This window comes from Vanacampus margaritifer, chromosome 11 (genome assembly GCF_051991255.1).
Source record: "Vanacampus margaritifer isolate UIUO_Vmar chromosome 11, RoL_Vmar_1.0, whole genome shotgun sequence".
NCBI classification, from domain to species: Eukaryota; Metazoa; Chordata; class Actinopteri; order Syngnathiformes; family Syngnathidae; genus Vanacampus; species Vanacampus margaritifer.
Genome location: NC_135442.1, coordinates 14,159,237 through 14,231,325, shown reverse-complemented (window position 1 = coordinate 14,231,325; position 72,089 = coordinate 14,159,237). Strand labels below are relative to the sequence as shown.

The 72,089-nt window shown below is 38.8% G+C and overlaps 4 protein-coding genes across 6 annotated transcripts; 3 read left to right on the top strand and 1 right to left on the bottom strand.

Moving 5' to 3' along the window:
- Positions 1-32,068: 32,068 nt before the first annotated feature.
- Positions 32,069-34,179, top strand: pou3f3a (POU class 3 homeobox 3a). Its single transcript, XM_077580118.1, has one exon. It carries the CDS (start codon positions 32,385-32,387, stop codon positions 33,681-33,683), a length of 1,299 nt encoding a protein of 432 aa, XP_077436244.1. The 5' UTR covers positions 32,069-32,384; the 3' UTR covers positions 33,684-34,179.
- A 5,602-nt stretch (positions 34,180-39,781) lies between these two features.
- Positions 39,782-47,061, top strand: gpr45 (G protein-coupled receptor 45). 3 transcript variants are annotated; one of them, XM_077580161.1, is made up of 3 exons: positions 39,782-39,966; positions 41,222-41,323; positions 43,122-47,061. In XM_077580161.1, the coding sequence occupies exon 3, from the start codon at positions 43,202-43,204 to the stop codon at positions 44,360-44,362; it is 1,161 nt and encodes a 386-aa protein (XP_077436287.1). In that variant the 5' UTR covers positions 39,782-39,966; positions 41,222-41,323; positions 43,122-43,201; the 3' UTR covers positions 44,363-47,061. The 3 variants fall into 3 exon arrangements, with proteins under 3 accessions (XP_077436287.1, XP_077436285.1, XP_077436288.1); XM_077580159.1 differs by having other exon boundaries at positions 41,222-41,353; XM_077580162.1 differs by lacking the exons at positions 39,782-39,966; positions 41,222-41,323 and adding an exon at positions 41,487-41,571.
- A 760-nt stretch (positions 47,062-47,821) lies between these two features.
- On the top strand, positions 47,822-51,577 carry c11h2orf49 (chromosome 11 C2orf49 homolog). The gene is made up of 4 exons (XM_077580260.1): positions 47,822-47,980; positions 48,143-48,306; positions 50,169-50,445; positions 51,035-51,577. Exons 1-4 carry the CDS (start codon positions 47,855-47,857, stop codon positions 51,089-51,091), a joined length of 624 nt encoding a protein of 207 aa, XP_077436386.1. The 5' UTR covers positions 47,822-47,854; the 3' UTR covers positions 51,092-51,577.
- A 1,171-nt stretch (positions 51,578-52,748) lies between these two features.
- On the bottom strand, positions 52,749-59,092 carry fhl2a (four and a half LIM domains 2a). The gene is made up of 6 exons (XM_077579968.1): positions 58,999-59,092; positions 56,696-56,870; positions 55,015-55,189; positions 54,765-54,934; positions 54,497-54,683; positions 52,749-53,278 (listed from the first exon to the last, which is right to left on the bottom strand). The coding sequence occupies exons 2-6, from the start codon at positions 56,849-56,851 to the stop codon at positions 53,127-53,129; spliced, it is 840 nt and encodes a 279-aa protein (XP_077436094.1). The 5' UTR covers positions 56,852-56,870; positions 58,999-59,092; the 3' UTR covers positions 52,749-53,126.
- Between the last annotated feature and the right edge of the window lie 12,997 nt (positions 59,093-72,089).

Here is a 72,089-nt window from a genome sequence, read left to right as displayed (position 1 = left end):
CTCTACGCAAAATAACTTTTCTGAGCTAATTGAAAAAATGGAATTGCCATTAATTTCATTCAATTTTAAGGAAATTTACTATAGTTGGAATATATATGTCATTTAAAAAAAATATTTGTCATTGTGTTTTTTTTTTACTTTTTATGTATCAATTACTTGGTATTAGTATCGGTGAGTAAGATTTGAGTGTATTGGTTTAAAAAAAAGTGGTACAAACATCCCTAATATCCATAATATATATAAACATATATAAAGTGTGCACTTCATACACAGTGAACCGTTGCCTCATTTTTTTTAGTGCACTCAATGATCTACTAGAAATAGGGTGTGGGGTATTTTGATGAAAACGTGTCATTAACATACCTGGGAGCTGTTAAAATAATTGTGAGGGAAAAAAATTAACAGTTGTATGACAGTCAAAAATGCTATATTTGACTGTAGAATAAATTTGTTGTTTTTCTTCATTTGGAATAAACTTGTTTCAAAGCGGACTGTGCATGACAAATCATTCGGAAGCTCACGGCACAGCTGGAACTGTGAAGGAAATATTAAGTAGATTCATATTTACATAGCGCACGTCTGAAATGAAACAAATCTTCATATTTATCGACTTTGTGGCTTATCCGATGAGGAGGTGACAGGATGGCAGAAATTCATCAAAAAACTTGACTTTTTGATGACAAATGCAAAAATTTGCATCAAGGTATTACTTTTATTTCTTGCAGCTTTCAAGGTGAGTAAAGAAACACACACACGCTTCCGCTACAGACACGAGGCAGTGGAGTTTGGCCGTTAAAGTTCATGAGGATACACTCTTTGCCCGCGAGTGTGTGTTAGCAGTTATCATAGCTTATCTCCCAAATGCGTCCTAATCCCACACGACACGCAGGTCAGGCTCCATTTAAATACCATCATACGGCCAATGTATTTGCATTGCATGAACAGTATGGCAAGTCACATTACACGCCGCCGTCCTCTTTGGAGATAGTTTTACATAATTCCCCATTGGTTACTGAAATCATGAATAGACAATGGGCTGTATAATTGTGGGGATTTACAATTCAGAGGACTCCATCATCGTGTCATCACCATAAATAATTCAGAGAGCCGAGCGTGTGGGGTGGGCTCGCGCATCCCCCGCACCCCGCAAAAATGAAACTCAGGTCACCAAACAAACATTTGGAAATCAACACTTTCATTAGTGCAAAACCACCGACAGTGTAACAGCGCAGCTTAATTGCACCACAAAACCCCACTTGAAAAGTATCTGCACTGTATTTCGCTACATTGTGTAAAAGTCATTTTTGCATTGTTCAGAAGTTATTTCAGACATAAAAAAGAAAAAAAAAAAATATTTTTTTCAATTATGTGAGTTTTAAAATGTTATATAATAAAATATTTATTGTTGTTATTCTATGGATTTTGTAATACAAAAATCAAAGAAAAGCGCCTTTTGAAATTTCCCAAAATTTAAGTTGGACATCAAATTAATATTGTATACTGATAATAGAATAAAATTTAATTTCATTGTCCATAAAGGTACTGAGGTGCGGAGCATTTCCCTTTTCATATTCAAAGCTCAAAATCCAGTCTAACACCGCTTGAGCTACCCATTTGGAAATACAGTAAACCCTCCTCCATCTCGGGTTCCAAGTTTGCGGTCCCACTATTTATTTGTGATTTATTCATACAGTTTCAATAGCTGTTTTGTTCAGCCTGCCATTCATTTGGATTGTAATTCCACTGTCAGCCACTAGATAGAGTCTCACTATTAGGTTTGACACTGTAAATTGGAAAGAAGAAGAGCGAAAACAGGAAGTATTTCAAGCTCAGACGAGTTTTTTGCTGAAGATTATTGTCTTATAATGTACTCTCTTTGGGCATGATTATTGATGTAAATAGTGACATTATAAGATTGTTAGTTTGAAGGAAAAAAAAGGATTTGTTAACTGCAAACGCAGAGGCATATGTAAAATACACTCCGAACACACTCTGTTTCACTCCGACGCGGAGCATTTGTGGAATGTGCCATGTGGTTATTCGGATTGTCACAAAATAGAGGTGCTGGAGTTGGCCAGAACATCAGGCAGGACGAATAGAAACTCTACAAGAGAGATGCGAGGGTTTTGGGTTGACGGGTGATTCAAGGAGGGAACAACAACAACAACGACAACACACGAGTGCATTCATAAATTCATAGAAAGAGGTTACCCTGCCGTGGCTAAAAACACACTGGCTAATAATTCACATTGTCTACTAATCACCAATTTTCATACACTGACAACAATTTTAACCTTTGAGCTGCTAGGAAATGAAAATAGAGACCATAAGAGGGTTGTTTTTTTGGGAGAAATCTCAAAATCAAAATTTTTGAGCACCCAATCTATTTTTTTCAATTATGCAAAACTTTACCTGATTACATTCAAAACCTTTACGCAGTGCGGGTACATATGATAAATACAATTATTAAAAATTTTACATTATATCTTTAATTGGGTGACACATTATTTTATAAATTAACAACAATGTTATTTTATTTGCTGACATTAAACTCAACTAAGATGGTTTGACAACAAAAATGTTGTTGACAATTCCAAAATTATGTGGCTTTTTGGGTGGTTATACTACAAAGAAAAATCTATTTTGTATTCCCCCCCCCCCCCCCGCATGCCCCTTGTTTTGTTTTTTTAACCTTTAATCATTTAATTACGTTTTTGTTTGTGTGTAAAAAATAAGATATTCAAAACTGTTTTGTCTTTATCTATAGCTATCTAAATCTTTATCTATTTCTTGCTTTTTCGGAATTTTGTGATTTTTTTTAATGATCAGATTAATAAAGTAAATGTATTTTTGTTTTTAAAAATGTGATTTAAAAAAAAACTTTTTTTTTTTTAATAATACATTTCTTTTGTAAATGTTTCAATTGCACCCCCCACCCCGCCCCTGGAACAAAAAATTAGCCAAATAAAATGACCAAAATAGTTTTTTCATATTTACAAAAAGGAAGCTCTTCTAAATTGGAGATGCAGGATTTCAACTATCTTTTTTTCTCTTTGTTGTTGTTGTTTCTTTTGCAAGTTCACTGCAACTCTTTGATGTGTTAAAACTTCCATTTGAGCCACTGAGAGCTCCACCTGCAACCAGACACCCCCCCCCCCCCCCGCCCTACACACACACACACACACACACACACACACACACACACACACTTGCACCCTCACATCCTCTGGCCTCCCGTCTCACTTTGTGCATACAAATGACATTCCAAAGTGTGCATGGATGGCTCTTGTTCATAGTCAAGGTCTCTTGTTTCAAAGGCATGCTAATGTCTTTCTCTTTTAGTGTAGGAGTTGATTTGGACTCTTCAACCGGCTTTTCCGCTTGCATATTCATTCACATTTTACTATTTAGCCAAACGCTCAGAAACACCCCCCTAAAAAGCCGCCTCAGTTAAAATGGAGGGCTCGTTTTATTGCAAAAAGAGTTGACATTTGGAGAGAAGCGCACAAAGTTAGCACCGGGTCGAACATTTGTTACTTTTTCCAAACATTTTTGGAGGATCAGGCAGCATTAATGCCCCGCGCTCTTGATTTGGACTGTAAGCCTCACCTCAGGCAATTCATTAATGCGTCGGTACAAACAGCTGATGGATTCTGTCATAAATATTCAAATGTACCTCTTGCATATCATTTCTTATGTGGCCTTAAACTATACAGTCAAAACCGTCATTATTATAAACAAGGTGATATCGTCAAATTTGTTTGATTTTTTTGGGCGTATTTAATGTTTACTATAGTGCTGCTGAATAAAAAATAATAATGTAAAGAATGTTAAATGTGATTTGACATCAGATAGATAGATAGATAGATAGATATTTTTTTATATATTTTTTCCCATTACCAAACATTCTATTGGTTATATTTTTAATATACAAATAGCCATTTTAATATCTAATATGCCTGCTCAATAATACTAGTGTTGTATTTATAGCCTATATAGTTGTAATTAATTAATTAGTTAATTAATTAATTAGGATGCTTAAATCTAAACACTCAGTAAATGCGTGACACAGTAGTTTGCAATATAACATTTCTTCAAATAAACATTTCAGAACTTTGTTTTACTTATTTTATTTTCCATAAATCATTGCATAAGGACACATTTTTTTTGCCTTAATGCTGTAAAAAAAAATAATTTTTAAATCACAGTTTCTATTAAGGACAACATTGCCAGTAAATAAAATTGTACAGATTTGTACGGGGTAAACAGTTCTTTAAAATCAAACTTTGAACACAGGATAACACATCTAGCAGAAGTACGTGCAATTTTTAATGTCCAAAAAAGGTAAATAGTAACGTTACCTTAGCCCTTCCACTGCGTTGAACCTAAACGCCCTCAGACTGTTCTGATGTTTATTAATGTCATTTAGCAAGAGGGCGCTGTCATATCTGCTTGTTTTACGCATGTCGCTGAAAATAAACGCGTCCGGGGGTGGGGAGGAGAAAAAATAAATAAAACAGCTTACCATATTTAATAGAGAGAAATTATGTACAACTCTAATGTAACTATTCAAATGACTCCTACTCCCTTTGTCTGTCTCTTCATGTGTATTCATAAGCGCGGCGGACTCACTTCATTAGAGCAACATTTATGAAAATGGCGTATTAGGCATTTAAATGATTGCAAAGCAAATACGGGCCCTATTATTAACAACTGAACTACACCGCTGCTGACATTTGAGTCGCATCGCCCGGGCTGTAATGTAGGTGACGTGTGGCTGAAACTTACTTCCTGGACGCAAACAACACTGACAAGGAGATCAACTCTCTTGCGTGTGGCTTGAGGTTATACACAAGTATAGGAAAAGTTTGGCAAAATGCTGTTGAAGTAAAAAATAAAATAAAACAAACTACCTATTGTAGCATCATTACAGAGCTGTCAAAAGATGCACGAGCCAGACAGGAGACAGTTTGATTCACCACAAGCAAATACGTAATCAACACGCACCTACCAATTTTGCGTGAAATCCTCTTTTGGTCGCATTTTCCCAACAGGCGAAAGAGGTCATCCGACGTTCGCGCCGCAGACTTCTTGCTCTACTGACGGCGGCTGCCTGTGTGCTTTTTATATACGGCTTTCAATGCGCAAAAATTATACCTTTGACCTCGAGTGGGGCTGACGTTCTCTGAAAGTAAAATCAAACTGTCGAGTTTTGCAATGGTAAAAGTATACTTTGTATTAATTGAAGTATAATGATATCCCTAGCGTGGACGAGCGGACGCGGTGAATAATGTATCTCCATGCAGATGGTTAACGCTCATGTATTCATGTATTCATTAGTGCTTATCATACAGTGATTGAGCTTGCCCTTATACCTTAATACCTTTATTTTGATTCACTTAACATACTTTCTGTGGCACAACTTAAAAACAAGATGTCAACTTTCCCTCTTGAAAGTTTTAGCAAAGTTTCAGCACGTAAACTCGAATAAGTAGCATCGGGCCCGCGGGCAGTGACATGGCGGGCCAGGGAGACCACGCGAAAGGCTGGTAAATGTTACCGCCGATAAATAAACATTATTTAAAAGACATGTCAGCTCCTGTTAGGACGCCGCCGTGCTTCATTTGTTCCGCCGCTCTGAGGGTACGAGGAATATTTAATCAAGTATTCCGAGAGACATGAATAATCACACGTGGACGAGCGTACGCAGACGATGTTTAACATTTACATACTAACGATTCACTTTTGATTTCAGAGGAGGGACATTAGCAAGTATGAGTGTTCGCTTAGGAAGAATCTAGTTAGGAAAGATACAAGAACTCAGTTAATAAAACAAAGTAGCTATTGGTGGTAAAATTCATGTCAATCCTAAACCAGGATAAATAAAGTATAACATTTGAAAATGCAAGATATTTCTGATCTTTTTGTCATTTCAATATTTATATGATTGTTAGGGAAAATTTTTGTTGGGGGTCTGGGATTCGTTTAACAGTTTCTTTCTCAATGCAAATGTAAAATATTTAAAATTGATTAAAGAGCCCACTATATAAAAACGTATGCCTTCCTTTTCTGGTAGTTAGCACAATTTCAACATACCTACTAATTATGATCACTAGGGCAATTTCTACTGCTACAACATGACGTTAGCTAGCTAGCTAGCTAAAATGCATCTTCCTCAAATGCCACAATTCACAGAACAGCTTAGTGTCCTGTACTTAAATTTCTCAAGTAAGGAGCATTCACCATTCACCAGCTGAGCCCTGTTAGCCGTAAGTCTGTAAACTATTGAGCTAGCTGGTGGCTCGTGCCTCTTGCCGCGGGGATATATTCCAGCCACTATATTTGCTATTGTCATGGCTCAAACATGTAGGGATCTGCAGGCATATGGAGTTTGCTAGACGAAGGAGCATATTTCAGTGGTGCACAATTTTACATATTTGGAAGACACACTGACAGCTTTTGAGAGCAAAGACAACGGCTTGATTTTTCACAATTTTGAAGCCTCATTACAGATATCTATGATACTTAATTGAATTATTATAATTTTTTTTAATCATCTAAATTTAGCCGGGTTGTTAACAACACTTTTCTCTGTTGGGTCCAAAATTTAGAAAATATATTATGTATGCAATATATTATTAAGGAAATACCGTTTGCATCCAGCTCACACATTTCTAGAATATCCCAGTAAAAACCTATTGTAGATCTGTTTCCTAAACACAGAAAAGTCCCGAATAAAAATGAAAAATAAAATAAAAAAATAATCTCTATGTTTTGTACCACAGTACTGAAAAGGCACATGTCAAATGCAAATAGCAGGGGCACATTGTATAGAATATACATACATATATAAATTGTGGTGATATTTATTTTTATTTTGTCTTCATGAGAATACTCAATATTGGAGTAATCCAAAAGTAATCCAGTTACATTACTTTAATATCATGGTACTTGGATTACATTACTAACTACATTTTTTAGCAGGTAACTTGTAACTGTAATGGATTACATTTTAAAAGTAACCCTCCCAACCCTGTACAAGTCGTTACTACAAAGACTATAGATTCCTTGCGCATCAAATAAGCGAAGAAGAAGAAAATAACATGCGCACAGAGAAAAACATTGCCCCGCTTGATCGAGATACTCCGAATATGTTTATGAGCAAGAATTTCGGAAATGAAAGGAGTAACCCGAACAAGAGCATATTCAGGTTTTTTACATGGCCTTACAAAACCAGAATATTGCCAATATTCGGGTTTTAAAAGGGTTATTGCCTGTATGTAAACGTAGTCACTGAGACTGCTCGTAGCTCCTAAACCGTAGGGAACCCTATTCCTCGAGAGCCACTGTCATGCCTGGCTTCCATGTCTCCCTCCACCAGCACAGCTGATTTGATGAACAGGATCGTTATCAGGCTTCTACAGAGCTTGCTGATGAGCTGATAATATGAGTCAGCTGTGTTGGACATGGAAGACAGGCGGGACAGCGGCTCTCGAGGACCAGGGTTCCCTACCCCTGTCCTAAGCCTTCTTAAGTGCTGTGTTTGACACCGTTAGTCATGTGATCTCAGAGGTTAGGAGAGGGTAGGCATCTCTGCCCTAAAATGATTCCAGCCCTATCTTTTTTCTTATCTTTTTAGGAAATACTTTTTTTCAGATCGGAAACCAGTGGCCAGAACCAATGGAAGTGACTTGTGGACTCCCACAAGGGTCCATCCTAGGACCTCTTTTGTTAAATCTGCACATGCCCCCCCCCCCTTGTGGCCAGTTAATATGCAATTACTCAGATTTACATTTTGCTGTCAGCAGGTGAATATGGGTTGTTTGATTCTACTTGGATTCAAAACTAAGGCCTTTAAAAACAAAACAAATAACAACAACAGGTGTTTTGGTACAAATATAAAATTATACGCTTATTACTGTATGTGACATTATCTAATCACCGCCAGAAATCAATGAAACAGAGCGAAATGGACACCTTTAACTCCAGATTAATTAATTAGGCAGCACAGCAGAGCGTTTTATCGTGGGATTATGGGACTCTGTTAACAACAAATCAGGGGAGCACTTAAGGGTTTAAAGAGCATGTCAGCCACGGCTCATTTGCTGAACAGTGGAGCAGTACAGCGTTTACAATTTCAGATTTGCTCCTTAAATTAGAATAAGATCAACTATACATCTAGCACAGCATTGCAATAGGTATGCTTAAGTGATCCAGCACAGGAGCTATATACTGTATAATGTTAACCTTCGTCTTGTGTTAGGGTCGGCAGCGACCCGTTTTTAGGTTTAACATGCATAAAAGAACCATATAAATTAGTTTATTGCATCAAGGCTTTTTGACTTTGTCAGGAACCCCTATTTCAACAAAATAAAACAAAAACAAAGTTTTTTACTATATTCTAAAATGCTCTGGTTGAAATTGTTACATTTGTGTTGTTAGGGTCGGTTTCGACCCAGTTATAAAAATAAGATTATAAAGCAATAATTAGAGCCAAAACTGGATTCATAATTACACTGCCAGCCAACACACTGACAGCCAGCTCCTCTCCCAATCCTGTGAGCTGTAGGGGATTCTCATTTTGCCGTGTTTTCCAGTACACCTGCACAAAAACAAAACTAACAGAGATGGGCATGTCCTGACATGTAAGGTCAATTCATTCATTTGAAAGGTCATTTGACTTGCAGAGCCTTGCAATTGACTGGCAACCAGTTCAGGGTGTACCCTGCCTACTGCCCGAAGTCAGCTGGGATAGGCTCCAGCAACCCCGCGACCCTTGTGAGGACAAGCGGTAAAGAAAATGGATGGATGGATGGAAGGATGGATTTGACTTGCAGAGTGCACATCTCCAATTTGCAGCATACAAACATGAGAAGAAGATTTTCAGCGACCCAAGTTCTGGATAATCTTTTTGATGAAAATGAGGAAGAGGACACAGTTTCTGAGGAGGAAGACAATGTGGAGTATCAACCAGAAGACACAGACATATCTGATGAGTCTGATGAGGAGGTCACTGGTGGTGAAGCTCCTCCCACTGAAAGATTCAAATCCAAAAATGATAAGGTCTTTTGGAGCTCAGTACCTCATGATGTACATGGCAGGGCAGCTGCTGCAAATGTCATAAAAATGACCCCTGGAATCACAATTTGCTGTGACAAGAGTCAGTGACATCGGGACATGTTTCGAGCTATTCATGCCATTGTCACTAAAAAGAGTCATCATGGCTATGACAAACGGTGAAGGAAAAAAAGTCCATGACGACATGTGGAAAGACATTGATGAGGAATATCTGGATGCTTACATTGGTGTTCTTCTTCTTGCTGGAGTGTACAGATCCTGCAATGAGGCCACTGATAATCTCTGGGACGCATCGACAGGCAAAAATATTTTCCGGGCAACAATGTCACTTCAGACCTTTCGAATGATATCAAGAGTCCTCAGATTTGACAACCGAAATAGCAGAGCAATTTCTGACAAGTTTGCCCCCATCAGGGATGTCTGGGAGAGATGGACGCAACTCCTTCCACTGATGTTCAACCCAGGGCCAGAGGTGACAGTCGATGAACGTCTTGTCCCTTACCGAGGAAAACGCCCCTTCCGGCAATACATACCCAGTAAGCCAGGGAAGTACGGCATAAAAATCTGGGCAGCCTGCGATGCAAAAAACAGCTATGCATGGAAACTACAGATTTACACAGGCAAAGCTGTGAGTGGCATTCCTGAGAAAAAAACAAGGAAAACGTGTGGTCCTCGATATGACTACTGGACTGCAGGGTCACAATATCACTTGCTTTTCATTTTGTGTTTATATTAAAGTTCTACTGCTGAAAAAATACTTTTTTGCATTTTTCTTGAAGTAAATATACATGGGTCGAAATCGACCCGTAACACCATAGATGTTACTATAGTCAATAATATTTAAATTAATAAATAAATAAAACAAATTAATTTAAGAGATGTGTTCTAATAGCCCCCAGTAATAGTCAGATAACACAACAACCTTGTATTTATTTATATGATTCTCTTGGTGTTTATATTATCTTTTTTTTTTATTGAAATCGAGGGGTATATTGACAAAAAAGGCCCAGAAGCCCACACCAACAACATTAAAACTAATATTTTCATGGATAAGGAAGACTAACAAGCCAACCAAGAGATTAGAAATAAATTGGATGATATCTACTTGTTTTTAGTGTATTTTACAGCTGATTTAAGACACGGGTCGAAACCGACCCGTTAACATAAGAGATGGTAACAGAAAGTTAACACAAGACGAAACAAACAAACCAAAAAGAATGCTGCAAGTGTATGGGCACAGTATACTGTATGTGTTTTTTTCCAGTCATTCAGTGTTTGTGATCGTTTTGAGGTGCATATTTTGGTGTCTTTATTTAGATACACGAACGTGTAGTTACAAATGACGAAGCGTAGAACAGCATGATTGGAAATCGAAAAGGAACGCAACAACATTGTGTCTTGATTTGGGAATGAAAGCAGAGGTCGGGCAGCCGTGTTGGACTGGTGTGCGCTGATGCACTTTGGCTGCTGATAAACACTCGTAGTGTTCTTTGGGTTCCAAGTGTAGTCATGTGTATAATTGCTCTGGGACTTGAAATGCACCACGTGTGAATATAGTGGAAGACTAGGAAGGCCAGTCCAAACAAAATAGCATCAGTTTGTGTCAGACAGGATGGCGGGGATAGCGGCTAGCTGGTTAGCAACTAGCTGGCCAGAGCTAATTGATTGTTTGGCTGAGGCAAACAGAGAATGTGCTCTCATTGATCGGCTCAAGGTCAAGGGCAGGGGGAAGCTGACGTGTCAAGACGCTGACCTCTGCCGCCTTGACGTTGGCCCTAAGCCAGAAAACTGAACTTTGACCTTCATCGCGCAGCTCTAGAAATGGAGCCAGATGTGACTCCTGCTTGTGTCAAGAAGAGCATAATTCAAATCAATGTGAAGATAATTTACAACTTATGTAAAAAAAATTGCTCTCATAAAAAAGAAAAAAAGAAAAAAAGAAAAAGAATGTTAATGGTGTAAATTTAAGTAAAACTAATTTTCCATACTTTACAGTATCAGGTCAAATGTACGTACCATGAACTGTATCGATTTTAAATATATTAATTGAATGTTACTTGTTTACATTAATAATAGTGAAAATATTACGTTTGTGTTATATGTGTGTAATAGTCACCGTTCTGACATTTTAAGGTATCACCAACATCACCTAACCTATGAATAATCATAATAATTTAAAAATAAAATAAAATCAGAAAACACACACACACACAAAACGGAACAAAATACTGATTATGAAGTGGTAAAATTGATTGAACTTTTAACCAAGGATGTGGCCGATTTGAACAGAGGTTGCATGGGGAGATGCCAAAAATGACTTAATTTGAGGATGACAATATTACAGTATACTGAAAAATACATAAATATAACTGAACTGCATATCATCCAATGGACTGCTATTCTGTATGACCAGTTCCAATTCGTTCTTGCTTTATCAATTTTTTGTTTATTTAATTTTTTCCCCTTTAATCTCTGTGATGTGTGTCTAACATGAATTTGTGACCCCCCCCAAGAGAGTTACAGCAAGCAAATAGCACAGATTTGGTGGAAATGCCCAATGATTAAAGAGAAAAAACGTCCAAAAGAATTCATTAGGGATGTTTGATACAACTTCCCCCCCCCACACACACACTTTTTTCCCCTCAAAGTGCCACATTGTAGCGGCAACTACTGCTGAGCAGGACATAATGTCAGATTATTCTTTTTAAAATAAGTATTGAGGGCTGGTATCGGCAGCCTCCTTGAGAATCCGATATCTTAAATTTGGGGATGTTCGACGCCACATTTTTTTCCAGACTGGCAACAGTACAAATACTTAACTCTTGGGTAGTCACAAATACAGATACAAACACTACCACTAGTACTTTTGATACATTAAAAAAACCAAAACAAAAAACAATGACAGATCATTTTAAAGAAACATCCAATATGGCCCAATATAGCATTTTTCTTTAAAATTTCATGAAATAACTGTCAATTTTCTATTCTTGTAATTTATCATTTTTTGTTTAGCCTTACCTAACAGCTATAAGAGGGTGGCTGATGCTGATGCTGATATCGGCTGTCGTCACAAGTACCTTGACATACGGCCCAATAGTGATACCTTGTATCGGTACTTGCCCATCCCTATTTAATACATTTTAAACACCTTTCAAATGTGATTCTACTCTATTCCATACTTTTATCTGAATAAGACACAGGTTGAAGAAAAAAGGTCATGGCTATTGCTTGACTGATTACCACTTTCAGCAAATATCTGCCTTACTGAGATGAGTACTATTAGTGTGTGTGTATGAGTTATGGATCATGGCAGCTGTCTGCTTTTGGTCTCTGTGAGAGAAACACCTCAGCAACCACTGCAATAAAGGAAAGAAAATCCCACAATTTTTAAATGTACATTTTCAGATTGATGATAGTCATGTTAACTCATTCACTGCCATTGACGGCTATTGACGTCGAAAATTCATTTGAACTATTTCTATTAGTTTAATTTTTTTTCTACATTTGTTAACAAGAGTATGAAAACCTAGATTTTTTTATTGTACATTTAGAACAAATATAAAATTTATGATTAATTGTGAGTTAACTCGTGAAGTCATGCGATTAATTACAATTAAAAAAAAACGCCTGACGCGATTAAAAAAAAGAAAAGAAAAGATTATTAAAAATTAAGAGCGGCAGGCGATATTTTTTTTTAATCGTAATTAATTACATGACTTCACAATTTAACTCACAATTAATCACACATTTTATATTTGTTCTAAATGTACAATAAAAAAATAATAAAAGTGGAAAAAAATGTTAAGCTAATAAAAATAGTTAAAATGAATATTTGACGTCTATAACAGTCAATGGCAGTGAATGAGTTAAGAGGACTTTAGCATGTAAAAAGTCTGGGCACAGGTCCACCGGCTGGCCCTACTTGCTCCACATTGTAAGCCTTGTATCGCCTTTATCCATCTATTGTAGCCCTGAACAAAGACCTTCATGTTCAAACAGCAATTACTCTCTCATCTCCTGAGGCATCAGCACAGGTCTAATTGGATTTAAATGAACCCCCCCGCCCCAAAATGTCCCTTTGTTAGGGCAAATAATATGCAAGGCTTTTTAATTAAGATGCGATAGGAGCCCATGAGGAGCGCTTGCTTTCATGTGCTGGTCTTCAAAATGGAGGCCGACGCTGGATCGGCACCAAAACGCTTTGGTGAAAAGTTTAGCTCTGTGTTTGTTCAAAAGAAATGTATTCTTGTTTTCCAAAACATCAACCAAAATTAAATTTGGTTGTTATTTTTTGACAAAAAAAATAAAATAAAATTCCTGCTTTTCTGCTACGTCTATGATATTCATATTCCTTGCAAACATCAAATTTTGAATTTAACTGAATTCAGACAGCTTCCATTGAACAAACGGTGTTATTTTTCTTCAATCAGTGACTACTAGTGGCCTGGCATGCAAATTGCAACGTTTTCAGTCATATTTGCAGGTCCAAGTTGTCCTTTTGTGAACTATAAAAACCTTCTTGTCCCAATAGATGTTTGTTTTGTAGATGTAATAAAAAGTCGTACGATCAACTCCATTGTTGGTATGACACTATTAAAATAGAGCAATATGAGGCATAGATACTGTAATACACAGAAAATCTCATTTGTGGAATACTCGTGACATTTCCACACAAGATTTTAGTAGTGATTATGTGGACACACATTATAATCTAATGTGTTAATAGAACATTTTTCTTTTGACTTCACAGAAAGCTTTTTCATCACAAATCCACAGCCAAGGATTTTTATTTTATTTTATTTCATTTTAAAGTACACGTGTCAAGTAGGCCTACAGTATTTTTTTTAAATAATTTTTAAAGTTATATGCTCCAAAAAAATCTTACATAAGATTTATTGAATATTCGACCATTGAAATTCCATTGTACCTGGTCTGCACTGCACAAAAATAAAATAAAATAAATAAAACACCCCAAAAAAAAGTGTTTCCTTTGCAAGCAGGGCGGAAAGTGCTGAGTCAGCTGTCAGCGCGTATACTCACTTTGCAGTGACAGTGATCATTCGCCGCCTTGAAAGTGATTAGACGGCAACTCGAAACGTTCTCTCGGTGGAAATCTCCTGTCACGGATAATATGATTGATTGATTGATCGGCTACTCGTGTCCTCACAGAGTTGCTTGAGCAGCGCCGCGTGCGACGGGAAGTCTTCAGTCAGCCATCTGCTGCCCATGAATCATTCGACCTTTGACTTTATTACTTTGTTGAGTCAGCTTTCGCCGATTGCGGAGAGGACAAACGTGATGATACCTTGATGTTGACACTTCACTGGAGCTAATTTGGATGGATATATTTGGAATTATTTTGTTAAATTAAAATTTTCAAGTGAATTAAATTAAAAAAACAACCTTTTTAAATTATTGTATAACATAAATCCTGCACTGTTGTCACCCAGATCCTGCTCATAGCCACTAGGTGGCATAATTATATTGTAATTGATTCTCAGGTGATGCTAGTCGAGTCAACGTGAACTAATTTTTGACATTATATTTCTGAGGTCGTCATTACTTTAATAGTATAAAGTCAGTTGCGTCATAGACAGATGCCAAACACACTTGGTTGCTGGAGCCACCACCTGTTGCTTTCAACTCGGCCTCCATGTTGTTCATGCCAGAACACGCAAAGTCCACGTGTTGACTAATTGTTTTTTTTTTTTTTTATCCACAATGCCGTTTGTATACATGGGAAGAAAAAGTAAGAAACATGATATTAAAAGCATTCATAGTGATATTTGACTCAATTGCTTTAGCTGTGTGCTCTCAGTGATTTTCCATTCACCTCAGCACTGCTCCACTCAGCCACGCCCACCTCATTATTCATTTTGTTCACCTGGGCACACAGGTGCTTCAAATCAGCAATCAGTCACTATTTAGGCCTCTCCGACTCATTTACTCTTTGCTAGATTATTATTCTGCTGTCATGCAAACTTCCTTGGATTGCTGTCGTCTTTTCAACTTTGTCTGCCTCTGACCACCCTAACTACGAGTTCTAGCTCGGCCCATCCTGCTTTCTGGTTGCTTGCCCCCGATGTTGGCAGTTTGGCGTTGTGCTGTAATGACATCGCAGTATGAGTTTCCTTATTGTACTACTAGTTGATTATGGAATAACGTCATTCCCAATAAGTACTGTAGTGTGGCGTCTTGCATTTGGGTTCTTATCTTACAAGTGACAGTACCAGTTGGATGCCATTACTTCACTATATATTTACATTTATATTATAACAATATTCTGTATGTACTATATATTAGACATTTCAAAAGCCTGTGGGTGACAGTAAAAGAGTGACTGTGGTTTGACTAAAACAGTGTATAAGCAAACATAATCAAAAGATAGCGTGACATTACAAAACTTCAATATAACTTCCCACTTTGCTCCAAAGAGAGAACACTTGATTGGATTTGCACTTTATTAGCATTGCAAGTTGATCACAAAGTGTTGAATGGTCAAATTTGCAGTGGAAGACATCGTAACAGCACTAAGAGTATGGATGAAATTCCACTCGCATCTATGAATTAAGAACCATTGTTTGATGATGGAATGATTAGCAGGGATGTCATCTTTTCTCTAACTGCTAACAAAAGCTCCTTTCTCTTCCAAGAAAGACGAATGGAATGTATAATCATATTTCCCTGAAACCCATTATTTATTCACAAGCCTGTAAGGAGTATAATCAATGAAAATATAGATGAATTATTTCAATATATGCACACCCGAAAAAGCATATTTTACAGTATTTGGAAAGCAAAGCTAATTGTGGAAAGGATGAGCAACACAAGATGAAGGTTCAGGGTTGCTGTGGTCTTCGAGTTTGTGTATTGAACAGCAGCAAGCAAGCAGAGCTAAGAGACTTTTCCTTCTCTTCAGTATTCCGCTCCGGTTCCGTAAGGTTAAGTTGAACGGTTCCGTGTGGTTTGTCAGTGAATTAATCATGATGATTAATTGGCTTTCAAGTTAAATATCCAGTGAGTGGTGTCAGGCTGCCAGGCATCAGGCCCAAATTGACAGGTCTTTAAGGAGAAGCAGATTGATTTACACAGCCGCTAATGAATCCCCCCCACCTCCACCCACAAGGGGAGCAAAGGTAAACAAGTCTTTTTGCTCCTCGGGCCTACAGCGAGTACACTTTTCGGATTGAACTTCGGAGGCCGCGGATCAAGTTTTGCCAATTTTATGCTATGTGCAAATATAGGTTGACGTAACGTTTGGGTGCATTCGGGGAACTACTTTGGTCTGAATGGAGCTCCAGGTCCCGTGATTACATCTGCATATAACCGCCTTATGGTGAATTGTAATCACTCTTACCATCAACATTCGGTTATAAAATATTTCTTTTGCATACACCCTTTCTATAATTATTACCAAAGCATGCGAACACATTAATCTCACACAGCAAAAATAAAGATCATTCGTAATATTACAAGTATGACGCCTAAGCTGAGACAAAAATAAACCATTAAGCAACATACAGTTGCTTTACAGGTGTGTAACATACTATAATATAATAATTTCCTGAAAATGCAATAAAATTTGCACTTAACTTGATCAAGCCTATAGTAAAAAAAAATCCTGACCGATATCGGAATAAAATAACACCTTATTACATTATTGGGGATTATTACATTTTCTAGAGGGTCTTTTTTTTCTTTAGAACCTGATCACGTAAAACTTTACAGACTGTTATATCCATTGCAGTGTTAAAAGGAAATTGTTACATTATAGGGTGCTAGAAGGTGAACTTAATTTGACTTTCTCTACACTTTTGAACACATTTGCATAATTTGCTGTCCATAAAAAAGGAGCTGAACGGACAAGACATTGAACAGGTGTATGATCTACGAATTGACCAATACATTGTCTGGTTGAGTAAGAATTCAGTTCAGTCAGTGAGAAAACAGTCCTCTTCATCATGCTGTTCACGTTGGGCATCAGGAGACCAAAACACCAGCTAACCAATTGATCACCAGTATCTTGCCAGTGCAATGATTCAAACAAGATGTTCTCAGCAGGTTGCAAACGAGACCGGAAGAGTCACAGAAAGGCATAGAAGTAGAGAATACGGTGGTTTGAACTGGCCTAAGTGAACTTCTTGTTGAATATAATTAGGAGTTCAGTTTTATGGTTTGCCCAACATTGGAATGTAGTGATCTGGTGGGTGTTGTCGGTGCTGGATTTCACTTTCCTTTTTTTCTTTGGTCCTTCCTCGGGTCTCCTGACGGCCTCACGACTCTGGCTGCAAGTGTTCGGTTTAGGTGAACGGTATGGGATTTTTTAATAGGTTTTAGGTTAACTAATAAATACACACACACTCACACGCATGCACACACACATACTAACCCACATACAAAAAATAAAAAGAGAGCAATGATGATGACATGTCAAATCGGTAAAATTACCGAATGAATAAGCTCTCCAGAAAAAAAAAAAAAGGAATGTAGTGAGTGATCCAAAAACATGCATGTCAGGTTCATGAAATTGTTCAAGTGTCCATCCTATGATCTCTTCGCTATGGTAAACGGATGGATGGATGTCGCGGTATTGAAGTAATACACCAACATGGGCTTCTTTGCACAAGAGCGGCTTGTAGATGAAGAAACCAGTCGCACTTGTTTATTGTTGTGTGTGATAATTTTTTTGTTCCTGTGCTTTTTAAAATTCCAAATTGTTAACCTTGCGTCAAAACTTTCCATGTCGAATGTCGAAGCGGCTGCCTGCTGCATGAGGAGGTCACGGCTGGAGGAAAACAGAAGCTCGTGTTTTGATGTCGGCTGCTACCTACTCTAACCCTCTCTGAGCTCCTCTGATCTATTATGCAGCTAATTAAAACACCCTCTCCACCTCCGCCTTAGCATCAGAGTCATGGTCAGACTCCTTTGTGTAGTACGGCTGGAAAACAATATCAATAACAACAACAAAAACAACAGTAGCCTTTGGTCCAAGGAGGAGAGGAGGAGGACGCTCTTTGATGATGCACATCAAAGACACGCGATGAATCGGACCACGTTCTACATGCCAAGGTCGTCTCTCATCCCGCTTGTGTGGCGTTGGCACGTTGGGGCCGGCCCTCGGTGACGGAAGGTGAGCTGCGGGGTCTGCGGGATGCATCCTCGGAGGTTGGGAGTTAAATTGTGCAGACGGAAAGGTCCTGACGTGACAATTGATCCCTCTGAATGCTACCATCAAGCCAGTGTTTCATCCATTTTCTTTAGAGTTTCATTTGGGTCACTGGATGCCTGGTGAACTCCATGCCCGAAAGGATGCAGGAAGACAATGTTCAGGCCCAGTTTGGACATTTTCACTTTGGGGTATACTCACTTCTGTTTCTACTGCTGTTTAGACATTAATGGATTGGCGTTGAGTTATTGCAAGACAGTGTCATTTCCTCAATTTTGCAAAATGAAAAGATACAATCAAATACAGTACAGTGATTTGACTTATGAGTTCAATTTGTGCCTGCACCAGGCTCGTAACTCAAAGCGCTCCTATCTCAAATCATCTTAACCCATTTAAAATTGTGTAACTTGTTTTCAATAATAAAAGCCACGCTCCAGTATTACAATAATGACATATTCAAACAAATAGTAAAAAAACAAACAAACATGATGCATCGTGATTTCATGCTTGACATTGTGCCACCAAGGGCAGTATAATACAGACGTTCATAAATGAAGAAGAGTTTAAAAACTAAAACATTGTGCCCATATAAGGACTTCCTGATTATAGTGATCCCTCATTTGTGGTGGGCGTTATGTTCCACCACTCGTAGCCGCGCACCCGTCGACGGGAACGCGCAACCGAGGGGCACAAAAGCGGAAGCGCAAGTACTGGGACGCGGCCCACACGTCGCAAAACGGAAACAAAGTTGATGGGTGAAAACCCGGAAGTCCCGCCTCCTCTGTGGCATATAGTAGGTGAAATCCGTGTTATAAGTAGAGTTGGACCTTTTTTCTTTTTTCCCCCCAGGTAATTTACATATCTATTAAAAAATTGTTAACCTCTCATATGGTTCCCACCCTTCTAAAGATTTGCTACACTTTATATTTGTTACACAATTGTACCGGTACTTTTATACGGAAGTGTATTGTTTTCACTTGAAAAAAAAAAAAGTACTGTTTTTCTGACAAATTTTTTGGGGGGAGCTTTGTTTTTTTGAGTATTTTCCCCCCCTGTTTTATTTAATATTTTTTCCCTGTTTTTTGAATATTTTTTTTACAGTTTTTTTTTTTTTTTTTTTTTAAATATGTTTTTCCCAGTTTTTCTGAATAAATTTTCCCCCTGTTTTTCTTAATAATTTTGACAGGAAAAAAATCAGTAAAACAAAAAAAAAATATTCAGAAAAACAGAAAGAAAAAAAAACACTCAAAAAAACAAAGCAACCCCCAAAAATTTGTAGGAAAAACAGGAGTTTTTTTTTTCTTTTTTTCAAGTGAATGAAATACGCTTCTGTACTTTTAAAATGAAGAATAAATAAGTGCTGATTATGGGCTACTTCTGCTTGAATGTCTGCTTAATAACTATGTTAAAGTTTTCCTTTATATCTTAAAATGACTGACCGTCACCAGATTCCTGTCTTTGTCGCTAAAAATACAATCCTGGTGGATTAACCAAGAAGAAGCAATTTCTGCCGGAATTACAGAAGTAGAGAACCATATTGGCATTAGGTCAACATGCAATTTCTTCAAGTTTGATTTCGTACTAACGAGTAACGCAGATTCTTATGAGAAATCTATTAGACTAAAAGTATTTAAGAAATGTAGTGGAGTAAATAGAAGTTGAAATATAAATCCCAAGGCAAGTCAATTCTCCTCAAGTATAGAAACTGCAAAGTAGTTTATAGAAATACTAGAAAGCATTTGTACTTGGTTACATTACAAGACAGGCCGCAATTTGCCCGTTCCTGCACTGGCGTTTTGGTGCTAAAGCTTGATTAAAATCACATTGTGTCTGGCGGCACGTTGTCTTCGCACACTTGCACCAAACGCTTATCCATCCTTCAGCAAACTTGCATAGCGTATGACAGAGCAACATTTCAGGAAATACCTGCAGCTCTGCGGTTTGTGCCCACAGACAACTGCAGGCCTGTGTAGCAGTGCACAGTGTAGAGCCAAGTCAAACAGCAGGTGTCCCCTAGGGGCCTCCTCTGGCTAGCCCAGCGCCGTTCGTGAATGGACAGAATTCTCTGTGAACCTTCCCGCTGAGGTCCGTGTGGTCATAGAGGCCCTCTGTCGCCCAGAGGGTTCCTCGGGTGGGTTCTTTCGCAGAAAAAGGAAGTCATAGTTAGATGGACGGGGACAAGTGGCGGAAAACTTGGTGGCATTTTGAATTATAACGTGGTGGTGTCGTAATGATGAGTCACTATATTCTCCAAACTCGATATCCATCCATTTTCCATAACATTTGTCCTCATTACAGTTGCTTTGGAGCAAGAGTTTATTCCAGCTGACTTTGGAGGCGAGATGGGGTACACCCATGATTGGTTGCCATGGTGATCAATCAGGGCATAAATGGACAACCATTCACACCCACACCAATGGACGAGTCTTCAATTAACCCAAAGAGCATATTTTTGCAATATGGGAGTGAAATAGCCGACTGGAGTTCCCGGGGAGAACATAGAACCTCCACACAGGAGTTCCAAGATTTGAACACAGAACCTTTCAACTGCGAGGCAGATGTGCTAACCACCATCAACCCTACCACTGGTTCAGATCCCGTCCCTCTGCCCAGACCCACTTCATCCAACTCAAATCCATCTTCCATTTCTTCTGGTGTGCCACAAGGTTCTGTCTTGGGCTCCCTCCTCTTCATCACCTACATTGCTCCTTTTGGTAATATTTCCACAATTTACTTTCAAAGTTATGCAGATGACACCCAGCTCTCCACCAAAACCCACCGCAACTCTTCCACCTTCCTCCCTAACCAACTGCCTCTCTAAACTTTAAAGAGTCAAGCCCCCCCCCACAAAAAAAATATTTACAATAATATGTTCTATTCAGCCCCACTAGTCTAAATACAGTATTTTCTTAATATTGCGTTGGTGGAATATTAGTTAAGTATCCATCAGTTTTTCTCTTTATCAGAAGGCAGCCATTTTGCCACTTGTTGTCAAGTGAAAATGACACGCTGCTCAGGTCTCAGGTAACAACCAATCACAACTCAGCTTCAGAAAACAGGTGAGCTGTGATTGGTTGTTGCCTGAGCCCTGAGCAACTGTGATGTCATCTTCAGTCGACAGAAAGTGGCAAAATGGCCACCCCCTGAGAGGGATAAAAATGGCTGGATTTTGCTGCATAACTCATATTCCACAAATATAATATTAATAAAAATGTCATATTTAGATTAGTGATGTCGCATATACATATTATTGTCAAGACATGTTTAAGGTTGACTTTAACAGTGGGTTTTGTTCAATGTTCTACAACTTCCGTTCAAAATAGCTACTACTCATAGGAGCAAGTCCACACTAGCCAAAACTGACATTTTATTTAACACTTCCTCTGTTTCCCCTTTCCTTGAGAGTCTGGGTGTTATCTTTGACGACTCACTCTCTTTTCAAGCTATAAACAACATTAGCCGGCGTGGTTGCTTTCACTTACGAAACATCAATCATTTACGTCCATTCTTCACTTCGCGCCTGGATTACTGCCCCCCTCTCCTGTTTGGTTTCCCCAACAAGCCACTTTACAAACTACAGTGTCTCCAGAACTCTTTTGCCTGTAGTAATATCAATACATCCCCCGCCATTCGCCATTTCACTCCAGCTCTGCAGCAAATCCATTCACTGCCTTTCCAATACTGGATCCAACTAGTGTTAATTTCGTTAACGACGGACTAAAACTAGACCAGACTAGACTAAAATAATAACAATAACAATAACAGTGGATAAATCAGTATGCATTTTTGTCGACTAATGAAGATAAGGCGAAAAAGTACTTCACTTAATAAAAACTGGACTAAAATCTATGGACATTTTAGTTCATGAACAAAAACGAGATAAAAATGATATGATTTTATAAAATCCTGTCTCTGCTAATCTGTCACTGTGACACAGTCATGTGACACACACACTCTTTCAAATCTGCAGCTAGCGAGTGCAAGATGCACAAACACATGGGACAGACAGGACCGTAACCCTTCATGGTGAAAGGTAAAAAAGAAGAAGAAGTAAATTATAGTTATAACATTAATCCAATGGTTTATTTACTAGCTCATAGCACGGAGCCATAGTAGCCACTTGTTGATATCCTGTAATTGTGTGTCAATTTGTGTTTCATCAAAAAGATGAGAGAAAATTTTATGGGAAATAGTTTTAGATCCGAAATGTTCAACTATATCTGCTGACAAAAAAATAAACAGGGGCAAAATGATTGTCCTGACTAAAACGTTGACAGTTTTTGTCGACTAAAACTAGATGAATAAAATGATGGGTTTTTTTGGACTAAAACAAAGACTAAAATGCTAGATTTATAGTCAACTAAAAATGGATAAGGTTGACTAACTATAATAAAAACTAACAAGCGTGACTGAAACTGAACTAAAACTGAGAATACATTTCAAAATGGATAAAATTAACACTATCCAACTCAAATTTGTGAAAACTGTCCAGACTTCATTGTTTTTCACAGGACCAATTAGCAGGTGTTGAATTTGACTGGTGCTTTGCGTGACAAATGAGAGGCAAAGTGCAACATGTCGTTAGATGCGTATGTGACCTACGACATGTGTTACGTATACACGAATGGCGACCAGAAACCCGGAAAAGGCAAGTGGTGGGAGTTAGGACAGCAACAAGCGATAGAATGCTTTGTTAATTTCCATTGAGTTCCAGAGAGCTGCTGAAATGGGATGGATTTGGAATATAATGTACAATGCAATAAAATAATAATGCAAGCAATACGACGTTCCATTCAGGCAATAGAGTTTGAAAAGTAGATCTCGCAAAAAATGTTGGGCATCTGTGATTCAGAACATTATGTCACATCTGTTCAAATAACAGCTGAAATGAAATAGAAAAAAAAGGAAGTGTTTCATGACTTTTGAGACACCCTGTGTTTAACATTAGCATTCCACCAAGTCTGTGTTCCGATGCGCCAGATGTTTCTCTCGTCTTCCTATATTCTGTCACGTCAGCATCAATATGCATGTTCCCGCCATTACCTTAAACACTTTGAGCCAACTAAGTCATCTCTGCACACCTGCACAGACAGGTACACACACAGAAAGGAGTGAAAGTTCTCCTCCTTCCCTCTTCTCCCTGCAAATCTCCTCTTGCTATTTCTTGTCCATTTGGCCCTTCTCAAATTATCTCTTGGGATTGATGGCAGTAATTTTCACGCATTAGCTCCCCCTTTCATGCATAATGGGGGACCCGCCAACGAGTTCGTGCAGTACATCTGTCCATCGGGTGTCATTACTTGCATCCCAGCAGGGGCACGTAATTGACAATTGTTCCTAATTAGCAAACATGATTGCACCCACTCTTTTTGCTTGTCCTGTAATCTCTCCACCACGACCACTCAAGATCATTTTAAGGCAGAGTGTCCGAGGAAAGTCTTACTGCGCAACCCAATTATGTTCTTCAAAAAGCAAGATTTGTAAAATCCTTCTAAATACAAACAAATCTGAAGAAGCAGAACTTTTTCACAGAGAAATTTGATGCAGTTTCCGATTTCTTCAGATTAAAAAACATTTTTAGGAAATACGAATTCAAAAATAAATATTGTAAAAATTAGGAAAAAATAATACAATTCAGTGATGTAAGGAAAAAATAAAAATATAATTACCAATTGCAAAAATAGGTTATTCATATAATCTTAACTTCAAATATGAATAATGCAATGAGAAAATGATTTGCGTAGCAGATACGTTTGACTTATTCACATTCTTAATTTCTAAATGTATAAAAAGACGTTAACACAGTAAAATATATATAAAAATAATAATAATAATAAATCAAAAAAAAAAATTCCAATTCAATTTCAATTCAAAAGAAAAGCAAAACACACGTGCAGTTATTTCTATGAATTTCCCATCCTGTGTAATGTCATGGTTGAAACTCCAATGTTTTGTGAAGCTCCTCTGAAGAATCAAAGTAAGTAAATTAACAAATAGTCCTGGATATTATGCACTTTAGCCATATCAGCACACAAAAAATATTTAGACTTCAAGGACTCTGTTTTCCTCCCAAGTGCAGGTCTGGCATGAGGCATGGTGTAAATCTGCACAGGGGCGGGCTAGACTAAGTTTAGGTATTTTTGCAGAGTCGTGCAAACTGATGCATGACATTTTAAAAAGAGCGTTTTGCAACATTATGGGTGTGAACAAAGCCAACTTGTTTCACCGAAGCGATTAAATTCACCAAAATCATGTTACACTCCCTGCACCAATAGACAATCCAGACGTTTGTAGTTTAGTCTGTTTGAACGCAGGTCAGGTGCGCCGGGCACATGTTAAAGGAAATGTTCGCTATGCTGAAACAGCCAGCATGTTGGAGAGAGACAAATTTTCAAACAAGCACCCCGAGGCTTCCATTCCAGGAGGTCTCAATTTGATCATTGTTAGTTTATTTGTAAGCAAAATTGCAAATTTTTGCTGTTTGCTTTTCTTTCCCTGTTTTTTTGTCAATGATAAAATATTTTATTCCGAGCATGTTTTTGAACATGCATCCCAAATGAAAACTATTGACCTTAGTGTAAGTCGGTGCTGTAATTCTAGTGTACCGTATGTGGCAGACGGATAAACCAAAAAAAATGTCTAAAATGATCCACTCAAATGCTAAATATTTCGTATGACTTCTTACTCTTCGTGCTGTGTTCCCAAACCTCTACAAATAAGGGCCTGGCATTTGCATCCACCCTGACCATTCCTCCACATCCCCCGTTTCCTCTCCGTCTGAGCTCCACTGGCCCCGCTGAGCTCATCTCTCGTGCTCCGCGACGGGGCCTGCTTCTGATTTAAAGTGCCCAGCGGGGGGCGGGTGGGGAGAGACTCACGCTGTGAAGCCTCCCTACAGCTGAAGGTCAAAACACACTCGTGATCGCAACCAAAGACTGACACTACGGCGGGTCGAATTAAAAGACGAAACCCAAGGAGTTCCCCCTCTGTGGCGGTTTAGTTAAGTTCTTTCTTTAAACACAACATACACAAAAAAAATTAAAAATGTATTTGAACTCCCACCAGGGAAACTATAGTAAATTGGTAGCCATGAAAGCAAACAGACAATTAAACAATATAGCGTTTTTATGATGGATTTGGAAACATGGTACAAAATTTCAAACAAAAAACAATCATGTTTGTGTGACTGAAGAATCACATTTCTTTGAAATTGTTGTAAATTTCAACCAACACATTTTCTATTAATTATTTTTCATTTTTAGTAGGCTAGCCTACTAAATTCTTGTGAAAAACAAATTAGATTTTTCAATAAAGAAGGGTTAAGAACCACTCCAATTTTTTTTAATCGTAATTAATTGCATGACTTCAATAGTTAACTCACGATTAATTGCAAATGTTATATCTGTTCTAAACGGATAATACAATGCCCCCCCCCCACCCCAAATTTTTCATACTCTTAACAGAAAAGTGGGGGGAAATGTTAAATAGAAATATGGCTGCATCTTTTAGTCATTGATACAGTAATTTCATAATAATTCATAAAATTGAGTTAAAATTAAAAAAATGTACTGTACTGTAAAAAACGAGTGTGATATTGATTTGTGTTGGTCATTTTTCTGCCACTAGATGGCATAATTGCATTTGTATGACGGTGACAGCTCAGTGTACTTTCCTTTCCATATTAAGAGCTATCTAATCTTTAACATGAAGTAAGATTTTTAAAATGGTAAAATACAACTTGAACTTAGTCTCCAAAAATATGCACATTATTATTATTAAATTCAATACTGTTAAATTTTGACATGGACGTGTCTGTTGCCTTGTGACTGTAATTCCCCAGTACAGGCTTTCCAAGTAAGGGGCGGTCATTAATCGCATGTTAAAAAAATTAGTGGCGTTAAAAAGAACTTTAAATTAACACACTAATTTTGACACCCGGTTGTCATAGTATGATAATTGAAGTGTTAATAATGTTGCTGTAAGTTCTGTAACATTACCAAAATAAAGGGTGATATTTAATTTTCACAATTATTTTAAGACAAAAACAAAGCTGGCTTTAAACAAGATTGTTTAATCAACAAATCACAAAAAGAAAACTAGGCTCTCGGACACTATCCAATACACTTAGAAAAACAGATTCAAAGAAACAAGCAGACTAAACTTACATACAGTACGATGAGGGAAAGCAAACCAATTATCAACAAAGACTGCGTGGAAGGAGGGAACTAAATAGAAGCAAACTAACGAGGCAATGACAAACACCTGGACATGAGACAAGTGGCAGAGGGCGCTGATTGGACGACACAAGAGACCGGGATGACGAGCACAATGACAACAGGGACACATGACAACAAAACACATCATAACAGAATCAAGATTTCAAAGTACCGGTAGCCTTACTATTTTTTTCTACTGTTAAAGCACATTTTGCGCAATATTGTACTAAATGCTCACAAGAACAAGTTTCAAATATATCCTACAACGTTGATTTAAAATCAACAACACAAAAATCTGTGTGATCAACAAACGATTTCCTTTGCCAAATAAGAGGTATTTAGTATTTAATCTCAAACTATCATTAGTAAATCAAATTTACTGAAAAAATAAATAAATAATGGGTGTGAAGTGTGTACGAGGAGCACCTAAATCAAAGAGAGTGAGCAGCGATGTATAGCCTGCCTAAAACAAAACAAAGGTTAGCTACATCATTCAGATGAAAGAAAGAAGTTGAAAGTCTGACGTATTTTTGAATGAAAGTAGTGACTTTGGTCAAATGAACTTACAACTTGCACATGTGGCAATCTTGGGTAAATATATTGAAAACATTGGTGTAACGCTATGCATAATTTGCTGAGGTTAGCTGGTCTGTAATAATGCCAGTGACCGTAGCATTTGTTTTTGTCTGTTTTGCGTTTAACAATGCTTCTTAATTACACTGGTTGGCGACACAAACAAAAGCACGAACAAGAAACAAAAACATCTGTTTCTTCTGATCGCAATCTCCAGGAGTCCAGATGAAGATTTTTTTCCTGCCCTTTCCTACTTTTTTTTTTTTTCCACATTTGCATATTTCAAAAGTCTACCCCAAAAAATAGCCAGGGGGCTGAAACGGTGGCCTACCCGCATAGTGAAAACTCAACCTAGGGCAAAAAAGACGAAAGAGAGAGTTGAACTGATTTGAGGATGATCTCTCATAAACAGCAATGCCAATTAGTCGACGCTGTCGTGCTTATTAAGCAGAGTTTAATCGCCAAATTCACTCCAACTCAAACACAGGGCAGAAAGAGTGCGCAGTGAGAGAGAAACCCGCATCACAAGTCGGCCTCTTCACCCAGCTTCCTTCATGAATAACAAATAAGACGAGCAGCCAGCACAACACATGCAAAACATTACCGCGTCCCTCCACACTCATCTGGCTTCCTCAACATTCTGCCGCCAGACTTGGAACATGGTCTGCTGCTTTTGGACCCGGCCACGCCATTTGTATTATTATTTTTTATTTCAAAAAGTAGTATTTGAACATGTTCACGGCACAATCAATCATTCAATTTGAAGGATTCAAAAAGAAATGCATGCAAATGCAACTTAAAAAAAAAATGATTTGTGAATATTTTACTTAAAACTAGTTTAAAAAAAAAAAAACATTTAGCTGCTGTTTATTTTGTGCAACATACACATAATTCAGTCTGGGTGTTAGATAACATTTTGGTTGGTAAGTTTAACATTTTGTGAGAAAATATTCAGTATTTTCAATTTTAAAAAAAAAGGTTGAAAAATTTTAACTTTTAAAACTCCTAATGCTGTAAAACTGATCCAATGAACTATTAAAGGATGTATTTTTTATACAGCAAATGTCACAAGCAAATGTCACTTTGTCCAAAGGGCAACAATTTAGCCAATGTGTCTCAACAAATGTTAAATTAGTTGCAATATACTGAACAAGATATTGAGATACTATATTTGTTATTGCTCTTTGTGTATATATTTTTTTGTAAACTTTGCTACTTAACCTTAGTATAAAAAAATACATGTACTGTATGTATATTTAAATTCTAAAATATATATCATGTACAATTATTGTACATGTGTATTCTATAATGTACATATTACATATATATACAATAATAAAAAATGTTAAATGTCATTACCAATAGCATTTCTAGTGACGTTAGCAAAATATGTAACTTTCATTACGTTTTAAAAAAAGTAGTATAATTTGATAAACACGTTACTATAACAAACGTTATCAATAAGGTAAATCACTATCAAGTGCTTTTGCTGTTCTCATCAGAACCACTCAGTCATAAAAACATAGCAAAATAATGAAATTCTGAGGTATTATAAGTGACCAAACATTTGTACAAATATCAGTACAATGAGAAGTCTCTCAAAATGCATTTTCCCTTAGTTTTACAATTTGTTGTCTTCTAACTACAGTCTGTGTAGTAAGTGGTTGAATTGTATTAAAATACTTTTTCTTTTCTTTTTTATGTTTTATTGTCCACAAAATGTTATCAGATAAAATTAGTCCTTTTGATCATTTTCAGAATCATATTGATAATTTTGTACGTGTCCCTAAGATTTCTGTCCACCCTGTCATCATGGAGTAACTGCCCTTTCAAGAAACTCACAAATGTTTTTAGTGACATTACCAAAATTTTGGGCCCTATTTTTGTGCCAAGTGATACTGTAGTGCAAAGTGCAGTAAGTCTGCGCGTGGCTCCAATTTTCTTTCATTTGCCACTTTTGCAATTAGAAATATGCATTTCTGACTTGATTCCCGTCCAATCGAAAGAGCTCTCCTCATTCTCTTGAAATTCAACGCAGGTGAGGCACGTTGTCAACATGGCAGAAGGACTCGATTGAGTACATGCAGGAGATCGATGCGCACAAATTACATTTAAAAGGATAAGAAGCAAGAAGATCTACACTTGTGGGTGATGTAAATTTAATTTTACCTTCTTACACACACACACACGGGTACTTTTAGATCAAATCCAAAATTGCGTAACACCACCTGCATCACAACTTAGACCTGGTTTCACCTGGTCTGAAATCGAGTCTACTTTCTGTCACCAAATTATCAGGTGTGACAGGAGCGTGTAATAACGCCCGGCAAGGCGTAGCGCGGTCTGCCAAATTCTCAAACGCGGTAAACTAGTCTTGCCCTGGCATGGAAATGAAGATACGCCGTTTTTTTCACCGAGTGCACGTACAACTGTCTTTGAAAATAGGGCCCAATGTCTTTCTACAATGCAGCTGAAACAGTTGCTAGTTCCAGAGTAAATAACTACACTTACGTTTTGTAAATTGTATGTGTGCAGTTGGATGTTGTCAAGCTTAACATAATATTTTACTTTAAATATGTTACTTTAATGACTTCTTAAAAGGCATTTTAAAAGTAGTTTTAAAAAAAACATTTAGCTGCTGTTATACACATAATTCTGTCTGGGTGTTAGATAACATTTTGGTTGATAAGTTTAACATTTTGTGAGAAAATAATGTCAAGCTTAACATGTCCATTCTGTCATAGTGAAATATCAATTCATCAATTGATTAAAAAAAAAAAAATCATTAATTTTAACCGAATCATGTTACGAAATGGAGGTCCACCATGTGGTCATTAATTGCCAAAAGCCCAAAAATGTCTACGCTGCCATTGTCCACCCTGTCATCAAGCTCACATATTTTGCTGTTTGATGTACATTGTCAAGTGTGGGAGCTTGAGTGATCTGCATCTTATGGCCATACTGACTAAGTTAAGCCCATCAGCAACTTTTTTTAAGTGGACCCAAGACCATGCAGATAAAACATACGCAGCAGTGTGTATGGTCCACTCATATGCTTTTTCGGAGAAAATAGTTCCAACAGCATGATTATACGTCATCCCGTAAACGAGCCCAGTGTCAAGAATATGTTCCGAAAAGTGTGTTTCTAACTACATGGTGGCAGCTTTTTTTTGCACTTGAGCAGCGAGGCGCAACTGTGTTCTTTCTTTAGCACTTGAAAGGCAGAGCACATTAGCATGCGAAAGGCGTGTGCACCTTATTTGTGTCCAAAGCTGAGGATCTTTGAGAAAGGTTCCAACTATTATGTTACCTCATCTATATATTTTTTTGTATTTTTACCGCAAGAGACAAGCATTTACGCTGCTTTTGTGTGACAAAAAGTGCATTTTTCTTGCCATTATCATCATTTCACAGACATTTGCTTGATGGCTAAACCAAAAAACTAAGTGTTTTTGTCTATTGGAAAGTTTTGCACTTTTTTCGCACCCCTAAATGATCAGTTATGAAATACTGGAATTTTTTAGAAAAACTCAAAGTTACGTTGCTCCAATGTCATCAATATGCGACCCACCTCCTCATATTTGCATTAGTGAATTGCTATTGCATGACAAAATATGGGACTCATTTGGCACATGCAATTACTTTTCACCGACTAAATATTGATTTTGAAATATTGAATTTATTTGCAAAGATGTCTTAGAGGAAGATTGTGGACAAAAAGGCTCAAATGTGGCAAGGATTTCCCGGCATTGCCCAAAAACATTGTTCAAATGTCATCATGTTTCTACTTGTATGCTTCTCATTGGCCAAGATATCGAGTATTGCTATTGTATGCTGTGATTTATATATATATATATATATATATATATATATATATATATATATATATATAAAACCATTTAGGTAGGAATGGGAGTCATCGAAATTCACATCTAAGCTATACAACTTTTTGCATATTTTTAGCAGCATAATCCAGCACAAGTGAATTCAAACTCAATTCAATTCAGGCCCAGTTCAGGATATGTAAGTTTGTTTTTACACCCATCCTAAACACTAATCTGTTGGATATTTTTAGCAAAATAACTTCAAAGATGAGCTCATGTGGGGAAAAATTATATTGCTACATATGTCAGTATTTTTTTTTTAAACCAAAATCCGAATTTTTGTTATTTGTTTTAAAAAATCGGCCAACTACTGAGTTTGGACTTGATACCTTGGCATTGCATTACGAAGACAAAAACAGTGCATCCAAATTGTCTTTGTATCTTAATTTAAAATAAATAAATACATTATATATATATATATATAAACACATTTTAAATAAAGATATCACAACTTAATGATAACTTAAAAAAAATGGATAAAGGTACATGATAACTTTTCTTAGTTAGCAGAGGTCCAAACCAAGCAAAATAAAACATTTTATTCTTAACTTTAAAAATTAGGAACAAAACAACTACATTTTATTCTTTACTTGAGAAATTTCAAAAATTCAAGGTTGATTGGCCCCTATTTTAGATTCCATGATCCTATCGGGAGAACTTGAGCTTTCCCATGTGGCCACAACCACAAGGCAGCATTTGTGTGATATTGGGGAATCTGACGTGTGAAGCCCTCAATTTATTTTCTGCATGTGGACACATTATTAAGTTTGTAACATACCACAGTAAACTATAACCATGCTGTTAAATTAATACCTCCAAATCTGAGCAAAGGCTGACTTTTTGAAAGAACTCGTGTCAGATCTCATCAAAATAGTGTACCTAATTTTGTGGCCACTGGGTGTATATGGCAATAACATTTTCAACATGGTCGTTATTGTTGGAGGACTTGTTGAGATTTTCATACTATGTTACGTGTATAATAAGTTTAATGCACTGACCAGATTGGAATGCCCCCATTCACATACACACTCCTCTCAAACTGAGCGTCCAATCAGCGAGGACTCAGCGGGCTAGTTTGCACCTAATTGGCCGGAGATGGGAGAGGGAAGCTCGGCCGTGGTCCCAGTTAAACACATGTTCGCCTCCTTTGCTCCGTGGAGGATGCGCTTCGACTCAGCGGGGAGTTTTCGACCTTATCATTTCATCGCAATCTGAAAAATCCAGAAGGGGGGCGGATTTTTACGCACGGCCCCAAATCGTTGCAGGCAGGCACGGATTGAATAGTAAAGTGGTCTGTGGATTATTTACAACTGGGAAACTTTTTTTTTAACTGTTACTTTTGCTTCCTCCTTGGTTTACAGTCATTCTTTATGGCTGTTAGTGTTTTCCCTTAAAGGACTGTTTTTGTTTTACGCGCAGAGCATTTGTGAGTGGATCCGAGTAAGAACAAAAACTAAGTCAAGATTTATGATTTGGGGGATGGCTACAGCCACCTCCAGCCCGTACCTAGCCAGCAGCAGGATTTTAACCGGCCCGGCCCCCCACTCTGACCGCAGAGGCGGTAGCATGCAACCGGCCAACGGCGTGGTCACCTCGGTGTCTTCCACCGCTTTCAGGGGGGACCCCTCAGTCAAGATGGTGCAGAGTGACTTCATGCAAGGGGCCACCATGGTGTCCAGCAACGGGGGGCACATGCTCAGCCATGCCCACCAGTGGGTCACGTCGCTGCCCCACGCAGCGGCCGCGGCGGCCGCTGCTGCGGCGGCTGCGGCAGCTGCAGCCGAGGTTGGAGCCGCGTGGCCGGCCAGCTCCCACCCCCAGGAGACGAAGAGAGGCGGCGGCGGGAGGGAGGACCTCCACTCGGGTGCAGCTCTGCACCACCGCGGATCCCATTTAGGGGGCCATCAAGCGCACCCTGGTGCCTGGGGAGGCTCCATCAATAGTGAGGGTCAGACGCAGCAACACCAGCAACAGCAGAGCCTCGTTTACTCCCAACCCGCCGCCTTCACTGTCAACGGGATGCTCAGCACCCAGAGCCTCATGCACTCCGGTGCGCTGGTGCGCGGGGACTCCCCAGAGTTGGACCACCCCCATCATCACCACCAACACCCTCACCATCATCATCCTCATCACCAGCACGTCCACCATCAGCACCAGCATCACCACCAACATCATCATCTTCAAGAGGCGCACTCGGATGAGGACACGCCAACCTCGGACGACCTGGAACACTTCGCCAAGCAATTCAAGCAGCGTCGCATCAAGCTAGGGTTCACGCAAGCCGACGTGGGTTTGGCCCTGGGTACGCTCTACGGCAACGTCTTCTCGCAGACAACCATCTGCCGGTTCGAGGCGCTGCAGCTCAGCTTCAAGAACATGTGCAAGCTGAAGCCGCTGCTCAATAAGTGGCTGGAGGAGGCCGACTCGAGCACCGGCAGCCCGGCCAGCATCGACAAGATCGCCACGCAGGGACGCAAGAGGAAGAAGCGCACGTCCATCGAGGTGAGCGTCAAAGGCGCGCTGGAGAGCCACTTTCTCAAGTGCCCCAAGCCGTCGGCGCAGGAGATCAACGGGCTGGCGGACACGTTGCAGCTGGAGAAGGAGGTGGTACGCGTCTGGTTTTGCAACCGCAGGCAGAAGGAGAAGCGCATGACGCCTCCGGGGCTCCCGCGAAGCCCGGACAACGCGTACTCGCAGGTGGGCAGCATGGGCGCGGACACGCCGCCACCCTCCATAGACTGCAAGAGGATGTACAGCGACACGTGAACGCCAGGCCAAATCATCCGAACTTTATTTCCCCCCTTTGTTTGACTTTGGCTCATTTCAGACGATTAATTATCAACGTTTTGTTCCAAGGTTCTGTGTGTCCTAAGTGATCTGCTATAGCGTGTACGAGTGTGTCGTTTCAAAGCAGCACAAAAGTCAACTTTTATGCATCCCATTGAAAACAGGAGAGCAAATGATTAAAAGACAGTGACTGCTTTAATTTAGCACTGACTTTTCTCTGAAAGCAATAATTAATATGCCCCCATTAAGTTTCTTACAATTGTGTTTTGTGCAAGTAGATATACAGTTCAAGGAACTCATTTCATTTTGTTTTCATTTACTATCGAGATACTTTTTTTTTTTTTTAAAGAACACATTCCTTTACATGTACAAGTCAATTAAGTGTGTATTATTGTGTGTTAGTTTGCACTATTTATTTCCCCCATTCTTACAGTATTTCCAGTGAAGAAATTAATTATTTAATAAATTCAACTGAGATGGACGACAACACGTGAATTGAACGTCATTATTACACACGCACGCACGCACGCAGACGTTTTCATGACCCTGCTTAAGAGTTTAAACTATCTATCTATCTATCTATCTATCTATCTATCTATCTATCTATCTATCTATCTATCTATCTATCTATCTATCTATCTATCTATCTATCTATCTATCTATCTATCTATCTATCTATCTATCTATCTATCTATCTATCTATCTTTCTATCTATCTATCTTAGGCAGATTTTTTATTTATTTTCACTGCATGTATAACACTTAATGAAAGAATGTAAATCACGCACTTATTCTTAATGCGTGTTTCCATCCATAATGCTCAATAGTTATTACAATAATCAACCCAAAACACAAATTGGTGTAACCATTTTTAATTAGCAACAGCTGAAAATGAAAACATTTATGTGCGGTATAACCCCGTTAAAAAAAAAAAAAAACTTTCTGATGATGTTCTAAATAACAAACAGAATTCGGCACACAGGCATGCAACTTGGCAAATTTGCACCTATTCTGGTCTACATTGAAAGTATAAGATGGCTTGTTTCGCAATTAGCTTTTTGTTTAAGCCACTTAACATCTGTGTTGAAATGATCATTTGCAACTATCAAAAAAGTGGATTTGTGTCGATTTGGCATAATTTATTAAGACTTTAAAAAGTGCTAGAGTATCCTTTTGTAAAGTGGCATGAAAATTACAGTGCGAGTTCACTATTTGGCAAGCACGGGCTCTAATTTACAGTATTTGCAGTGACTTTCCACGTTTGAGGCTTTATGTAGTGTGAACAAAGAAATTAAATGTACCGTACGTATGGAATTAACAACCAACAACAGGATAACTATAACATAAAGTGCTGCTGACTGTCATAACGAGCTGGTCCTTTAGTGACTCCGGAAGCCAAAAAGAAGTTAGCGGGTTCTAGAGCATTCTCTCATCGGGGTTCAGTAGTCTTGAATGTTCTACCAGGGGTAATTAGAAAGACTACATCAGTATAAAATGTTGCCATCTTGACTGACTTAATTGTATCTGTAAACAAGATACACGTTTAAACGTCACATGACCATACAAACCCAACAGTGAAGTAGGTCTTAAGAGGTCCACATTAAGACTCCTCGATGGGGTGCCACGGGGTCCCCAGAAAAAGAAGAAAAAAAAGAAGAAAAAAAGATTAACAAATAAACAAATAAATATTCTTCTGTAGAAATGTACAAAATACAACCTAGAGTATTTTGTGGCAACTGCACAATAATGGATGGTCCACTAACATTTCAACACTTACTGAGCGCTCAAAAACTCCTCCCAGCCTTCAGTGCTTAGGTAAAATGAGACGCAAGCAGTGACTGCCGTGCTTTTTTGTTAAGGTTCGTTTTTTTTTTGCACATTTTGCAACAACACTCGTGGCGTACCCTCACAGGCCCGCCTGGTTTTAGAAAGTGTGGCAAATGGCTTTGTGACATTTTGCAACATTGAACGAAACCGGCCGAAAAAGCAACACTCCCTACGTGCGTCCAAATTCAGTTTTGCTATTCAATTAAATCAAAAAGTTGGGTAAAACGAATAAACTACAAAACAATAATAAAAAAAAGGTTGCTTTGTGGATTATTAATTGAATTTGTTCAATAACTCAAAAAGTTGAGAGGGTCCATTTTTGACCCAATTTGGTTTATTTTTGGCCAAACCGTTTTAGAGTATACCTACAGACCCTACAACCACCATCAAACATTTGCACCATTGTGAGTGGCACTGGAGGCAAGATGTGTGAAGCGTCTTGGCCAAGGACACGATGACATGACTTGGGATTCGAACAGATGACCCTTCGGTAACTGGACAACGTTCCTTTCCTCCAGAGGCCGCCACCTGTTTCACACTCGACTCACTTACTACAGTCATTTCTGCAAATCGGAGCTGGGTGATTTGAGAATGAATCCTTCATGAGGAACTTCCAGACTGCGATGACCAGAATCCAGAATCTGTCTGACCATCCCGAGCTGCTCCCAGGAGCTCTGCTGGACGAAGTTCAGTGTATGGGAACGAATGAAGGACAATGTCTCATACAGTCCCATCATTCTGGACCCAAACACAGCCCATCCAGAAGTCAATCTGTCTGTAGATCTGACCAGCTTGAGTTTTGGAATAAAGCAGCCATAAAGCCATTTTATTGGCCATGTTTGTCTGGTAACATGAAATTGTTTCCTTACTTTGGGACAAGGGATAAAATTCCTCTGAAAATAATTCCACTTGTGCCTCATGTTACAACTCAAAGTCTGTGATGATGTTTTGCTCCCGCAATTTTGTATTAGTTATTTTCCCTCAATTGAATATTGTACATTGATTGACCTGTTCAATTAACTATTATATACTGTATATATACAGTATGCTGTATATAATAAATTAATGTGCAAGAACTAAATCTGAGCGAAATTATAAATAAAGAAATAATGAAATGTGACCTGAAGCATTTATTTAGCCCTTTATTCAAAATTTTCCCCAATACTTATTTCAATATTTAAGTGTTTTTATTTCAATAATTATTTACTTCTTTGAATATTTATTTTAATATTTATGCAATTATTTTAATCATTTTATTTAAGCCATAAACCATTGAAAACTAATTATCCAGTATTCGATTAGGCAGTGTGTATGAAGGATAAAAGAGCAAATATCTATGGCAATTTTTTTCAGCCGACCAAAATAATAACATATCCGGGCAGCGCCATTATCCAGTGACGTGATTGTGATCATATATCCTGTCCCTTCATTCATTTGAATGTGAATTTGGCATATTTGCGCTGTTTTGAGTTTGACTAAGTCATAGAATTGGGAGTATTTAATTCGCTAAATAATAGATTAATTGGTTCTATATACTTGGAACCTTTAATAACTCATTTAGCTCTTTTTGTCGCTTAAAGATGGACTGCATATTAGTTTTGTATGTATTACACTATATCTCCTCCAGTCAGGTATGGCAGTAATAATGAACGGTATAATGTGTGCAATGATTTCTTATTTAGGAGATTTTTAGTTTTATAAAATATACCTAAGGTTTTGGATATTTTTCTTTTAACATTTTCTATATAAAATTTCCAGCATAATTTTTCATCAATTACAATGCCAAGAAATTTTATTTCATTTACTCTTTCAATATCAATTGAGTCAACAGTGATTTTGACTTGTAGTTCATTGATACAGTAATTTCATAAAGTTATTTGAAATTAAAATTAAAATTAAAAAAGACGTACTGAACTGTAAAAAAAAAAAAAAAAAAAAAAAAAGGAAAAAAAAGTGAGACATTGATTTGTGTCAAGGTCATTATTCTGGCAGTAGGTGGCAGAAGCGTTTCATGTTAGGCATTGGTGACAGCACAATGCATTTTTCTTTTCTTTTCATTAATAAGCATTGCCTAATTGATCAAAAAAAAAGATATTTTCTGTATTTTGACATAAGGCTGCATTGCATTCATGCACAATCCTGTGCCCGCCAGCAAAGTTCAGCGCACCCAGCTGGCAGGTCAACACACAAGCGGTTGCCAAGGGGACAGAGTGACACCAGGCAGCAGATCTTTGGCCACACATGATGGATTGTGGCGGTGCGTGCTTCCTCATCCCGATCAATGCTCTCTCTCACACACACACACACACACACACGCAAACACACACTTACTTCTAAGTGCACACACTCATCACAACAAAGTGAAAAAAACTTACCGACGACAATCATAAAAGCCGAGCCAACGAGAAGCAGAGGTTGTTGCCAGAAAGGAATAAACAAAACTGTATGTTAATATTTCACTGGCGGCGTCGCACTAACTCACACAGCATATGAAAAATAAACGTCTGGACCTCTCATGCATCCCTTTAGCTAGGTTGCACCTTTTAAAAGTACACCAAGTACTATGAGGCCAATCTCACTCTTAAAATTGCTGCGTTCAGAGTCACTCAAATTGGGTGAAAAAGAACCAAGCACTTGGTCCAAAGGGACTGAGCCAATGCTGAGTTATTTATACCCAACAGTTGACCCAGCACATTGGGTAAAGATTTGAGTCCAACAAGGGGTAAAAATATAATGATGAATTAAGGTTGCTAAGAAAGGGGTCACCACACTTGCATGTATGTTTGGCACCGTTTCTACACCGGATGCCCCTCCTGATATTTCATTTTTTATCTATAGAAATAATGTGCTGTATATTGATGACAGATTTGTTTCTTTCTTTGTTGATAATAATTGTTAGAAATGATTAACATGAACCCTTATTTTTTACATAGATGAATATTGCTAATACTAACAAATAAAGGATATTTGAGCAAGTTGGTCATTTCTGAAGTGCATATTAAACTGGTAGCCCTTCACAATAATCAGTACTCAAAAAGTAGCTCTGTTTCAAAAAGGTTGGTGACCCGTACAATATAGTTCCTATTTGATTACTATATGGTGAACCAGGCCTTTTTTTCTCAGACCCCTATCGTGAAGTTCCACTGATGTTTGCACATTCCCCAAAGTTGTTAATTATTCTCACATTGCCCAGAGTGGTTAACCACCTCGAATGTCTTACTGTTAATTAACACCTTCCTTGAAGTCTTAACTGAGTTTCATAACTGGGAGCTGGAGTCACAAGCAGCAGTGTGTCAATACAAGACTCAAGAGATGTATTTAAGTTAGATGTTGTGCAAAATGTCCTAAATGTAACTCTCTGTTCCGTGTGTGTGTGTGTGTTTTCTTTGCACTCTCAATATTCTGATTTAAGGAGAGGAACATTTTTCACGCAAGCAGGCCGGCTTGTTTGCTTTTTAGCCGAATGATGGAGTGGCGACGTCTCGGCAGAGGTGTCAAATATAAAAGAAATTAATTCTCCCTCTCTGCGAGCTTGCCAGTGGACGTGATGCGCATGCCTGCATGCATGCAGGCGTGACATCAGTGTAGTGGAACTGAGGTGGGCACCTTCTCAACAAATGGGCACCCTGCCACTTTACACTGTGAATTGTAAGTGTAAGGGAAGATAATGCTGTACTGTAATATAGTCCCTCTGTGCTAAATGAAACACATTATAATTCATAAAACTGTCAATAATTACAGTTGATTAATGGGCTAAAAACATGCTTTTAGATGCTATTTTGCACATCTGCCCTGTAGTCAGCGATTTACTGCTGAACTAAATTATGCATATGGTGCAATGCTGCCATCTATCGAAAAAAAATATTATTACATGTGATTAAAAATATTTTAGTTATTATTCTGTGCTTATTTCATTTAAGCGTTGCTTTAAATGTCACTGGTTACCTGTACAAAAACTACCACTCATACAATAGTGTCAAGTGAAGTCAAGTGAACGATTCCAAATTTATAGGCTATATCGCTATTAATGTTACTGCAACAGCTATAAAATCCTCTAAAATGTATAAGCTTGACACCGTTGGCATTCTAACATACGCAAAATAAAAAATAAAATAAAAAAGAAGCAACAACAACTTCATGGCAATTTGGTTCTGTTGGTATGTATTTTTATTTATTTATGTAAGATATAGCCGAGCCTACGCGCTGTTTCTTTAAATCGGCGTCCACCTGCTTCGTGTGCGGTGTGCCTGCGTCGTCTGCGCAGCGGCAGGATGACGACCGAGCCCGCTATGAAACGTTCTCGTCGGGATATTTCTATTCATCGTTATTAATTTAGATTTCCGGTATGTATGCCATGGAGGAGTGTCAATCACTGCAGTGGGTGAGAAGTGAGACCAGAATGCTGTCAGTGGGTGTTCCACTGTGAACGTTTCAAGGTAGGTCTTTTTTTTTTCTTCTTCTTTTTTTTTTTTTAATATAATATTTTCTCCATTTAAGTGCCGTTATCTGTTCCTCTACTTTGCTCAATGACCAGGGGGAATACTATAAATGCTATTAATAAATAGGCAAAAATAGGCACATTGTGAGCAAAACCATTTTTGACTTCATGTAGGCACAACTACTAGATCATATAAAACACATTTTTAGATTATATCCTCTAATTTAATGCAATTTCACACGTGCCTATTTTAATCCAATGGATGGTTAACAAGATCTTGAAAATAAGCAGACTTACAACTACAAAACAGGCTTATTACTGTTCAGTCCAACAAGATCAGGTGACCTTGTGCGTAAAGTTGGCAGTTGTGCTATAGAATATATTTGGTCGTGGAAGCAGAGTAGATGGGATGCTTGTTGCCATGGAGCTGCTAACCCTGTTGCCATAGCAACAGCCAGCAAAACTATGCAGTGCTCTAGGAGAGGGCTTCGTGTAAGAATGTCGCCACTGCAAAGGCACTATTTGTTATACCCAATGGTGTGATTTGATGTGTGTGTAGTGAGTACTAGGTGGTTAATTTAAATGATACTCACATATTACATAAACTACACATATTCAGTTTTACACTTACTTTGGACATACCCCTGCATGTATTTCTAAGGAATAATATCAAAAAGATCACACATCCTCCAGTCAATTGGGATAACATTATTCCTCAATACTTGTACGTATACAAGGTGGCAAGCCAAGAAGCCACACATCCTCTTAAATTTGCACCCAGGCAACAGGGCCAAACATTTGGTCAGTCAAATTGTATTTTACATAGGATCCGCCTCCAGAGAGGCATACATGGTATAATGTTCACTGAGGCTTGCCTCTCACTTCCCGTTTAGACTACAGACATCAAGACATTCAATTCATTGTAATATAAATAATCACTACAAGATATTCTCTGGCTACACACAAACAAATTTACAGTATGTTGACTTACTTTAGCCTCACTAGTTTAGTATAGTTTTTCCAAGACCTGCACACTCTTACACAACTGGTAGCCTACATCTGAATAATCAATTAAGGGCACAACAGCTGTATAATAATAAATAAATAAAAATCTTACTGTTTAACCAAAATGGATTGATGGATAATATAAACTATTATCCCCAAACAGTAATATTTTAAACACACATTTTAAGACAGCGACGGTGCAGTTTTAATGATGATCATTTATAAGCGTCTCTTCTTTCCCCTCACAGATGCTGGCGCCAACCATGGTAACAGACACGTCCTGTTTGCACTTTGCCTCTACGTCTCATCCGGATTTTATCTGATCCTGAAGTGTCCTCGATTGCCTGGAGGTGTGAGACGTGACACATATTGTGTAAAAGGTGGGAGGAAGGAAGGTGGTGGCTAAGATGCTAAAAATCTACCGATTTAATGCCAGTGAGACGCACATCTGCCTCATGTGACTGTACTGTATCATATTTAGATAGTTGTAATATATTTTTCTACATTTTTTGGACAGAATCTAGTCAAATATGACAGTTATGTAGGCCTACATGTTTCTGCTGGAGTCTGGAGCCGTTGTGATGTTAGTCCAGTCAAGGTAATCGCTGTGAACCATATTTGTGGCTAAATGGTCAAAAAATGAAAATTGAGATTTTCATATATTCTAATTCTACACTTGCTGGTATATTGGGTGTTATTTGGTAAGTCAAGTGGGTATATGGGGCAAAATAACTGAGGGATTTTGTCTCTGTTCAGCAAAGCAAAATGATAATAATGCACAGAAATTCTATGAATATTTGAAAAAAAAAACAATAAGGATAATATTTTAGTTTTTATAATTATTTTGGTTTGCGTGGTTGAATTCGGAGGACCTAAATGCAGGGAAGCAAAAAGTATTTTATTACAATGGAAAAAGGGAAACAGTGTGCTTTGGAGTAATCAAAAAAACTAAATTAACTTCAGTTTGGAAAACAGATTTTAAAGAAACAAATAATCACACTAAACTCACCACGACTTGGAGATGTCACAACTGACAGGAATGACAAACAAACTGATGAGACAACAAGGAACACCCGGACAAGACACGAGTGGCTGATTGGTAGACACAAGGGACGGGGCTGACAAGTACAGGTGACACAACAAAACTCAAGACAGACATTAAATAAGCCACATGAAAACAAGACGCAACATGAAACAAAAGTAAATGTATTCAAAACAGAAGTCCAAATACAGATCAAGACACCTTTTACATTTAAAAAAAGTAAAAGTACAGACCTGTCATGATGACAGAAAGGAAATTACACTCTAAAAAGAGCATTTTTGAACCCATTTAAGATTACAAATGGAATTGTTGGCAAATGTAATAAAATTGCTTCATTTGGTAACACATGATTGAATTAAGTTAATCCAAAGTGAATACATTAAGTTTAATTAATTATGAGTTCATTAAACTTAATGTATTCACTTTGTATTAACTTAATTCAAGTGAATATAATACCATACATTTAATGAACTCATAATTAATTACACTTAATATATTCATTTTGGATTAACTTAATGAAATTGTGTGTTTCCAATTGAAGCCATTTTATTAAGTTGGTCATCAATTCAATATAAAATCTTAAATTGCATGGGTCAACGATTCTCCTTTTGGAGAGTAGTTTTCACAATATAGGCTACAATTGCCTTTAGTTTGCAGTAGTGAGCAACATGAGACAGGTCAAAAACACAACAAAACATTCACTCACAGTACTGTATATGCAACAAAACCAACAATTAACAAATACATTTAAATAGGTGGATGAAGCACACTATTCTTAACTAAAGCCACTCAACAAACAACTGTACATTATGGAACAAATGCAAGAAAGAAGAACTACAGTACATTGGAACCTTGAGATACGAATGTCTGTTTACAAGCAATTTGAGTTACGCACAAAAATGTAGCAAGATAACCTCTATGCAAAAAAAACAACAAAAAAAAACGTATGATATTGTTATATGTTTTTGGTGATTGGCTGGGAGGCATCACATGGTTCTACAGCCTCTCATTGTGGGCTAATTTTAAACCTCCGCTTTAGTGACCAATTATGTTTCTTGCCCGCTACAGCTAATCTAACCGTGCTCTATTTTATTTATGTGTTTCAGATGGGTTACAAGCTGTTGCCATGCCTATGACAGGGATCGCACACTTCATCCATATTAGTATTCTCTGATAAAGTGCCATTATGGCTTTTTGCAATGAAAGCCTCCTGGAAGGATGTGACTTCATGGAGCCAGACGACGTCATTCAAGCCACAAACAGTCCCCCACCCGTACCCGGATCTCCTCTCAGATCGGTCACCCTGCGTATAATTCTGGCCGCCATCATGATCTTCATGATCACCATTGGTTTCCTGGGCAACTCCATCGTGTGTTTGATTGTCTACCAGAAGCCGGCCATGCGCTCCGCCATCAACCTGTTGCTCGCCACGCTGGCCTTCACGGACATCATGCTCTCGCTCCTTTGCATACCCTTCGCCGCCGTCACGCTGGGGAGCGCCGACTGGAGCTTCGGGTACGAATTTTGCCGTGCCTCCATCATGCTCTACTGGCTCTTTGTCTTGGAGGGCGTGTCCATACTGCTCATCATCAGCGTGGATCGCTTCCTCATCATCGTGCAGCGTCAGGACAAGTTGACCCCACACAGGGCCAAGGTTTTGATCGCAGGCTCGTGGCTGCTTAGTCTGTGCGTGTCTTTGCCGTCCATCGTGGGCTGGAGGGCGGGCACAGCGGGAATCGGGGTTGTCTGGGTGCCGCAGTGCGTGCTGGGGTACAGCCAGTCGGTGGCCGACCGCGCTTACACCCTCCTCTTGGCGGTGGCGGTCTTCTTCGCCCCCTTTTCGGTCATGCTCTACTCCTACATGTGTATCCTGAACACGGTGCGCCGCAACACCTTGCGTGTCCACAGCCACGCCAGCGAGCCCTCCTGTCTGCCGGCCCTCAACCAAGTCAGCAAAATGAGACTCATCGGGCTGCAGAGACCCCCGCAGATTAAGGTGGACATGAGCTTCAAGACCCGTGCCTTCACTACCATCCTCATCCTCTTCGTGGGCTTCTCCGTGTGCTGGCTGCCGTACACAGTGGTCAGCCTGATGGCGGTTTTCAGCCGCCGGTTCTACTACAGCCCTGCTTTCTACCCAGTCAGCATAGGCACCTTGTGGCTCAGCTACCTGAAGACAGTTTTCAACCCCATCATCTACTGTTGGAGGATCCGAAAGTTCCGGGAAGCCTGCCAGGAGTTCATTCCCAAGAGCTGCCGCCTGTGCCCCAGGGTAGCGGGCCGCAGCCGAAGGAGGGTGCGACCCAGCAACATCTACGTGTGCAGCGAGACTCAGTCGGCTGTGTGATGGTCACAAAATGTGGGATTCTTATATGTCTGCTTTTTGTTTTAGTCTCAGATTTCATGGCCAACATGGCAGCCAAACAACTTCATATCATCCAATGTCAACATCTCGCTCTTGTTTGTGGACCTTCCATCAGTGGTGAGCTGTTGTTTTGTACATTGAGTCAAAGCGGTGATAAGGGATGGGCATCTTTCAGTGCAGGTGTGCGTAGATTAATTCCTCACTCAGAATGTGATTGTAAATGGTTACGTGTCTCTATGTGTGCCCTGAAACTGACTGGTAACCAGTCCAGGATGAAGTCTGCCTTTTGCGCAAAGTCCCCTGGGAAAGGTTCCAGCTCACCCACAACCCTAATGAGGGCAAAGTACATGGGTGGAATCTCTTTATGAATGTTTCATATTGTTGGGCAAATGTTGAGAAAGGATTTCATTTTGGCCGCATATTCTCCCGCTCAAGTGAATTCTGTATGTGCCCTGCTTGCTCACCTTCAAGGTGCAGCGATTATCCTGTCTACACCCACCATGCTTAACTTGGACCAAAGAGGCGTTATTTGATGAAGTGTGAGGGTGGCCCTAATTTCCCGGATTGTGTAGTTATTATGAAATTGAAAGGCACTGTCCGGAGTTTTGACCATTTCTTTTTGTAATCAAGCCATTTCTGTTTGTAAACAAACAATTCAAAACGGACCCCCCCCCCATGGTTCAACCCATACGAGCTCAACTTTCACGGCCCCCTGTCTCTGACCGCGCTCAGCCAAGCAAGCTGCGAGCTATCTTGCAAATGGTCACATTACTGATCCGCGATCACCGACAGGGATAATAGTTCAAAACGACATTCGCCTTGTACCGATGGTGAAATAATCAGGACAAGTGTGGAGCTAACAACAGTTTTCGAGAACAAAACAGCCAATAGCCCACGTAGCTTCCCAAAAAAGCAGTCTGTGATGCCTTCACGGCCCATCCAGAGCGCCGGAAACTAACCGACCCGCAACCTGGGGTGCTACAGCCATTTGGCTTAGCTTCACTAATTGCCAGATGTAAAGATAAGGATGTAAAAAAAAGTTCAACCATTGTTCTATATTGCCGAGTAACCTTTGTCAATGTGACTTAACCTAGCATGTCGCTAAATCAGCAAGCTAATATTTTCTTTTCTGTTTGGCACTTACCGAATAGCAAGCAGGCCAACACTGCATCGCTCCTTAGTCCAAGCCGCTCCTTCAGAGCTCGGAAGCGGGTAAATCCCAAACCAAGATTTACTCTCATTTTTGACTGTGCATTATCCGCTGCACGTTTTGTTGTGGTATACTTTATTTTTTTCACTAGAGTCACTCAACTCAACATCCCGTTTGCCTGCAGTGACACGCCCCCCGGCACCCGCCTCTCTGCGATCGGATGGAGAGTAAACAACTGTCTGTACACTCTGAATGTCCCGCTGTTGGCAAAACAAACACAAATTTGCCAAATACAGTCTGAGGGGGTTTAAGGACGAAATCACCACCACACATTAACAGAAGCCCAGAGGTGTAGATTGAGAAGGAGTTCATGTTTAAACATCCTGTATTTAAGAAGTGTTTATTTCTGAGTCAAAACGTTGGACAGTGCCTTTAATAGAAATCCATTTTGAAAAAATTTCACACTTTGATCGCGAAATACCTGCGTCATTGAAATAGTCAGATGACAAAAGTTTGCAAAATTTGAACCAGGTGAAGTGGACTCTTCTTGTTTGCTAAACCTGTTAACCTTAAAGGTGCTGTCCGACGTTTTTCCATTGCTGTTTGTAAACACAGCATTCAAAACTGACGCTCAGAGGACAGCAGCCAACTAGAAACAAGTCCACCAGTCCACCAATCAGGAGCAGGGGTTCGTACAGCGAAACTTGCACATGCCACTGAGCTTGCCTCTGCTGCTTGGTTGGAAGGAAAACGTTGCGTCTCCGCCCAGAAACGTCCTTGACAGGCCAAAACAAATCCTTTGGACTGACTATACCTTTAATCAAAAGGCTTCTTCAGTTCAATTTTTTAGGGTGGAATCTCGCAGTATATACTGTACAATATTTATATGCAGTATATGTTTCTAAAAGGTGTCTCTCCTGGGTGTACACTTTCCTTTGACAATAATGACATCCAAATTCTGGATGGGAAAGACCACTGGTTTGAAAGAATTGTGAAAGAAGAGGTCAAAAGGCCCTCTTCTCTAAACAAAGAAGAAGGTTTGCTTTGCACCATCACCTTTTGTCGAAACGAAAGGTGAAATGTTTCAAATGTCTCCAATCAAATAGGAGTCCAGCTGCCTTGGTTCAACCTTAAATTTGAATGAACATGGCCAGGATGACTGAGTATCTATCTACACAGTTAAATAACAAAAGATTTACTTGGTTGTTTAATTTTGCACTTGACTGGTGGACAGACAATATGGAGACCGATCTGTATAACATTAAAAAGTCAGTTTCAATGATAGGTCTCCCATTTAATTACTCAACAACAGTAAGTACCACACAGCTGACAGAATTCTTAATTGTCTATTAATTGATAGTTTTGCCCATCTCTACTGGTGATCATTATAATGTCAGTTATGTTTCTCACAAAAAAGGTGAAAAAAAGTGATTATTGTCTAGTGATGTTCTTAGACATTTGTGCAGAAAGACAATGTTGTCAATTATGCTGTAAAAAAAATAATACTTGGATGAAAAATGGTTTATCAAGAATGGTAAAAGGAAAAATAAATATGATTTATAAAAGACCAATGGTGTGATTGTGGCAAAAATACAACAAAACATTGAGGTCATCCACTTCTTCAATGTAAACAGTACTGAGGTCACGTGATGTGAATATATTGCCATGTTGCTGGGATACAATAGACGTATTTTTTCTCCGGGTGTTCACTTCATCAGAAGCTATTGAGGCACGAGAACTTACCAGAGTGAGGATAATTGTGAATAAATTGAAATGATGTTTTGATTTCCTACTGTGGATATCAAGACAAAAACGGACAGACACTACAAAATTGGAAGTTTGCAAATGCAGAATAATTCATTCCATTTTACTGCCTTGCTTAGCAAGAAACATGTAAAAAAAAAAAAAAAAAAAAAACTTTTTAGAACATACATGGGAATAACATTATTTGGACTCCAAAACATCCAATAATAGGGGGTGCACCACTTAACATAACATTTTGTTTTTTAATCCTGTCCATTAAGAGTCCTCAACTTTATTAATAGAGCAATTGAAAAACAACCACAGCGGTAACAAAGTACTGTACATAATATCAGACAATAAACATAAAGCACAAAAAGTACACAACTTAAGAAATATATAACATTTACCTCATCAAAGACTGACCATGAGCATCAAATTTTGCCCACCCTTGTTGAAGAATGTTTTTCTTGATTTTACAGTACAGTACCGCACTGTATTGTATTGTTGTGTGTTTTAGTAGCTCCAGATGGCAGTCTTGCAAAGGAAAACGCCCAAAGAAGAAGACGCTGGTGACGCGGAGCATGCTGGGTAATACAAACATGGCGACCTCCGGTGAATCAGCCGGCAAAGCAATTTACTCAGACGTGGATGTTTTACTACACCCTGAGCTGCTGTCTAAGGATTTTCTCCAGTTAATTTTAAATGAGGTAAGATATAAGACCAAAATGACACATCTAGAGTGCAATTTATTGAGTGAATTCCAGCAAAGAAACACTGGCGTTAGCCTACCTGACTAACAGTCAACACCTCTGGTCATGTTCATGTTTAAAAGACGGCTTTAAATTTACCAGTTCTTGTTTGTGGCTTAGAAAAAGGTGAGTTCTAGAGATTGCGGGAGTCGGGACCAGCTCGTTGACCTCTACGTACGACATGTCATCCCGCGGCCGCAGCGCACTTTACCAAACAACCGCTGGGGAAAGAGGATGGCGAAGACTCGAGGGAGACAAACATCAGCCGGCCTGCGACCGGACAGGTGAGTTGCTAAATCATCACCCTCAAACGGCTGTAGTAGTACCTGAGGCGGAAAAGGGATACAAGGCAAGGAGTGGGTGCAGGGGGTCAATTAACAAGGTTGGGCCTCACGGAAAAAAATCTATTTGGGTCGAAGTCGGTATCATCTAGGTTGCCTTTAGTGATGGGCGATAGCTGGCACTTTTAATTCGATACAGATTACTTTTTGGGCCATTTACCCTAATACTGATACTTTGTCTGATTTAATACAACACAACATGACAACAACTGACTATTTAACATTGTTCTTGTTTTGTTAATAACTTATTAGTGATAACAAATTACATTACCTCATCTTTTTTTATGAAGGAAATGTAAAAGATTAAATCTCCAAAGGCACACTTGAACTTTAATTTAATTTCGGATTAACCACATTACATTCAAAACAATAACACAAAAATAAATATACAAATAAATGATTATCATAACAAATGAATTAAATTAAACAAGAATGAATCAAACAAGAATTGCAGTTTTATCATTTCCATTTGTTATTTTATTTATGGGTGCGGTGTTCATTGTGCTTCAAGGAAGAAGGGTACAATAACAATCAACAACACGACACTTGGAGAGTAAAATATTACTGTACCAAAATTTGTATAATCACAGTCTTGCGTTTTCGTACACAGTGGCTTCTTGTATAGCTGAAGGGCAGTGTGTTAAAAACAAACAAACAAACAAAAACAGGATAATTTGAAATCATAAACAGGTAACAAACTTTTATTTCTGAATACAAATTATCTCCTGTTTTGTTCTCAGACTGTTATCGTTCAAGAAACGCAGGCATATTAGCGCAGTCTTCCTGGTTCCACAAACACTTTTACTTTGTTCTCTGCTTACTTAAGCACATGCCATTTTACAAAAGTGATAGAAAAGCACTGTACACCCTGCTGTATCATATCATACTACCATTTTGGAGAAATTGCTGTGTACACAGAATATGTTCAAATTTTTTATTTTTTTTTTACAAATATTTAAGTCAATCATTGCCATTCTTTTTTTAACTAAAATTTTGAAAATACTAATCAATAAACTTGTACATGTACACTGTAAGATTAGTACGAAAATGTACTTCAGGTTTATAACTGTGAGCCACCGTATTTAACAAACAGGTTGCAATCAGTTTCATGTTTGAACAGCATTGAAATCCAATTTTAAGGCTTAATGTTCCATTAATATAACATTCTTCCATGCTTAAAGTTTGAACCTTAACCCCAATTAAGACATTTTGTTGAATATTTCCATCAAAAATGTATCTTAAAAAATCGTTTCAGCTGCATATTGAATCGATGCGAGAATTGTGCGTTGTAATATTGCGATATATTGCCAGATCTATTTTTTTCAACACCCCTACTAATTATCAGCTTATGATAGTTTTTTTTTAGCCCACAAAATCAGTATCGCCCTAAAAATCCCATATTGGTAAGGGTCTAAATCCATCAATATAGTATGAAAGAGAATTGAGATTTTTCTACAAAATTGCGACTTAATTATTGCAAAGTCCCAACTTAATCCTCGTAAAATATTTATGTCTCTTAATATTGCGACTTTAATTTAAATTCCTATCTATTCTATTGAAATTGTGACCCTATTCTTGTGACGTTCGAGACTAAATTTCAAAAGTTATGAGAGTGAAATTATTTTAAAAACTGAAAGCTTTTTTTTTTTTTACAAGTTTATTCTCACAATTCTATGCCCTTTTTTTTTTTTGAAGCAGTATTTTTATTTTTTTTATGCCCCCGCCTGTTTACTACAGTTTAATGTTACTCCTGGGTCCCTAATGCTTAATTGTACATGTTCTTTCCTGTGTGTTTTACCTTCCAGGGACCACCTCGGTTTCTCTCATTTCATTTCCTGTGGCTCACCAAAAGTTAAGAAGCCAGAATTGAGCACAGTGCCATCATCAGGAGTGGCTGACAGACTAAAACCGCCTCCAGCGCTAAACTTGGTCAACCCCATTCGTCGTTTATCTGGCAGTTCGTCAACATTGTCATCATCGTCGGTGTCGTCGTCATTATCATCAACAACGACAACATCTCCTAGCCAGACGTTTTCACGCTGCGCTGACACAGCAAGCCTAAAACGGGAAGCAAACTGCTCTGTAAGAACCGCAAGTTACACTATTGCTATTAGGCTGTTCATCTTTCGGAATTCCAGTCATATTGGACCAGACATAAAGTGGATATGAAAAGCCTACACACCCTTTTTCAAATGCATGTTTTTGTGTTATAAAAAAATATAAGGCCAAGATTAATTAAAGTAAATTAATCTTAACAGTTAATGTTATCTATAGCTCGTGCAACTCAATGATCTCAATGAAAAAGTTCCCCACGGGGAAAAGAAATTGATATATTTTGATATCTTTTTATTTTATATATATATATATATATATTTTAAACTTTTATATTGATCGTTTTTTTCTTATTTTTTTACAATTAAGAATGTTTAAAAAACAAACAAAAAAAACGTGAGTAGCATTTGCAACTGTTAGTCATGTTTGCCTTCATTATTTGTTATTAAAGGAAAGTTTCAACCTCTTTAATAGCAGCTAGCTGCTGTGGCTCATTTTTGCACTTGAATAACAGTTAAGAATATTAGTTAAAACATTACTTGTACGGTTTATAAAAGTTTTTATGATGGCTTCAGTTTACAGTTAGTTTGTCTTTTTTTTTTCTGCTGCATTTCTTCAGGGTGTTCTGATGTCTCCAGAGGTGAAGAAAAAGATCCAGCATGTGACTTGGCCATGATGACTGAATGGCAACGCTTTCAACACACTAAACTTTGTTGTACACCACATCACAGTGATTTCACACAGTGGCATCAAATAAACTCCTTTAAAAAAATGTTCATTCATTGGCCAGCTCACTCAGTGCTCTATTATATGATTGGGGTGGGGGCTGTTACAACTTGGCACTTGAAACACTGATGTAGCTTTTTGAAACAACAAACACAAGTCGTCTGGTGTGTTAACTGAGAACTGCCCATAATACTGTACATGATTGTGTAATGACATTTTAACCTCGGCGAGGTTGTGTTGTAATGTTAGTGAATATGACATGGTTACAGTTGAATGACTTCCTTAAGCCCAATGGTACCTCTGCATGAGCTGTAAAGGTTGGCAACTTTTTTTTTGTGTTTTATGGACTTTGCTGGCCTTTTGAAGATCAGAGATGCCATCTTTATATTTGTACTAACATCTTTTTTAAATCAATAAAGTGTGCCAATCCAAATGATCAACTGGGTTGCTTTTATTATTTCATGTCGATTGATTATGCTATATACGTACGTGAATGAGGAAGTGGAGCTACAGATCAGGCTACTGACTAATGTTTTGGGATGGGAATCCAAAACTGACCCTTTTTGAGAATCACTTCCCAGTGATTGCATTCTTAGGGATCGTTTGTTTCCCTGTCTGACAATCGTGCTGATAAGTTCCTTAAAAAAAGAAACATAACGTGCTTTGTAGGGCTCAGCTGCTGCGGTGAGACGGCTTAAAGTGTCTCGTTCTCAGCTGCCATTGGGCTCACGTTACGGCGAGCATGACAGAAGGAGGAGGGAAAACATTCTGAGCGTTGACAACGTTGTGTCACAGGTGGGATGCTCGCTGCTGACTCACCTCTCTCGGTTGTGTTTGTGGGGAGATGCCCAACCCGACTATTTCTGGAGGTGACAGTTTATTTAAAAAAAGGGGGGTTTCTAGAATTTGTAACACTAAATCTAATACTCTGTTCGTTTTTTGTTTTTGTTTTTTTGTACAAATAGATTTAGTACATACAGAAATGTATCCAGTGAAAATAATCTATACCCGATGGATTAAGAGATATTGATATCCTGATCTTTAAAGTGGTTGTGCCAGTTGGTCTTAAAAGCCCAAATATTTCATTTTAGCTTCTTTTTTTTGTCTCCAGTAACACACAAAAAAAGTTGCTAGATTTGTTGTTAGTCATTTTTTTCCTTTTTCAAAAATAGTTGTTAGAGGGATTGGAAAACTAGAGTTTAAATCACTAGGTTGGGAATACTGAATAGCCCTCACGTTGTCGCAACACGCCTAGCGCCTCCTCTGGTCGTCATGGTGACAAAAGCTGTTCTCGGTATTTGTATGAGATTGACCCGCCCCTCACCCTGAAATTAACTAATTTCAACCACAATGTACTATAATTATTTATACTTTTTTTTGTAGCTCTTTGCAAGAATGTTGGTGACCCGGGAACTGATTTAAATTGTGAAAGAAATTGCATGTTTGTCGTTTAAAGTACACCGATGTATGAATGTGGATGAAGGCAGCATGGCTACAGTTTTTTGGTTCTGGGTTTAAATCTCAGCTCAAGCACAGCACATTTGCCGCCCTAATCAGAATTCCCCAAAAATGAATGGATGGATGCAGTATGAGCGAGAGACGTTAAACCATATTAACACTTTATTTTGGATAATTCTTAAGTCCGTAAACCTGACTCCATGCACATCTACATTTTACACAAATCAATAACACCAAGTGCACAGAGGCTAATCCATGCACAACACGGGGATTAGTAAAATTAGAAGCCTGAGGTGCAATCTGAATTCATGTCGATTCTACACAATACTTCATATTCTTATTTGCAAACATGTCTTCTACATTCATGCAAGTAGTAATTCTGTTAGCAATATGCATCCATTCTTGTCAAATAGTAGCTATGCCGTACAACAATGTACATTAGAAAGGAGTAAAGACACTACAGTGTGTGCCGCGTCTGCTCGATGATCATTTGGATGGATGGATGTGTGCGGCGGCGGAGGCGGCCTTCAGATGTCTTTTCCGCACTCGGGGCACAGGATGTCGTCGCGCTCGGTCAGGAAGCCGCGGCCCACCAGGGACACGGAGCACTTCTTACAGTTGAAGCAGTCGTTGTGCCATTGGCGCTCCTCGAAGGAAATGTACTTGCTGCCTCCAAGGCCTGAACAAAACGGAATTCCGACAAGTTGGATATAGTCATGGTTTATTTTATTCAACATTTATTTTTGAACCACGTTAAAATGGGTCTATATCTGCTTATATTGTGATTGCGATTTTGGGGTTTATATGACATTTTAATTGTTTGTAAAAATGAGGTTTTGCACGATCAGAATTTTTGGGTTGATCAGCTAGCTTGAAGAAAACAACACTGATCACCGATACGATCAGAAGATGGCGCAATATATCTTTTTAAACAATTTTTACATTTAGGGACAGGCTCGGCCCATGATTAGCGAAAAGCCACATATATTTACCACCATTTGAAATGTGTGAAAAAAAAAACCTAAAAAAATATTCAAAAAATGCTAGTAGGGGACATTTGGGCTAGTTGTATCACTTTGTATACTTTTATGTAGTTCTTGGAATCAATACATCATAAATAAACAAAATGTATACCAGATGAAAAACCTGAGTCAAAGTCTGAGGTATATTTTTTGTATTTGTGTCATTTTTTATTCTTTGTGTCAGTGCAGAGCTATAAGCCGTCAAATAGAGGGAGTGAACACATGTGACATGTAGTTATTACAATAAAACGGCCGGGAGGTGGCAGCAGAGTATAAGAGATCAGCCAGGGCCATGTTGCAACAAGCTCTTTTTGCCAGTGTTTTCAACAGGTTTGTGAATCATGATGAAACTTAGCTATATTCTAATGCTAATTGCTGCAAAACAGAAACAGATACAAATTTGATGAGAATTTCCTGATGAGAGAGGAGACTCTAATCTTTTTTTTTTTTTTTTTGGTAGGTTGAATGTTTTTATAGCAATAGAACACAATATTCTGTGAACCTTGCAAAATACAGTAAAACAGCCGGGAGCGAAGGGGGTTGCTTCAGTAAAAATGGCTGGTTAAGGTAGCAGGCTTAAAAAAAAATACTTTTTTTCCTTCTTTATTTCCATGATTTTCTATTTGTAATTGTTCTTTTCCAGGATGCGAACAATCATCTATTTAGGCCTCAGCAATTGAACTACATTTCCCAAAAATATAATGACTAAAAACATTCTTAGCTAAAAATAAATAAATATTTTTTTTATTTTGCTGAAGTTGATTTAGTAGGATTAACAATCTATTTAATTTGTAATCTAGATATTTTAATTATTTCCTATGATGATCGCTATTTAAAAAAATGGACAAAGGGATGTATTGAACTTATTTGTTTACCGCTGATGGGGGTGGTGCAGGAAGCACACTTCTTGGCGTAGAGGTTGCAGAAGCAGTTGAGACAGTAGGCAAAGTCGTCTCTGGAGGTGAACCTCTGGCCAGACAGCTGCTGCTTGCAGCCAGTGCACAGGAAGCAATCCTTGTGCCAAGGCTGGTCACGATAGGTCACGCCGCCAGTGGTGATTGGCTAAAATGAAGCAACAACACGTTGACATTATAGCGGTTTTAGGAGAAATGTTTGCAGCCCGCAAACTTATGGCCGCCCTACCTTCTTGCAGTGCACACACTGCATGGCAAACTGCTTCTCGTAGCAGGGCACGCAGAAGTTGTGGTTGTCCTTCGGGATGAAGCTCTTGGTGCCGATAGGCTGCTGGCATCGCTGGCAGGTGAAGCAGGTCTCGTGCCAGCTGTTGCCCTTGTGTTCCATCTTCCTGGAGCCTTCAGGACAACAACACAGTGAGAACCTCCCTTGATAGGACTACTGTATTTAGATACAGTATTTTCATTTGCTTGCCCACCAGGCATGATGGTTTTCTTGCACTCGTGGCACTTGGAGGAGTATTCATTGGAGTAGCACTCGGTGCACAGCAGCTGCTCATCCTTGGTGGAGAAGGGCTTGTCCACCAGGGAGCGCTTGCATTGGAAGCACTTGAAGCAGTCCTCATGCCAGTGGCGGTCTTTGTAAGACAGATCCTGTTGGGACACGGGGGTGTGATTTGGGAACTGACGCAAGAGGAACAGGGGTGCAGTACCCTATCATATCCAACAGATAGAGCTGTTTCTTCCTTATAGTATTTTGTATTAAATACAGACTTGTGATAGCGTTCACCTGTTCGTTTGTAGATTCATGAGGTTGGCGTGGCTGGTACATGCCAATTTTTTTTTTTTTAATTGTCCCATGGGACAGTCATGTGCCTTATTAACCTCTGCCTAGCAACAAGTGCCTGCCCTGTTATGTTGATCTACATGACTGAATTTGTGAGGAGTGAAGAGAATTTAGAATCAGTCTGAACTTCCATTAGCTAAAGTTAGCTTTGCAGGATTTTTCTTTTCATTTTTCTCAAGCCATGCTCTACAGTTTGAACACAAAGAATACATATTGTTCATATTTGAGCAAATAAGTGAACATGTCTACCTGTGTAGACAATAGGGATGTAACAATAATGGCAATATTGTGATATCGCGATATTAAAACTGCCACAATATCTTCGTCGTTATGGCACGACATTAAAAGCACCCATTAAAAGCAGTTCTAGCACCTGGCTATTTTTTTAGTGCAGTTAAATTTTCACGAGGGATGTTTTGACCCTTCTATGTTTAAAATCCACACTAATTGTCAGATAAGGGGAACGTAATATGCTTGTGAACCCAGTCAATATGTGGAGGAACTCGATGTATGGGGAATATTGTGCTTTTTTTAGTATGAGATATTTTTTTACAATCTTGTGACCTTTTTTTTTTAATATCACCAACCTCCCCACAATATCGTGATAATTATTGTATCGTTAGCTTCATATCGTGATAATATCATATCGTGAGTTTGGATATCGTTACATTCCTAGTAGACAATGTTTAATATATATAAAAAAACATTTGTCCATTACAATACTTTTCTTTGCTGTCATTTAAAAGAAAGGTAACTATGATAATTGTTGTAAAATATTTCCCCATTTTGGTTCAACTATCGTCATACAAATGTTAAAAAAAATTCCCCATGCATTTCCAAAATTAAAAATACTTAGCATGCCATAAAATATATGGAAGATATACTAGACATTTTTCCACCATTGGAAGAGAAACCATAATTGATTTACCTTACTGAAGTAAGATTTTAAAAATTTTGTTGTAAAAATTACTGCTTACTAGGGATGGGCGAGTACCGACACCAGGTATCGGTGCCGATACCAACCTTATTTTAAGGTATCGGTACTTGCGACGGTGGCCGAATTTACAATCAGGAGCTAGAAATTAGAAATTAAAAGAATGCAAAATTGACATTCATTTCATGCAATTTGAAGGAAAAATACTCTTGAAAAAAATTGTTTTTTTGGGTGAATTTTATGTACAAGTGTTATCAGTATTTGGTATCGGCATCTGTGACTACTCGAGTTCAACTTACCAAATATTGTTCCTTACCCTTTTTTCCCCTTGTAAAAATGACCATTCTTGTGTGTGTTTACAGTTTGCACGTGTGCTCACCCTGGTATTGCAGCCAATGGGCTTCTTGCAGTCCTCGCAAGTGTTGGAGTACAGACTCTCGTAGCATTTCACACAGTAGGGATTCTCTTCCCGCAGGACGTACTTCTTCCCAAACAGGGATTCCTTGCAGTAGTGGCAGTCGTAGCGCTCTGTCATTTTCACCCACGACTGATCACTTCACATAGGATTGTAAAGAAAGACACACAGATGAGTGTTAAAGGTCGTCTATTGTTACTATGTAAGCTTTTCCACATTTCAAGGTTCTCGATGTTTGCTCCATCTTTCAGCAGGCTCTTATTTTGTTCTGGCTCCAAACAAGGAGGTTATAAATAAGCCCTATCAGTCTACTTCGGGTGCGAGAGGGGGGTGGGGAGGCACGCACACATACACACACAACTTCTGCATACCAATGTTGACCCTGCTACTGTATGCATCCATCAGCTAACCTCCAGCTGTCAGCACTACAGTATCCCTTGTCACGGTGTGCATAAGTGGCTTGAATGGCACTTGGAAAAATGGCTACTCGCTGCCACAGCTGTTTGCATAGTAAACCCAGCCCAGTTCTTCCACCTGTGTCTAAATGGTGTAGCATTTTGTTGTGAGTGTGTGAGCAATTTTACAGGCTTTAAATCAAAGATTGGGGTGGTTTTTTTTGTGGTTGTCTAAACACTATTACATATCAAGTAATTGTGGTTATGTGTTTTTTTTTTATTAGATTTTTATAATTGTGCAATCAAATACTATCCGGGGTTTTAAATTCCCTCCATTAATCCTAGAAAATAACTTCCCAATTCTTCTGCACTGTCTAATGTTCATTTCTGATACAGTTTGTCCCACCCAGTCAGCAAAAAAACACTCGCAATGATTCCGAGAATATTCAAAAGCGGAGCACTTTAATCTTTCCGTTTGCCCCGCCCACATTCTCCCATTGTCTGTCGCTGCCCACCATGACTCACCTAGCTTACATAAGGATTTATCTGCCACCTAAAAATAAAAACAGCTAATCTGAACTGCCACAAATACAATCTGCGGGGTCGGTCGAACATGTCAGGCAGCTGTTTCACAGAAATTTGGGCTCCCTTTGATGGTGGCCAAGCTAAAGCCGGTGAGATGATGACCCATCATGTGGGTTCTGAAGGTCTATCCCTGCAAAGCCCAGCACAACTGTTCTTAAGGCTTGCATGCCAGGGGTGGGAATCACAGTATGATTTAGCACAATATTTTTCCTATGCTAATGATAATAGTCTGATTGCGGATTTGTGGGATACTCAATATATTTGGGGAAAGCATGTACATGACAGTGAATTGAAGTTATTAATGAATGCCCATATAGTAGCATGATGTTCTTGCAGTATTTTGCAAATAATAATGATAATATTATAATGATAATTGCTTTCATGTGGTGATCAAAATATTGGAGCAAAATACATCAACAGTAAATACAAAGTGCCATGAAAACTGATACCCATACAATAACTTGTGATATGATATTATTGTGATATTTTCAATAAGTGTCACAATAAGGTCGTTTTGTAAGAACGTCTACAATGAAGTGAATCCAAAATTAATGTTTATTTCACAATGTTACCATTAAAAAAATAACTGCTCACAGCGTAACTCACTTGCCAACGATATTGGTGATAGTCAGATATGCTTCAGGATATTACAATTAAAAACTAGTCTTAATACCCGTGTCTGCCAGCAACAGTATCAATATCTTATCTAGGGATATTGTTACCATATCGAGAGAGTAAACGATGCGTTACATCTCAATATCAATATTTTATCCTACCCTTACGATGTACCAATGCAATTTTTCTTTTATATAGATGTTGGTCCTCTTTCCATCACATGTACATTTCAAGGATGCAGAAAATGTGAAAATGCCCAGTCATCATGTGCTGCAAACCCCAATAATGCAACACACTGATCTCCAGCCTCAGTAATGGCGTAATCTAAATGACTAAATCAAGTGGATGCCTTGAAATCGAACGTGTCTATTAGATCAGACATCATCTGTACTAGCCAAAGTAAAGCCTGATGCCCTCAGGGGTGAAAATGTAGAGAATTACAGGGGAAAAATGGCCTCCGGGATGAGTACAGGATGCATTTAGGATGATAAGAATCAAAGAGGCTGATGCCCAAAGGCCTGACAGCAGCCTCTTTGGGGATGGCGGGTGAAGGAGAAGGATGGCGAAAAGGTGAAGAGACCGTGGAAGAGGGATGAAAGGATAAATGGGGGTTGAGGAAGATGAAGATGAAGATGATTGGGGATGAGCAGATGATGCATGGATCGGTCTTACCTTCCTATGTGAGGAGTTTGTGCCTGTGCGGAGTCTGGATCAGACTGAGTCAAGACTCCCTGGGAGATTGCTAGTCAATTGCATTACTCCACCCATGAAGGTCTAATTGAAAATGGGGGAGGCACAATATTCAGAGTGGGTGGGTAGTTGTTGGGCTTTTTTTTCTTTTCTAGATCTATAAATAAAGCAGCGCTTCTCAGAGATAACCCCGAGGCCCCCCATTCACTCACCGACTCCCGGAGTCAACCTTGTGGCCTTTTACGGTCACTCAGGCAGGTTACGTTCACCATCACAATGCGTCATTTATTCTGACTAATCGTTGCAAAGTGTTTTAATTGAATATTTGTGAGTTTTTTTCCCCCCCTGCTTTTCCACTCGTTCCTGGAAAAATGACGGGAAATGATCTCAAATGTCGGGGGTATCCAACACAAACACGCAAAAACACTCAAATTGTTATGCAACTATGCATTATTTGTTGCATGGAACAGGACACCTCCCAAAGGGTCGAGTGTCCAAGAGGATTGTCGTCCCCCACTCATGTGTCTCATCTGTCTCTAAGTCCACTCACTGGGGAAGACGTACACAGTCCCAAACCTCCAACGCGTTGGATATTGTATCCAGGCCTGGTGATGACAGACACCCACATAGTGCCAAATTATAGCGCTATTTTCTTCACCCTCCCACACACACACACACACACATGCACAGTGCACACACACTCCAGTTAGTTCTTTTAGCCAAAGCCTCTCTCGCTCTCTCTCAGGTTTTCCTGACCCGATGGTCCCTGGATTGTCTCCAGTGAGAAACACGTCAGCAGTGCTTCACTAAGCTCCGAGTGCTCTATTTGCGGTGCGCCACGGAGAGATTAGTTTGTGTGGGGAGACAAAAAGGGGGTCTTTACAGTTGAATGTGTTCATCTGACGTATTTTCGTTTATTGACAGCTCAACAGCTCGCTTATGTTGAATTCTACAATGCAATGTAGGTACTATTCATTGTTCAATAAAACACATGTACCGTATCACCCAAAAATGTTGTGGGTTTAATTTTTACATGAAAAAAAAGATACAGTAAAAATTCATATTTCAAGAAATAAATACCAATCGAGTAAAACTGAGAAAATAGGTCAAATTAAGATTAAAGTCGGAATGTTTCAAGGATAAAATTGTAATGTCATGAAAATAAAATTGGGTTTTTATGAGAAATGTCATTAAAAAAGTCATAATTTTACGATAATAAAGTCACATCAAGTAAAAGAGTACTTGTTTTACAAATAAAACAAAAGTCGGTTTTCTTTCTGTTTTTAAAACATTCCATTCAAAAGCATAATTTGGGCATAATTACATTTGTTATATGGCAGTCATGTTATGCAGGTGCCATAGGGCAAAAGTGAAAAGAACAAAAAAATAATTACAGTACCAGAATAAGGTCGTAATTTTGCAAATATTATTATGAGTGTTAAATCGTTTATGAAGAATTAAATAGTAATGTATGTAAGAAGTATATGAAGTCATTTTATGAAAATTAAGATGGAATTCCCCCAAATAAATCTAAATTTTACTTGCGCAGGAATTTCACAAGAATGTGTCAGATCTTTTCAAATTTGAATGTTACGATGTGCATATTTGAAAAGCAATGAATGATTTTTTTTTTTTTATGAGATCGAACTTGAACTGCAAATAAGGCCTGATTATTTTCACGAGATGTACAGAATGTACACAAGCCAAGAATGGGACAAATATATTAAAAGCTTCACCATGACATTCTCTCAATGCTAAATGAAAGTAAAACATGATATTAAGCGATGCATCATAAAACAGACAGTCAAACAGACAACAGGATGCCGTGTCCTTTGACTCCATTTGGCTTAATTGAAGGCAGATGACATCTGGTTAAACAGAAGACAGAGCAGCATGTTGTACTTGTTAAGGAGAACATGACTAGTAATAGATTGGATTACTCTGGCTGTCACAGACATGTGGCATATTTTCATACATACTGTATGTCTTTGTTAAACGGGATAACCACAAGATATTTTGAGGGGAAAAAACCCCGGAAAGCCTCCATTATATGCAGCCAAGGCATCATGTTTAATCATGTCAATATGAACAATCAATCATCTCTTGAATGTGAATTATAACAGACGCCACATCAAGTCATTTCTACTCTTATGTATTCAAGTTTTTGTCTTTACAGTTGGAATGTTGCGAGTATAGTCATAATCAAATAAGAATAACATTTAAAAAGTCATGCTAAGTGAAGCGGCACTGTGGCTGACTAGTTAGCACGTCCGCCTCCCAGTGCTGAGGATGTGAGATCAAGTCCGGGCTTTGGCCTTCCTGGGTGGAGTTTGCATGTCCTCCCCATACCTGCATGGATTTTCTCCAGGTACTCCGGTCTCCTCCCTCATTCCAAAAACATGCATGGCAGGTTGATTGAACACTCCAAATTGTCCATATGTGTGATTGTGATTGTGATTGTGAGTGTGGATGGTTGTTTTTTCTCTGTGAGCCCTGTGATTGGCTGGCGACCAGTTCAGGGTGAACCCCGCCTACTGCCCAAAGCCAGCTGGGATAAGCGGTCACGAAAAGTGATGGATGTTATGTGAAAACAACCTATAGAATAATAAATGTAGGGTAACAATTTGCAGCCACTTTAATTGGGAAATATAAATCATACAGTGTGGTTAAATATCACGTTAATTCGGTAGTTATGAAATACTTAAATATGTTGGGTAGAGTTTACCTAACGTTTCTGATTACATTTTACAACAGGGGTGGGCAAACTCAGTCCCTGAGTGTTCCCTTTTCCAACACAAGCTGATTCCAATCAACAGGATTGTTATCAGGCGTATGCAGATCTTGCTAATGAGCTGATCATATACCAGTTGTGCCGGCGAAGGGAAACATCCAAAACCTGCAGGACTCCGGCCCCCCAGGACTGTTCTACAACCAATTGCAAATCATAATTAGGTCAAATATACTCACAATTTCTAAGCATACTACTACATTATTATGTTGGACATAACAACATTAAATGATCACATTAAGAAAGGAGAATGAAATTATTTCATCACATACAAATTAGTTTAAAGAGTTTTCATGAGTGACACAGTAAGTACTGAGGAACTCTACATACGTGCATTCTGTTGGCAGGACTTATAATTAAATCAGCACATAAAATTAAATATATAGCATGTACCAAAATCCTAGATTCTTAAGTAGTATTATAAACGTACGTTTATTTATGTAGGCCTACAATATTTAATTTTACATGGTCAGTCCTCTGACAGCATGTTATAGGAAGCACATCCCAACATCGAAACGGTGCAGTAAATGGCCGAGAAGTGATTATTGGTGAGACTAAATACTGTCATGGTTTCATAAAAAAAGAAAAAGAAAATACAAGCAGGAACAAATCTAAATAAAAAGCAGCGTTTATAATTGTGAATAAATAAGAGCCATTGTACTTTTTAGACATGGTTTGTGCAATCAATTGCCGTGTACAAAATGGGGATCATTGATTGGCTGTTTAGCTAGATAATACAAATCATTCCTCCACCGGCCGCATTCGCTGGCCGATGACGTCACGCAACGTAAATGATGACGCATATTGCGGTGCAGACCGGTGGCAGGTATATATTACTAATGTTTTATTCCGTTTTTATTGGTAACACTTTTTACTGTTACATAACAGATTTACCCCGTATTTGATCATTCCTTTGCTGTCCAAAGTAATCAGGTACATTTTAGATGATTTTTGTGAATCCTATTGGCCTCTCTCCAAATTCGTTTTGCTAAAGCAATTTTAGGAGAAATATCCTTTGGAAGATGCTGTACGAAATTAGTTAGGATTTAGTTATTGCAATTATTATTAGAAAAAAGTTGTAATATATATATATATATATTTTTTTTTTTTTTGTATAATACTATACACGTCAGCCCAGTTGCTGGTGACAAATAAACAAATTAGTTGGCCAAACCGACATTAACGCCAAAATAAAAAGAAAGGAAACAGACTGGGCTGGTGCAGGCGTGAGAGTGGGTTGCGGGGCAAAAGACCACTGTGATTGGCCAATGTATAAAAAGAGGCGGGTCTTGGCGTTCTCACACCAATATACATAACTTTTGGTAAACAATGAACAGTGATCCCCTCCCAATAAACGTAATGTACCAGAATAGAATAATCTTGATGTGTTTGACTGACGGACTCATTTTGTGAGGAAACACTTGTGGTGAAAAAAAAAAATTCTGTTTTCTGAATGAGTCGCTGCGTATTATCAGTGAAACAAGAAAAAGGACTGAAACATTAGGTTGTCAAAAGCATGTTGTTATTTTTGCATATTTGACAAAAGTGTCACAAGTAAGTGAATCAAATTGCCTCAGCTGTAAACTATGCAAGTGTGTGACCAAAACCAAACGGGACATTATAGGGACAAAGTCTTGTAGAAAAGTCGGAAAGCTTTTATTACCCAAACTATTTTCTATCCTGGGATGGTGTCCCATTACTTTTGTCCATCTGGCTCATCGTGAACCCCCCTTGGTGTCCATCTCAGCTGTACAGTCCAAGGGATAAAAGTGCAGCTGTCTCGTGATTCTTCAGCTTGCCGCGTCCTTGTGCTGCCAACATAGGAGGCCGCGCGGAAAGGTCAGGAAAGATGGACCCCGATGTCGCTTTTGGACTGTTAATCATTAGAACGCCGGATACCAATATGAGCATCCTGGAAAACTCTCAGAACAGAGGAGCGCTGAAAAAGGATCCCCACAACCGACTTGAGCACCCTAACGGTCTCTCAAAGGGCAATTGTATTTGAAGGAATCAATTTAAGGTTCTTCTCATGGTACAAGGGAACAACTTAGTGACTGGAGCAAGAAAGGCGTCCATGATGTCCATTTCTGTCTTTATATTCTCATGGCGCCTATTTTGGTACAAAACACATGCCAATTAAATAACCTGTAGCCTAATATTTTTTTTTATCTAATCCAAAATTTATCGGGAGGCCAGTACATCATTGGCTTGAATGTTTAATCCAATTAAGGCCAGAATAATACAGCACCAATTCCCTTATGAATGTCATAAGACTTAGATGGAGGCCAGACAAGGTCAGTAAGCATTCTTTATCAAGCCAACAAACAAAAGCTCAATGACTGGCACCAAATCACTGCTTCAAGGAGAGGAAAATAGATTCTAGACTAAAATACCATGTGAATCTTTGTTATAATCACTTTGTAAATCATTATTAACTACAGTGAACCCCTGCAAATTTAAAGTTCAGCATTTTTTGATGGAAGCTATTTGCGGATTTTTTGGTGGGAGCTTATCCTACATTATTCAGTGAAAAACTCAACCATTTGCTTTGTAATAGAAAAAAATCAATGTGTAATTGATGCCCATTGAAATGCATATATTAATTCCAACCTCCAAATGATTAAAAAAAAACGAAACAAAGCTAGTGTTGTGTTTCATCTCACATGCCCTTTAATTACAAAATAATTGTTTAAACGGGTATTACAGTGGCAATTTAAAGACACTCGATCCCGGGTGACATTCATTGTCTTGCATGTGAGAGGGTGAGCGTGATTGGCTGCTTCCTTTTGACTGCACGCTGGACATGTCTGATTAGTTTCCTGCCGTTCGAATGCAAAATCCTTCATGTGGATACGAGAGATGACACGAGAGATGATACGAGAGATGACACGACAGATGGCACGAGAGATGAAGATATTATTCAAAAGGTTTATCACAGAAAAAACAAAGATACCACCCAAAATATTTTTGACATTTTAAGGTTTAGTTCCCCTTTCATTCATCCTTTTTATAATTTTATGTTTGTTCTTGCCATGCCATAGCATCATGCTCAAAGCAAGATCGGGGACCAAGACCATTTGTTTATCTTTTGATGGTTTTTGAAAAACAAAATAATTATGTTATGCGGGTGGTTTTTGGGGGGTGGGTGCAAAGTTCCAAATTGTAGGCCATTTTTTTTTGTAGCCATTCACATTTTTTACTTATTTTATTTTTTAAGTGATTGAATTCTAAATTGTCCAAGCTTAAGTTAGAGACACCCTACCACCTAATTCCTGTGAGCAGCATTGGGAACACATGTCAAAACAATCGAATTAAGCCCAACTGAACAACAACAACCAAACAAGATGCACATTTTTGGCATATTTCAAAAAATATTTGACAGGAATTCATAGGAATTTTAATAACATCGCCTGAGCATTTTTCTCAGATAAGCATAGTGATTTGTCACCTCATGTTGAGTCCAATATTGTCCAAGCCTAGTTTTTGCAGTCTGCGCTCGCTGCCATCGCGGTGATGAGGTTCTATATATGACTTGGCAAATCCGCACACATTTAAACCGGTGTTGTGTTTCCAGGCAGCTAAATCCCTGAAAAGATTAGTGGGATGTTTCAACCCAGGCAGCCCCTTTATTTAGAAAATCTCTCTTCTTTGTTTTGTTTTGTTTGCGCAAGTGCTGCAGACATCTCAACTGGACGCTCGCCGTCTAGAGACACAGATAGAATGATTTGTTTTACATCACCAGCAGAGTGAAGACAGACCCAGGAAATATTGTGCATACCCTAAAAATGGTTGGAAGGCAGGGCTGGACTGGCCATCTGGTATACAGGGCAGATGCCCGATGGGTCGGCACCTTTTGGGGCAGATGCAGTGCTATTTAATTATCTTCCTCCATTTTCCCCCAAAAGACTCACCTACAATTTAGAAGGAGCAGCCCATTATTCCATTTACAATATAGACAACAAACATCAACAGCAGCGGCAGAGCTACGTTGTAGTCAGAGGTGCTCAGGAGTCGGCCTCGCTCGGTGGACCTATGTCAAAAGGCCAGGGGCAATTTTTTGTGCCAGTATAGATACAGTAACATACACATCTATTTTTGCAACTTTTTACCTCTGTAGTAAACTTGAAGATCTTGGGCCTAAAGAGACAATTGAGCATTTGACTGATGTTCTCAGTTGTGCTCATCAAGCATGCTAAATAACTGACCTGTCACTTTTTGTCATTCTTCTATTGGGGTATTAACAAAGACTGGCATGCTACTTGAAGGGTGGAGCTAGCCATTGATTGATATTTACTCTACCAAAAGTGAAACTTTAAAATAACCCTGTTAGCCTAACAGATTCAATCAGACAGTTGTTTTTTAACATGCTTGCCAAAAGTTGTACAATTTCTTTATGCCTCTGTAATTTATCAGTCATCCCGGTCATTGAAAAAGGACAATTATGCTATTAGGCTAATGATATGTTCCATTGCTTCTTAGATCCTTGTGTTAGGGTACTAACCAGTGAAGCACACTGCAGTTTGTTGTTGGTGTTACCACTGTCAAAAGTTGTCAAAGGTTCAATATGTTATATGTGACCTCACTAGTCCAAACATGACATTTTGATTAATATATTACATTTGTGGAATATGAGTTATGAAGCGAAATCCAGCTGTTTTCATAGGAGGACATATTTTAGTGTTCCCTTGCTATAACGCGGTTCACTTTTCACGGCCTCGCTGATTTGTTGATTTTTTTTGGTGCAATTCTGCATGCATTTTTTTTTTTTACAGTAATTTACCTATTTCATTAAGTTTATGAAGGTTTGAACAATGAGAAATGTGAGAAAATGTAAATGCCTCGATGAGAAAAGTGTATAAACTGTGTGGTGAGGGGTTTTAGAGCCTTAAAACATTTATAATAAATGTAAAACATAAAGCTAATTACTTTGCGGATTTCATTTATTGCGTGTATTTAAAAAAAAAAATCCATTTATTGAACCAATGATAAATGAGATTTTTAACTGAAGCCACTCTTGGCCAATACAGACCAATTGTGACAAACGGGGCTGGGGCTGATGTTGGGTCACATAAAATTAACCACGGCTCATTTTCTTTAAAAGGCGGACAAACCAGCGTCCGGCTTAGGACGCTGGTTTGTCCGCAGGACGCAGGACACATGACTGAAAAGTATAGACTGTTCGGCCTAAATCCGAACGTTTGGCCACCCTAGTCAACAGTAAATGGCAAAATGGCCGCCCCCTAAAATTGATAAAAATGGCTGGATTTTGCTGCTTAACTTATATTCCACTAATGCAATATTAACCAGAATACCATACCAACTTTTGGCATCTTTTTCCGGGTAATTAACACAACGATACAACACCTGGAAGCATAGCTGGCACATTGAGGTCCAGAAAAAAAAAATGCCACAGTTTGGCTTTACCCACAGGGGCTAGCTAGCTAGCTGCCTTGCTAGCTCCCATGGTGCTTGTTTACCTGCTAGGGAGATAGCTAGCTAGCACAAGGGGCTAAAGCCAAACTGTGGCAGGGTTTTTACTTTCTCAACCTAGATTTTCCAGCTCTGCCTGGAAGTGTAGAAACACTGCCGTTTCAGATTTTTCCAGTGCCAAAAAAGACAAAAGGTGCAAAATAACCGATATGTGCTGTATCACTTTTAACACTTTTGTGTTAGTGCGAACTACTCTAATATTGTACCTAAAGGATGTAAACATACTACAGTTAGCAGATTGTCGCGCTGCCAAACCTTGTCGCACGTACAAACTAGCTAATCTGCTCGGTTTAAACCACATTGGTGTAGTACCAGGGTAGAGCTAGGCACCCTGCGGTCATTTTCTGTTGATGCTTCACTGTTAATCTTTTCTAAATTCAGTGACTGAGTGAAAGACACTCGCTTGTCTTGCCAACAACCGGATCCCTCTGTTCCTGGGTGTGTTTATCTGGCTAACTCTGCCCGTTGCATGGCAATAGCAGCTGCTATGCAGTTACCAGGCCTCGAGTGTCCAAAGGCAGAATTGGGAAATGAAACTCTAAAGTGGTTTAATTTTGAAAATACTGCAGGGTTTGCTCCAAACTACTAAGTAATAGGTTAATGGACTTTCAAAAACCGTCAGTTTTCTGTGACATGAGAGAGAGAAAAAACACAGTTGGGTGAGAAAAGATAGTTGGCAAGCAAACATTACATTTGCTGCTTCAGTTTCAGTCTAAATATACAGTATATGGTGTTACATGCCCACTGTCACTGTTTCAGTTTCCGCAGATCCCTGCGCACTGAGTCGGATGACAGCCTTTCCTCGTATTTCCTATATTTCAAAGCAAACATTTAGTTACAAGTTGCATTTGCACTGATCTTATTACTAGAATGTGTTTGTCTCCATCCATCCATCCATTTTCTTTACCGCTTGTCCTCACAAGGGTCGCGGGGGTTGCTGGAGCCTATCCCAGCTGGCTTCGGGCAGTAGGCGGGGTACATCCTGAACTGGTTGCCGGTCAATTGCAGGGCAATGTGTTTGTCTCGTTGAATATTTTTCATACACATACCTTGAAGGTCCAGCATCTTAAAACTAATCACATTTGAAGTGTACTGTACTTCCAAACTTCCATACAGCATTTTCTGTGGTGGGTAAGCTGGAGCCTATCCCGGCTGACATTGGGTGAGAGGTTAGGTACACCCTGGATTGGTCGCCAGTCACTCAGGGTGCATATAGAGAAAAAACCATTCCCACTCAGATTCTACGTAAAATTTAGTCTTTAGGGAACCGAACATGCAAGTTTTTGGATCGTGTGAGGAAATTGATTATAACAAATTTCGCAAAACAGATTTAAGTAGAATTTTTTTTCTATACTTTTGCTTACCAATAAACAGCAGTCAAGCATAAAGAGTCACTCTGTCCAAATCAATTTGTTTAAAATTGACCACTTAATCCCAATCAGCAACTACATTACGCCTGCAGCTGCCTCAAAAGTCCTCATAAAACCACTACATTCATCATCATGTGTCTACGAGGATCTCTTTTCATAAAGTCCAACGGTTCAGCTGTTTTCCTCATTATGTTTAATTATTCTGCTGTAGCAGCTGCAGCCATTTTAGACATATGCTTGCTTGTTTCCTGCCTGGTCACAAGTGGCAGAATGAATTAGCCTGAATCTACTGCTGTACTTTGCCTCAAATGGGTAATGTCAATGGTACATGCTTTATACAGTGTTTTTTTCATTTTACAAGGCCCTCAAACCACTTTACAGTTGACTACTCATTCACCTACTGATGATGCAGCATCAGAAGCAACTGGGGGTTCAGTATCTTGTTCAAGGATACTTTGACATGGTCACAATGGCATGGGATCGAACCCACAACCTCTGAGTTGTGAGACGACCTCTCTATCACTGATCCACACCAAACCAATATTGGAAACAGCAAATTGTAGTCTTTTGTCAATACCAGGACATTCATTCTGCAGATATCAAAAATAGTGATTGGATTGCAAAAATATTAGTACTGTTCAGTCCAGTAAACATACACTTCTCTGTAGACCAATACAGTAGGTGAGCAGAAGGGTGTCTAGCTCCACCACTGCAATTGGCATCCAAATGAATGGGCACTCAAAATCGCAATGGGTGCAGGCTGGATATTTTGGGAACTTTTACAACGCAATAAAATGCATAATAAAGTGAACCCTTGGTGGATATAAATATGCATAATGAACCTCTTGGTGGGAAAAAAAAAACTTTTATAGATTTTACAATAAATATTTTCATTTTACATCCTGCAACTGTGACATAATCTAATTCGATCTAGGCACTTGGATGTGAAATGCCGTGATCTTTTGGCAATCATTTCTGCCAATGTCAAGTTGGACAGCTGCCTGTCGGATTGTGTTGATCAATTGGCCGACAGCAGTGTCTATAACTACGGGGAGTACATAAAAATGCACCTGGCACAGGCCGGATATTTCGGGTGACAAGTGACAAGTTTTACAGCAAGGGTAGGGAACTTACTCCCTGTCGGCCATGTAACCAACAAATCCATCCAGCTGTTTTCTATAGCACTAGTCCTCATAGGTTCGCAGGTAAACTGGAGCCTATCCCAGCCGACCTCAAATGAGAAGCAGGGCAGCCTTCAACCTGGCCTTTAGGCACCAGCCAACTCCAACAAATGCCAGGTTTTTGTGATGTAAATAAAATGTGACCATGCGCTGTCAATACATTTTAATCATTTCCTGCCAATGTGACCTGTACAACGAAATTAGGGGAAAAGACAAAAGTTTATTTTTCATTTGACTTATGATGATGCCCCGCTTGGCCATCATTGGCTGCAGGTGATCAGGCTTCATCATTTTCACAAGTTTGGTATGGCTCTTATTGAAAGTTTTAAAGACTGAAATGACCTCTGATAGAGAAAAGGCCCCACTCACTTGTAATATGGCCGTGTAATTGAATCTACCCAGGTTGTATGTATAATGCAATTTTAAAATTCTCGTGCAAACAAATTAGCCAATTTAGGCAAGCAAAAAAATGTCAATTTTTGGTTATTGTTGCAAAACAAAAAAAAAACAGCACTGGAATTCCGTTTACAAAGGTTGTGATTGTGTACCAAGACTTCGATCAATCTAATAAGCAGTCTGCCGTTTCATCATACTCCGCTCATTAAGGCACATTCCACTTGAGTCACGTTTCACTGGCGTGCAGGCCACAGAATAGCCCACATTGCCCAGAAGTCATGCTGAGTCCGTTCTACATCATCACTTCCAGTCAGGTGGGCTTAAAAATGGCCGCCCCTTGGTCAAAATAGACCTCCTGCTCCTTGGGCCTTGTAACTATAGCTGCAGCCCACTCAGCAATCAATCACTGCCGTCATTTATCTCCAGCAGGTGGTAGTCGAGGGTTGGATACAGAATGGGGGGGATATCCTGGCTGGCAGAAGCAGTAGCAAGTGGAGCGCTGACTTGTGTAACTCTGGCTTGATTGATATATCGTCCTCGTGTGATAGAGAGAGCATGCAAGAATCTTTTTGTTTTTTTTGTTTTGCTAAATTAACCGCAAGCCAAGGGAATTGTCATGCTAACTTTCCTAATAACAACCACTCAAATCTAATAATAATTGCAATAGAAGAGCAAGTTAATGTTATTATTATTGTCAATAAGTCAAGAAGCACAGATCATAACCATAGACTGTAAAAGAAAAAAGAAAAAAAATAATATTTACTTCAAACAAGCTACTAAAGTTTTTTCACTCAGAAATTCTAAGTAACTTTTACAAGGAGGGTTTTGAGTATGTTACAACTATAATTACAAAAAAAAAAAAAGCTAGATAAGTGTTGAAGAACGAACCCACAACCTTCAGCTTGGTTAACAGCCACTCTACCACCTGAGCCATGCCACTTCTTCTGTATTCTATATGTTAGTATATTGCTGGAGTCAGTTGGAATCCTCGTACCTCCAAGAGCGGTTTTGGTCTCATTTTAGACACACCAGCAATGCAGTATAGTTGCAAGAAAAGAAGAGTGGCATGGCATAGTTTGGTATATATATATATATATATATATATATATAGACTAGTTGAATAAAGATATTATTTTTGTCCCATCCCTATTGTATAGCATGCAGTAAATGAGTATTCATTAGACCACAGGTGGGCAATCTCGGTCCTCGAGGGCCGGAGTCCTGCAGGTTTTGGCGGTTTCTCACTTCCAACACAAGCTGATTCCAATCAGCAGGATCGTTATCAGGCTTATGCAGAGCTTGCTGATGAGCTAATCATATATCAGCTGTGTTGAAGAAGGACAACATGCAAAACCTGCAGGACTCCGGCCCTCGATGCCCACCTCAGCATTAGACAGTATCAATTTTTGATGTTGGTGTACATACCAAGCTACCCTAACATTTAACAGCTAGAATGAATATGTGTTGCAGATATCTGCTATTCAGTTTTCTCTAGTCAAAACAAACATTTCCGATGTCAGCGTTGTGTTCCATCTAATTTTATAACATTGCAGTAAAATTGCGTGCTTCTTGCGCTTCTATGACACTTTGCAACTACAAGCCAATGTGCATGTGCTTTTACTTATTAACTCTCTCATAGCTTTTCAATCAGCTGATTTTTAAATGAACGCCTGTCATGACTGTCCAATGAGGATATGACCGGTCGACTACTCAAGACCTCCCTGAAGGTCACACTGTCAGTCATGAGACACAGCACTGATGAATGACATGGCGGACTGTGGAGCTTTAACGTTACAGAGATGCTCTATACCATAGTGTCAAACTCCGGTCCTGCAGGTTTTGGAGGTC

What these genes read in the sequence shown, in the direction of transcription:
- pou3f3a (XM_077580118.1), top strand. Translation starts at nt 32,385, where the DNA reads ATGATTTGGGGGATGGCTACAGCCACCTCCAGCCCGTACCTAGCCAGC.
- gpr45 (XM_077580161.1), top strand. Translation starts at nt 43,202, where the DNA reads ATGGCTTTTTGCAATGAAAGCCTCCTGGAAGGATGTGACTTCATGGAG.
- c11h2orf49 (XM_077580260.1), top strand. Translation starts at nt 47,855, where the DNA reads ATGCTGGGTAATACAAACATGGCGACCTCCGGTGAATCAGCCGGCAAA. An exon ending in TCCAGTTAATTTTAAATGAG is followed by an intron (nt 47,981 to 48,142) that starts GTAAGATATAAG and finishes TTTGTGGCTTAG; the next exon opens with AAAAAGGTGAGTTCTAGAGA. An exon ending in AACGGGAAGCAAACTGCTCT is followed by an intron (nt 50,446 to 51,034) that starts GTAAGAACCGCA and finishes GCATTTCTTCAG; the next exon opens with GGTGTTCTGATGTCTCCAGA.
- fhl2a (XM_077579968.1), bottom strand. Translation starts at nt 56,851, where the DNA reads ATGACAGAGCGCTACGACTGCCACTACTGCAAGGAATCCCTGTTTGGG. An exon ending in CCATTGGCTGCAATACCAGG is followed by an intron (nt 55,190 to 56,695) that starts GTGAGCACACGT and finishes GTGTCCCAACAG; the next exon opens with GATCTGTCTTACAAAGACCG. An exon ending in AGTGTGTGCACTGCAAGAAG is followed by an intron (nt 54,684 to 54,764) that starts GTAGGGCGGCCA and finishes GCTTCATTTTAG; the next exon opens with CCAATCACCACTGGCGGCGT.